At 38.9% G+C, this 71,507-nt stretch overlaps 2 protein-coding genes and 1 long non-coding RNA gene across 9 annotated transcripts; 2 read left to right on the top strand and 1 right to left on the bottom strand.

Annotated features, from left to right (window-relative positions):
• The first annotated feature begins 24,298 nt into the window (after positions 1-24,298).
• NRDE2 (NRDE-2, necessary for RNA interference, domain containing) lies at positions 24,299-53,543 on the top strand. 3 transcript variants are annotated; one of them, XM_084522745.1, is made up of 14 exons: positions 24,301-24,643; positions 31,415-31,523; positions 33,406-33,630; positions 34,882-35,031; positions 36,618-37,080; positions 37,270-37,672; positions 40,990-41,123; positions 42,822-42,945; positions 45,034-45,209; positions 45,837-46,223; positions 47,317-48,245; positions 50,434-50,572; positions 52,114-52,185; positions 52,791-53,543. In XM_084522745.1, the coding sequence occupies exons 1-14, from the start codon at positions 24,565-24,567 to the stop codon at positions 52,914-52,916; spliced, it is 3,516 nt and encodes a 1,171-aa protein (XP_084378871.1). In that variant the 5' UTR covers positions 24,301-24,564; the 3' UTR covers positions 52,917-53,543. The 3 variants fall into 3 exon arrangements, with proteins under 3 accessions (XP_084378873.1, XP_084378871.1, XP_084378872.1); XM_084522746.1 differs by having other exon boundaries at positions 24,305-24,643; positions 33,409-33,630; XM_084522747.1 differs by lacking the exons at positions 52,114-52,185; positions 52,791-53,543 and having other exon boundaries at positions 24,299-24,643; positions 50,439-50,572.
• A 2,464-nt stretch (positions 53,544-56,007) lies between these two features.
• PSMC1 (proteasome 26S subunit, ATPase 1) lies at positions 56,008-64,214 on the bottom strand. Of its 5 annotated transcripts, none has more exons than XM_084522749.1 (11): positions 63,998-64,214; positions 63,506-63,559; positions 62,636-62,732; positions 62,119-62,243; positions 61,433-61,618; positions 61,106-61,234; positions 60,383-60,479; positions 60,049-60,238; positions 58,552-58,703; positions 56,910-57,064; positions 56,008-56,318 (listed from the first exon to the last, which is right to left on the bottom strand). In XM_084522749.1, exons 4-11 carry the CDS (start codon positions 62,176-62,178, stop codon positions 56,184-56,186), a joined length of 1,104 nt encoding a protein of 367 aa, XP_084378875.1. In that variant the 5' UTR covers positions 62,179-62,243; positions 62,636-62,732; positions 63,506-63,559; positions 63,998-64,214; the 3' UTR covers positions 56,008-56,183. The 5 variants fall into 5 exon arrangements, with proteins under 5 accessions (XP_084378875.1, XP_084378874.1, XP_084378878.1 ...); XM_084522748.1 differs by having other exon boundaries at positions 63,977-64,187; XM_084522752.1 differs by lacking the exon at positions 63,998-64,214 and adding an exon at positions 63,687-63,837.
• On the top strand, positions 63,984-64,601 carry LOC311438406. Its single transcript, XR_014694081.1, has 2 exons — positions 63,984-64,053; positions 64,155-64,601. It is a non-coding gene; the product is annotated as an uncharacterized lncRNA (long non-coding RNA).
• The last annotated feature ends 6,906 nt before the right edge of the window (positions 64,602-71,507 follow it).

Raw genomic sequence — 71,507 nt, 5'->3', positions numbered from 1 at the left:
GCTCCCACAGCGCCAGGCAGGGAGAGGCAGCGGCCACGGCACCGGGAGCACCGCCAGGGCGCCCGGTGCTGGCTCCGGGGGCAGCGGGCAGCCTGCCACCGCCCGCCGCTCCCCGCGCCCTCCCCGGCGGCAGGGCCTATATCCCTCCGCGGAAGGTTACCGGCCTCCGGCACGGCGCCTCCCGACGGAAGCGGTGCTGAGGCTCCTGAGGCAGCGGTTTGTCAGGGGCCGTCCGATTGGCTAGCGGGGCTCTGCAATGGTTAGCTGGGAAGAGCCGAGCCCTCCGATTGGCCGCGCTGTACCTGCAATGCGTCAAGTGGAGATGCTGGAGTGCGTGGACTGGCGGGCTGCTGGGGGAGCGGCGGCGGGAATGGCGGCGGCCGCCCGCTGCCTGTTCCGTCAGTGCCCCCGTCTGTACTCCTGTCAGTGCCCCAGCCAGTGCCCCAGCCCCACTCCAAGCCCCAGCCCCAGAACTTTGCGAGGCCCGTGGTGCTTTCCACTCTCCCTGGCAGTATCAGCAGCCCTAGCGCTACGTTTCCCTCCTGTTCCTGCTGCTGCTGCCCGCAGCAATAGCCCTTGCTTGGCTCAGTGAGCCAGGGCTGGCAGGAAGGCGCTTTTCCTCCGCCGGTTATTTCTTCAGGGCCGGGTTGCTGTATCAAGAGGCAGCAGAAAGACAAAGCCTCGTTTCTCGTCGCTTCTCTGGCACACGGGGTGCCGGAGGTACAAAACGTGGCAGAACAAATTTGCTTATTCTGCCCTTCCACTGTCAGTGCAAGAAGTGTTTCTTGGACTGCAGCTCAAAGCGACAGTTTGAGTGACAGTTGGAGGAGGATATGCACGATAAAGTGACGAGTGATCTCTTAAATATCTTGCTGAAATGCTGCAAAATCTTTCAACACAAGGAGATGCTTCTGTAAAATTAGACCCGAAGTGAAGAGCTGTGCAGGGGCATGTGGCGTTGCCCTGCCTCCGCCTGAGACTTCTGGATGCTGCTGGGTGCTTTGGGCTCCTCAGCCTTGGCCAGGAGCCCCTCAGCCTTGGCCGGGAGCTCCTCAGTTCTGGCCAGGAGCTCCTCAGCCCTTGGCAGGAGCCCCTGAGCCCTGGCCAGGAGCCCCTCAGCCTTTTTGCCTCACAAGCTGCAGTCTGGGGCGGACACGCTGTCACCACTCGGGTGGGATTTCTGTTCGTGTCTAATTGAAATAAGCATCAATACACCAAACCCAAGCGAATGAACAGCAAAGCCTTCTCTGCATGAATAGGAGGCTTACAAGACGGCTTTAAAAATGATGGGTGTTTCAAACCAGTAAAAGATTCCTGGCACATCTGCAGGGCTAGATACAATAACCATCTAAACGTGGAAGTAGGTTACAGACGCTCATAATACTATCTAAATTCTTCATTTTTTGTTACTGGAGTGTTTCGTTGCTCTCTTTCAAAATCCCATTCTTGAAGAGTGAGTCAGCAAGAAGTCTGTGAATGTGTCAGGGAACAGTATTTTAAATAAGGTTTCATTGCTAAGCAATTATTAAAGAACATGTTTACATATGAAAATTCACAGATTTGAATATGAACATAATGGCCCAATTTCTTGACTCTAGTGAAAGTTTTCTTCCTAACTACAGTTTTCATGATAACATTCTTGATGTGCTATTGGAAGAATTTTGAGTTGAAGTCCGTGTTAATTTGTTTCCTTTATTCCATTTGCTCACTAGGAAGTAGAACACTTTTTATTTTAAAATTATCATGATTTCCTTTTCACAGCCTTGCTGAGTACAAACTGCTTTCCTGCTGGCATGAACACTTCTTACTGTCTTTTTCCAAAAGAATTCTTTCAAAATATTAAAAACAATCTAGGCACTTTCACTTGTAGTCCCAGCCAAGTGGAACAAGTGGAATGAAACCTTTATGGGAAAATTATATGCCTATGTAATTATAATTATAACATTTATGAGTGAGGGTTTGCTAAAGTGAAACATAAAAGCGAGATTGCAAGCTCATTCCATTTCTTACCTGGTCATTTAAAGTATGCTAGCATTTTTGAAAAAATCATTTTTGAAAATCTTAGGTCTAAAACAGTTTGAGGTCTTAACAAATGGAAAGGAAATGGGTAGGAAGCACTGGTAAAGTGTGATGACACACTATGCTCCAGAACAACCTTAAACATTGTATATTAGTCATAAAACAAATTTGGAGTATTAATTTATTATAATGACTGTACAAATAATAGAACTACATTAATGTCAGAGAACCTGAAAAAAAGTTTTTTAAAGTGACACGATCATTTAATGGGAAATAAATATACCAATTTCAGGATTGACATGTAAATCATTGTTGCCCCAGTCTCTTGTGAAAGTAACTATTGAGAAGATAAACTCAAGCTTTAGTGTGTTCAGGACAGTAATTATATTCCAAGAATTAGTTTACTTTGAGCACAGGTTGCTAGAATGAATCACTGGAATAAATAACAATTACATGCTTATTAGGAAAAGTCACAGTGAGCAAATTCAGGTAATTTCAAATAAACCAACTCTGGGTGATGGTGGTACCTTTATTTTGCGTGTGTGGGTCATGTCCAAAGCCGTCAATAATTATGGGAAAGGTAATACAGCATAATAGCCAATGCTCAATTGTAATTCTAAATATAGCACAGTCAAAACAGTCTGAATAAAAGCATGCACCATCCATTTAGAGCAACCATTTTAAATCAATGTATTTACAGCAATGTCATTACACTAACATCTGTTAAATATATGCAGGTCTGCCATCTTATGGAGCCTGAATGGTACTGCCAAATAACAGAATATGGAACTACGTGTTCATATTAGGAGAATAGTTTGAATTTTTTCCTTTTCAAGTAATGTGTTATTTCTTCTAAAATTTGCACCATTTTGACTTGTTGTTGCTTTTTGATATGTATATTTACCACATTTATGTATGTATGAAGGTGTACACATATAAACAGGCACAGTGAAATAAAGGCATTGCAGTTGCAAGTCAAGCATGGAAAAGCTGAGAAGCAATTAAGTTGAGGCTGGTTGTTTACATTATACGACAGCCTTGGACAACATCATCATATGCTATTTTTTCCCTCAGACCCTTGTCTGATTCATTGTTCAGGTTAGAAGATGCTGTCTGGTAAATAGCTATTCAGAATCTTGCTTTAGCCTCATTGTTTGGAGTGTGACTGTGCTGTATGTGCTGCAATCTAGTCAAGCCCTATTCTGAAGTCAAAATTATTAATTGCTATATGGACTTTTCTGTATCTGTTATTATTAGAGTATTATTATGAACAATTTTGATTGAACTTTATACAGGCCAAGGCAGACAATCATCATGGAAATTTTCAGCCCGAGTGATTAAAGTTTGGCAAAGCTATTAAAGCTGCTAAAATGATCTGTTTTTATTTTCTGTTTCTATAAAAGCTGATGTCATAAACTTGATAAGTGACTTTTGGGACAGCCAAGAACAAATGCTTCTCGCGTTATAATTAGTACATCAAGTATGTATTATTATACATTATTTTCTCTTTAACTGGTGCAAATTTATTTTTAGTTTGAAAAGGATTCCTCAGGAAGACCTCATTACTTTTCTTTTGACAAGTTTGAGGTGAGTTTGGAAAGTGGTTGTTCTAAGTTAACGATGACACCGTCTGATATTGTAGTTGAGCACTGAAGGTAATCAAACTGTCCAGCACTCAATAAAGTTTCACAGTTTTTCTGGTTGCTCCAAAAACTGGTAGAACCTGGAAAATTTTAGGAAGATGTCTGACTTTTCTTTGATATACCTGTGATAGGGAAAACTCTCTTTATTATTTTTTCTGCATTCAGTCTCATTTGCAAACATTCACATTGATCCTGATACTTTTGCTAGGAACAGACACTGAGCACAAACTGCTATTTAAATTACTGTCAACTGAATGTGATGATGTGAAATACTACCTACCACCACAACAAAAATCTTAGCATAATCAGTTTTGTGTAAGAACAAACTGAGCCTTCACCTTTTCATTTATGTCCCACTCTCCTCTCCTCTCCTCTCCTCTCCTCTCCTCTCCTCTCCTCTCCTCTCCTCTCCTCTCCTCTCCTCTCCTCTCCTCTCCTCTCCTCTCCTCTCCTCTCCTCTCCTCTCCTCTCCTCTCCTCTCCTCTCCTCTCCTCTCCTCTCCTCTCCTCTCCTCTTGTACTAAATTCACTTATTTGATATACTTGGTGTTACGTCAGATTTTGATTTAGAAGAGTGATATAGCAATCTACTGAAATCACACCGCCAGGATAAAGTTGCAGTTGCAATATGCAGATGGATCCCAATAAAAACACAACTCCTATATTCAGTCTCTGCATGTTCACCATCACAACGCTGGGCATCCCCAGTCAGCGGGAAGGAACATGTGGTTTGAAGCCAGCTCCAGCCCATTGTTTTCTCCAAAGTTCATTATGTTGGTTGAGCGTTTATACTCCATGCTTGGCTGAGCCACGTATGCACTTCACCTGTGCCATGTTAGCTTGGCTAGCTCAGGAAGACATTACTCTCTTCCCTGAGTTATCTCAGGGAAGGCTGTTTACACAACCTGATGACCCACTGGTACAGTTGTATCTCTAAAACAAAGGTTACCCTCCAGTCCCCTTTGTCTTGAGATAAGTTTGGCTTTCTTTATGATAATTGGCGGTCATACTTTATATTCTGCCCTGAGGTAATTATTTTTTTTCCTCATCTCCTCTGAGCTTTGTTCCATCATGGGGGTGTGTTGGTCGGTCACATTCCACCCTTTGGCTCTGACCAGCATTCAACAATTGCTGGTGTTACAAGTGAGCGTAATCCATACAATATATGAATGACTAGCCCTCTGCCTGTGCAAGGTGAGGGTGAGAGCATATATGTATCTGGGAAAATCATTATTTATAAGCTTAGTATTTGAGTTCATGTTTCATTCATGTATGCTATTCAATTTTTAAGGTAACAGGTCGATATCAAGGTTACAACGAGTAACAGTACAATAGTCGTTAAGAATACAAGGATAGGATGTTCTTTCTGTGATTTGCTCTTTGCTCTCTGATAGACTCAGACTCACAGAATCATTTGGCCCATCTCATGTCACCCAGTGATGTATATACAAAATCCATTACTGCACAGCAGTTTCCTGTGCTTCCACTAAGGGTAGTTAAAATTGGTTTTAAAATAGGAATGGGTGCAAGTAACTTGATTTCCTTTTCTTGAGTTAAGAGCTCAGCAGTTAGCAGCCCTTCATATTCAGCTAACAGCGCTTTCTCAAATTCAGTGTAGTTAGGAGCCTTGCCACAATTTAGAGCCAAAAGTAATAGGAATCTTTTTTATCTTACACATCTTGTTGCTATAACCCCCACTGATATCCCTCATCCCTCATCACCTGTGCCTTTTTGAAGTGTAAAGGAGCATGTGGGGTGAATGGGTCCCATTGGCTGGTAAGTAGAATTTCATTATTTAAAGCACTTAGTGTTTCATGGTGATTTTGTTCCCTATCCCACACTGTGTTTTTCTTCAGCAAATTGTACAGAGGTTTCTCTAAAATATGGAATTCAGGAGCGTGTGACTTCCAAGCCCCCAAAGTTCCTAATAAAGCTCATAACTCATTCTTATCAGGAGGTGCTTGAATGCTTTGCATCTCAACTAATACGGATTCTGGAACAGTTTTCTGTCCTCCTATCCATTGTGTACCTGAAAATGTAGCTTCTTGACTTGGTCCTTGCTGTTTAAAGTCAGGAACGCTAATATTCAATTCTAGCAGATGCTGGATGATAGCATTTATACTCTGGTAAACTATTTTCTCCTCTGGTCCTCCAACTAGAATAACATCTACATATTGTAAAATCGTTACTTTGGATGGAGAATGATTGATTTTAGCTCTTTAGTTACCATGGCATGGGCAATAGCAGGGCCATGTTTAAAACCTTGGGGTAAGTGATTAAGGGTGTATTGTCTTACACTCCAAGTATCTGCAAGCTATGTTTTTTCTTGCTCTTGTATCAGGACCATAAAGAACATGCCTTTTATAAGTAATACTCCCATCCATGGAAAATCGCATTCCTATCTACCATCCTGGGAACAGGGGCTGTTAAAAGGCCAGTTGCTTTATTTAATGCCCTATGGTCAGTAGTCGTGTGCCAGGTCCTGCCTGGTTTCAAGAAGACCAGGCTGCTATGTGGTGGGTGGCTTTTTTTTCTGTTACACCCCATTGCTCTAATGGCTTGACTAATTCTGTCACAAGTTTTATGGCAGGAGCTGATGGCTCTAAGCCTTCTTCCATTGTGGGGGTGTGTTGGTTGGCCACAACAAATGACTAACTTCCTGGGTGTAAATTACAACTTGTTTGTTATCAATCCTGGCACAGATTCCATGACAACAACACAGACTGTGACACAGAGCAGGCTTAACCCATTGGACAGGGGCAAGCCTTCGGTGCAATGAGTAGCATCAAATTGCTGTCCCCAGGCAGGTCTACGTGGATGTGCAGGAGGATACATGCTTCCCTACCAGCCTGCTTATCCCACTTGTGGGCCTGTGTCCATCACGTATTGAAGCCCCATCCCTGAACTTTTAACGTGCTTCTCTTATCTCCGCAATGAGGCCAGTTCCATTCCGTCACCCATCTCCACTCCACCCACATCACATTTCCTACCTTATCTTTCTCCCGGAGTCTAGGAAAAGGTGGCCCTCACTAGGTTCCTGCAGCAGGGGTGGTGACGCTGGAGAGGCAAGAGCTGCTTGCCCAAACAGCAGCAAGTCACTGCCTGTCTTGGCCGGTGTAAGCTGCTAATGTTACGCTGCTCGGGTGTAGAGTAGCTTACCCCTGGGTTACACTTGTTGGTTCAGAGTAACTGTGCTATGCCAGACCATCCTAGAGACACAGGGAGGCTTTGCAGTAGGAGTGGTTAGAGACTGCTTGGAACCGCTTTTGTGGTGGGGATTGCTCCACAGCTCCACTGAGTATGTCTATGCCACTTCTGTCATTCCTTGCAAGTTAAAGAGTGTTAAAAAAGCAAAAATAATGGTTAAGTATGTTTAATGCTAGTCAACAGCATTACTGATCACGTCTGAATCTGAGCGCACTCACTGCTTATACACTCACTGTGTTCCCCTGCTTAAATTGATCAGAAGCTGGTCCCACATAGGAGTGAGAGCAGAGTGTGGATCAAGTTTGTGTACAAAGTGGTATTTAAAAAACCCCTCTGACTGCAGAGATTTAAGCAGTAAGTGATTTTCTTAAACTCAAAGCATGAAATGTAATAATGCTTCCAGAATTATTGTTAACAACTGCAGCTCAGAGTAGTTTGTTATTCATGTACATTTTTAGAATTTATTTTGTTCTTGACCTCAGTGGGTTTCTGTAGCAGTATGTTTCACCATGTAATTACTCATTGATTTGGCAAACAGTAATCAAGCACATTACTTCTACAAAAATGTACAAGATTTTATGTAGCATTACAAAGGGACAACATTTCAGCTTTTTAATGTTTTGTCTAAAAAACCAACACACAATAAACTGCCTTCAGCTGACTGTGTCTTTTAGCTTAAGAAATCATACTGGGATTCCAATGTTAATTTGCAGTGTCAATGTGTCTTAAGCTGTGTGCTTGGTGTTGTACTCAAGCGTATTGTTTTATGGATTTTATAATAATTCAAAACAGCTTTTTCTTGTTATTTTCATCTTTTCTAATTCTGTGTATTTTTTTACCTAAACGCATGTATAAATGAGTATCATTTAGTCCAGAATTTGTTTTACTCCTGTTTAACAATAGAAGCCTGCACAGATGGCTGCAAAACAGAACCTTCAAACACAGCCAGATTTGTACATTTGTGCTGATTTCTTGCTCAAGGGAACTCAGTTCAAAATGCTATACTGCCAAATCCAGCCCTGCAGTAATTCTCTTGGCTTCAGTGGATGGCCACATGGGATTGCCTGTGATATCTGGCTAAGCCAAGTGATTCTGTGCAATTGTAAGGGGATTTGTTTGACAATACAAAAAATGAAGTCTGAAGAATGTACCACTGTGTTGGGCGTTGGACAGTTCAACCATTTTGTTCCATCCAGAATACACAAGGAAAAAATAAAATTTACTTCAATTTAGGTACAGGCAAAATAAAATGTACTAAAATCGAGTCACATGTAGGTGCAGACAATAGGAGGGTCTGACAGTTGAAGTGGTTTTCTGAGGATTTAGAAATAATTTCAGAACTGGGGTGGTGGCCTGAAAGAAGCTATAAGTCTGTCTGTGTGGCATCAGAAACACTGGAAGGAAGATTTTTTGAATACAGCTGCCTACAGAGAGTCTGGAAACTACAGGTAGGTAAATTGCTCCTACTCTTCTGAATTCCTTTGTGCTCCATAAAACAGGATGCTGTGCCCATTCTTCAGGAGTAAAGGTGATTGTACTGAATTGCATTATTTTTCTAGTGGAAACAACCTTAAAGATGTGAAAACTGGGCAACTCTGGGCCAAAAAGAATTGGCATTATTAGACAATGTAATATGACACAATATTGCAACATAGGAACAGACCAAAAGCCTGTTTGGCTTCATTGGTATTGCTTATATGAGGCAGACAAAATACACACAAAAGTGAAAGTCCCAAAGCTAATGGTTTAGTTAGAATTGTGCACCTTTTCTGAGTATTTGCGTAGAATTAAAATCATTAGTTTTGAATTTCTGATGAGCTATTAAAGGCAATGTGATAGCTATTACATTAGATTAAAAATACCTCTGTTCACCTGGAAGTTGGCTAGCTTTTCTATGGCAATTTATACTCTTTTAAAATGATCCCAAAAGGTAAGCACATTTGTGGTGCAATATAAATAATACAGAATAATCAGCTTCAAGGCTACTATTTGATGCAAAAATGTACTTCCACACCAAGAATTGATTGTTTCATCATAGTTTGCAGAAAGCTGCTGTACCTGTAGGCTTTGTGTAAGTGCTAGAACAGACAACAAAAAAATAGCTTCAGCCAGACCCTCTGTGTCATTGAGCTCGGTAGGGCTGGAGCTGAGCCACGGAGGGAATGCTTCTGAACATCCTACTCGTAATTGCCATGTTTCCTGTTTTCTTTTGCAAGTAATACTTTGCAGTGTAAATGCCTCACTAATGGTGTCACCTATGACATTTTGGCCTTTTCATTCTGCTCCCATACTTTCCTCCAGAAACTGGCTGGGCTTCTCGTTGCTGATGTTTCAGTGCTATCTCCTTCCTTCCCTGTAGGAGAGTCTGCAGGGTCAGATATCCAAACTGGATCCATGCGCGTGTATCATATTCACCTGACCTCTGAGGCCTCCCACAGTCCCGCGTGCTGGGGCTCATTTCAGCTGTCTCCCCATGAAGTCGGCTGCAGCTGGCCTGAAGCCTGGCTGGATTTGAGCTGTTTGTGAGGGGAAGCAGCGAGGTGCGCCTGCAGCATGCTGTCCATCACTCCTCAGTCTGGGGATATGCTGGGGAGAAGCCTCAGCTGTTTCTTCATGGAGGCAACTTTGGTTCAGCTGGATTTATCCTCCCTGGCTTTGTCCTGCACGGAGGTGCCTGTATTGTTTCCACACCAGGGACAAAAGTGAGCAGCATTTGTATCATGCTGGGCCTCAGCTAATAACTGTGCTGGATGTGAGGTGCTTTCACATCTGTGGCATGGATAATCTGCAACACAGATAATCTAATCATAGAGAATTTAGTATTGGCTCCATGGGTATTACAAACCTGCTCTTGCTTTTGATCTCATTTGGTCTGTGATTTTACTGCTCTTCAAGCAGCGGTGTCAGCTTGAGGTATTCCTGCTTCCTTTTCTTTGCTCCCTCTTCAGTCTGTGGCATGCCACCCATTCAGTTGTGCTAGCATACCTTGTTATAAGCAATAATTTTTTAAAAATACAGTTAGTTCCCTGGCTTATTGCTGACAACTTTTTAATGAGCCTTATTTAAGAAGCCCAAAACCCATTATGTTGCCACAGCTGAAGAGCAGAGGGAGTCTTAGGAGGCTTTAAGCCACTATTGCAATTTTTTATTGTGAAACAGCAGCCACAGGGCAGCTATACTCCTCTAATTCCACTAATAGCTATACCATTGTAAATTAGGAGTAATCTCAAGTAAAAGCAATGTCTCCAAGACCACCAAACGTCTTTGCTATGAGAAGGTGAAATGTTAAAAAATGAAAAATGGTGGTAGGTTAAGTGGAGATTTGAGGGAAGGCTTCTTCTCCCTTGCAAATAAAATATTTTAGGAATAGCATTAATAAATTGAAAGATTTCATTTTAGCACATGAATACTAGAATCTTTTTGTTTTAGTACTTAATCACCACTTAGAATACTTCAGGGTTGCAAAATTACAAACCACACAGCACTCTGTGAAAATGAAGTGGCTTCAGCAAGTCACATGAGGCCGTACACTTCATGGCTTGTTTGGAATGGGAAACAATAGAGCCTTGGGGGTCCCAGGGACCTTTGTCAGTACCTTCAATGAGGAAAAGCCTACAAACAAAATGGCCTCAGGGGCCTCTCTGTCCCATAGCCACAGTGTCAGAAGGCTAGAAATTGCACAGAAATCCCTGTTTTGTCCTTGCTGGTGCCTCCTCTTGATCTATTGCCCCCCCCCCTTTTTTTTTTTTTTTTTTTTTTGGGGGGGGGGCATGGTATTTGGGGGTGGGAGGGAGAAAGGTCATTTCCAAAGTCAGTTCTAGGACTGGTGTATGATAGCTTTAACTGTGACTGTGCTTTAGAGGGTGAGAATGCTTGTGTGCAGAAATCTTCATTGAAAAAAAAAAAAAAAAAAAAAAGGGAAAGAAATCCAAACAAAGGGAATAAATAGAGAGCAGGCTCTTTGCCAAGGAGCAAAGAAATTCCCTTGACAAGCAGAGGTACTGATGGCTGTCGAGCCGTTTCCTAGACAGGCAAAAAAAAAGATGTCAGAAAGATATCTCTGTCACTGGAGACATCTCCCAGCCAATCTGGCTATCAAAACACAGCTGGCAACCCCACAGAAAGAGATCCCTGAGCAACAGAGATCACCTGAAAAGATCGTATTTCTCCTGACCTGAGAAGAACAAATTCTATTACCAGGAAACTCTCTGCTGGGCTACAGCTATTAATTTACAAATGGCATTCAGAAGCTCTCATTTTCTAACTCTAGCCCTTCCTATTGCTTTCCTCCCTCCTGCTCCTCCTCTTTAGTTTTTCCCTGCTCCCCCCAACTTGTCTGTGCTCCTGACAACTTGCTGAGCATATTGTGCTCATTATCTGCATGTGCTTATCTCCAGGCTTGTCTGCAACTGCTAATCCTATTAATTTACTTTTCTCAAATAGTTATTTACTGAGTAGAAATAAAAAGCAATTACTTCTAGCAGCTGAAGAAAAAGCCTGATCTTAGCATTTTAAAATAGAGCGTTTTCTGATCTAGGTCTTAAACTCTTCAGGGTTCATATTTGAGTGGTGTTACTCTAGTACATTGTGGCCTCTGTTAATGATTACGGCTGTTCAAGCACGTCTGTAATGAAAACATTGGAGTTTTTTCCTCTCCAGTATATTGCTACTGATTTGTTTGCTAAGAAATTTGGGATACCAACTCAAAACCCCAAGGTGTAGTTTTTCTATAAACTAACCAGGATGAATCTCACAGAGCCTGCTTTGCAGCTCTTCCCAAAGGGCTGCTTTGACAGTGTTTAGAGATTCCTTGGTTCATACGAGACTACACAGCTCGCCGTGCGTCTGCCAAGGGCCCTAACATAGCTTGGGGTGGAGTGCAGCTTCCCCGTTTCACTGCGCAGGTGCCAGAAAGCTTTTGATTTAAGCATGCACTGTGCTTTCTTCATTAGAACGGCATTGCGCTTAGCTCAAAAGGATTACTTCATCCTAAAACTCACTGTCACCCTTGTGATAGCAAAGGTGGTGCAATATTGTTTCAGTGTTATGTGGATATAAGGACTTTGGGCAGTCCTAAATAATAAGAACGAAAGGGCATGAGTCCTCGGAGATACATTGACTCAAGCGCAAAGTTTGTCTGCCATGGCTGGTTACACTTTAAACGTTGATGAAGTTGTTCTGGATATACAGATAAACAGGAATAATATTTTCTTAGTCATTAATAAATTGCTTAAATATGGTCAGCTAAGTATTTCAGTGTTAGCTGAATTTCGACTTAGTTTTGTATGGATATTTTGGTTTTCTTTAATATATCAGATTTCTATTTTGGAATAACCACCTGATGTAATTGCTAGGCTAAATTATACAGAGAACAGCTCATACTTAGTACAGATCATAATGAAAAGAGCAGATAGAAATTAATGGACTACGGCTGTTTGTCAAAGTAAAATAATATGAATAATAAACTGTCATAGAAACATTTTAGAGGTTTTCTGTATTTAAATGATATTCCAATGGTACAAGACATTTTGGACAAATAATACTAAATTATACAGTATAAATAATGCACTTGATTTTTACATTTTTCTGACTCTTTTACTCTTTTCTATGCTGTAATTATTTTTCACATAGTCTCACTTTCTCACAATTTCTACATGCCCCTCACAACTCAATTCTTTCTCTGGTGACTTATGATCAAGAGGAATAATATACTTGGGATACTGGGAATTTACTGAGTAATTTTCCCAACACTTCTTCCTCAGAAAAGCAAAGCTTTTCATTTGTTTAAAAAAGAAAATAGAGAATACTAAAAGGACCTTTACATTATTTTTCTGGTCTAGTAGTCTAAAACATGAAAAACTTCAGTCCTATAACAATCTGGGATCAAGCCTCATAGGTTTTCAGAGGTTTTAACCTTTAGTGGAGTAAATTTTACTGTTTCCTTCCTTTTGTATTTTAACCTATCCCCACTATAACATCTCAAATAGCAAAGTGACCTATTTTTCTTCAAATCTTTAGTCAGGAGCAAAATAACCTGTGAAAACAACATCAACGATGAAAATCAACAGTGGAGGACAACAAAATGGACTGTGTGCCTCAGCTTTGCTATCTAAGTATTGTTCTTCATGAGTGATTAATATTCTAGGTGTAACACTTGTTCTGTTCTCTATCACCCTGGACCATAGTTAAGGCAGTATTTTTTTAAGGCCTCAAGCAATGTCAGTCTTGCAGGGAGTGTGCTGCCTGCAAGCTACATGTTTAGAAAAGGCTACACCAAATCACACCATACATGGGATTGTATATTACAGAAGAATGGTGTTTTGTTTGTTTGTTTGCTTAGTTTTTGTTTTGTTTTTAATATTTAGTTTGTTAATATGATCTGTAAATCATGCAGTCAAAGAATGGTTTGGGTTAAGAGGGACCTTTACAGACAATCTAGAAGATAGTTGGGGTTTCTGCTTATGTTCTTTTCCACTTAAGTGAATAATAAATGCTGTAGGTTGGCTCTACCATTTTGTATACAAAATTTGTTAACAAATGAGACCAGCACAATAAATCGAAGAGGAAAGATTGGTAGTGTTTTAGTCTACACTGGGAAAAGAAATGCTAGAACCACTCCAGTCACCTCAAAACACAACTGAGAGTGTTATTAGAGATGGATCAGCAGTATGCTTGATGTATTTAAGACACACTGACTTAGCAGAATTTGAGTAAGAATGATCCACATTATTTGAAGTATAACTTCAAGCCATTTTTAAGCAAACAACACTAGTATAGACATCAATCATCTGGCTTCTTCATTCAAGGAGTCACTCCTTACAAGCTCTGCTACACTTCTTTGTTGGCTATGGGCTTTAGTTTCCACTGTTCGACCTCTCAGGAATGATTAGATACTTAGAGTTGTCTTATCTCTCAAGGCCACTATGAACGTCTCCCACCTTGCTGTTTTACAGATAGGCACACAGTATTTGGGAAGCAGAGTAACCACAGCCAGATTGATAGATACAAATGAAGAAGAAGATACCCTTTCACATTCTATGTATTTATCACATTCCCTCACCCATCTGATGTACACGTAATGCTTCTTTTGCAAGGACTAGCCTGTACCGCTCAAGTGGTGGTTTCCTTTGTCTGAGTAATCCCTTAGTTCCATCCCAGTGGTAAATCCAACCTTGTATTTCTGGGGGTGGATTTCATATGCTGCCAAAAGTGAAGTCATAAAAATAGGTGAGAAGCCCTCTGACCAAAAAGGACTTACTTATGGCCAGAAGGGTAAAGAGTCAGAGGTTGGACTCGATGATCTTGAGGTCTCTTCCAACCTAGAAATTCTGTGATTCTGTGATTCTGTGAGTATTTCAGATAATGGGTGGACTTGTGAATATAGGCTCAGGGTTCATGGAAGCCCAGCAGCTTTGAACAAAATTGATGAGTTGAGATAAAGTGATGATGAGTCTGAGGGGAGGAAAACAAGAAAGTAACATTTATTGAGTGGGAAGAGAGTATGTGAGATGGAAAGTGAGGTAAATGCGCATTGTATGATCTGAGTGAGTGGAAAAAGAAAGAGAATCCATGTGACTGGGCATCTGTAAGCAACTGGTCATGTGTGGTGATGGCCATCCTGAGTTTGTGTACCAAAAAGGACATATGTATATATGGGAGACAGATTTATACTGCAAGCTATTTGACAAAGGATTATCTTCCGTTTTTGTGCATGTTTGGATATGAAATAGTGTGTGAGAGAGAAAATTCTGGAGGGAGAGAGAATACGTATCGGAATGTAGCACAAGTCGGATTGGAAGCAGCTTCAGAAGCTGCTCCAGTCTCCTGCTCCTGTAGGGAAGAAGACTGTGGCAAACATTATGATGAAGTTTTGTACATACATGTTTGCGGTACAGACTGAGTAGTAGGCTTTTGACATCATTAATTTTCTTGTAAATCTGCAAAATTCAAACTGCTGTGCTCATGTATGTTTGTATAAAATACGATATCAAATACAAAAGTGTATAGACATACATTTCCACTCATGCCCTGATGAAGATACATGCATATTCATATTATTCTGCCCTAGGTTATTTTATTGCCCCAAGAACTAGGCTTGAATCACCCTTACTTCTCCTCTTAGTACATTTAATGCAGGTTCAGCTGTTTGTTTTTGTGTGTATGTTCTGGTTTTTTTCCTAACCTTCTAAGCCAAAAGAGCTGCTTTTATGTAATTTAATGGGTGTAGAAAAACATTGAAGGACAGGTAAGGTGAAAAGGAATTGTATGGAAGAAGCATGGTTGTATCTTTGAAGGAGGACCATAAAAATAAAATTAATGTCCTTTCTTCTCTACATGAAAATTAGATTTCCTAATGCTGTTATAGTGCTTATTGGGTGTACTTGCCTATGCAATCTCTTCTCAAGGTTGTGCAGCATATTGAAGTTTTCCAGGTCAAAAGTAACAACACTGCAGTAGAATAATTGCAGTTTGTATAAAAAGACTTTCACTGCTTATAAAATAGAGTTTTTCATTTTAATAAGTATACAGTTGATTAGTCCCAGTTAATATATTATCGTGACTTAGCAATGATATCCATAATGTAGGTATGTTAAGCTACTGTTTTTGTAGGCATAATAATCCTCAGTGTGCTGAAAGAGCACTGTAATAGTTCAGGACAGCAGGGTTTCAGTTCATTACGTTGTAGATTGTTTTTACTGTGTGTATATCAACCAGTTTCAATTCTGGTCGTATTGATTTTCTAGTGACAGCAGTCAGCATTCTGTCAGAGAGATGGCATTGCATACAACTCAAGCATTATACACATTGTCTGGTGATAAAACTTCTCAATGCCAATAATGGACACCTATGTGAAATTATTTAGAAATTGAAGTTTTCTAGAAAAGTCTGGAGAAAAGTTTGCAATCTTGCTGTCAGGTAAATTAATTGGATTTTGCAGCACAAATGGAAACTGGAGAAAGGAAAATCTCCTGCAAATATCACAGTTCAGTGGCTGATGAAACATGGGGATGAGGGATATTTCTGATGAGGTTGAAAAGAGATACAAAAATGAAGATGTACAATAGAAAACATGCATTACTAATACCAGTACAGACCAGATGTTTGTGTAAATGGAAACCAATCATTTTTTTACTATGCACAAACTGGTGCTACTGCAGACTAATTTTAGGTAGGTAGTAACATTGCGGAGAGAGCTCATTGCATTTGAAGTGAAAACAGAGCAGTCTCCTCTCCATCCCCACCTGCTTGAAAAGTCTAAATAGAATGGAAGAATAAACAAAGCTGTTTCAATGACTACAATTTTTGAGGGCTTTTTAAATACCAGAATGACAATTTTTGGTAATTTGTAGAGGTATCTGTATGGACTGAATAAATCAGTGGCTTAAATATGGCAGAGATCTGGAATTTATCTAACTCAAAGGTAAGTTTACTACAGGTACATCAGGAGTGTCCTTTAATAACAGCCGATTTTTTATGGGCAGAAACCTCATAGATCCAATTGATTTCCTTCTCAGTAAAACACTTGAAAATGCAGTACTTGTTACATTCTTAGCTGAAATGGGAAATAGCACAAGAAATGTAACTTAGATAAAGAACTGCTAAAAGAGGGATGACAATAGCTCTCTGCTGAAAAGGGCACTATGAAACCAGAGAGAAATTTCAAGTGGGGATCTTTATACCAGCATTTGGCTCAGTCTTATTTAATAAAGGCAGTGGCACAAAAATAAGAATGTGCTAATTAAACTTGCTGATGACAAGAAGTGAGAGGCCTTGCTCAAAAAGAGCTGTATCAAGAATGGCATTCCTAGAAAACAGGTGACCTAGCAGGCTGGAGTAATTGAAATAAAATTAAGTTTAATATAAAATACAAGGCCATGTCCTTAGGGATTAATAACAAGATTTTCTGGCATAATAGGGGATTCATCCAGAGGAAGTGATAGGTTTGAAATGCCGAAGTGTAGTAATTGTTCATGGTGTGCAAAAAGTGTACTGAACAACCAAACTTATGAAGAAAGATTAAAAAAAAAATGCTTAATGAAAGAAATGCTGAGTGGCATATGATTACTGTCTGTGCATAAATTACACCCAGGTTAGCACCTTGATGAAGGAAGAGTTATTTTAAGTCATAGCACAATGCTGGCCCAGAAGCAGATGGATATAAACAGACCATGAATGGGACTAAGAAGGAAATCAGGATGTGTCTAAGCATCAGAAAATCAAGGTTCTGAAATAGTCTTGCAACAGGAGTTGTGGGTAGAAAAAGCCCAAATTTCAAGGTGGAATCCAAGAACAGACTTAAATGGTAGGGATTTCTGCAGGGGTTGAACTCGGTGACTTAGATTATGCCTTCCACACATATGTTCACAAAAGTTTAGAGACCAGGGATAAATGGCCAGATCAATTTTGTTTGGGGGACAGGCTAATGACAAATTAGCAAGGAATTTACCTGAGAAATCACAAAACCCGTGAGTTATCTAAAAGAATTGCAAACTGCTTCTGAAGGAATGGGTAACAGAACATGGAAATCCCTTCATGTAGATAGTGTAGCTTTTTTATTTTGAAAATATTGATTACTTAAGCATGATAATTGTTTTGTAGACTGCATTTTGAATAGTCCATCAGGGATATTACCACTCCTTCAAATTAAAAAATCTGATCATATGATTCCAAGACACCAAAAAGAAATAAACAACAACAAATAAAAACAAACCAACCAACCAAACAAAGCATTTCAATAACTGGAAGCTTCATCTGTGAAAGCCACAAAGTGACCTCAAAATGCTGCAATAAGTTGGATGTTTTCTGTCTGCATGGCATGTGACATTTATTTATTTTGATTTGAGAATAAAAGAAGTATGTGAAATGCATTTTTCTTACAGGAAGACCTATACCTCTGTTGTTTTAGAAAGAAGGATAGTGGGCCTCCAGGGTACAATGTAGAAAAATACCCAACTACCCGCAATGGATTTTTTTTCAGGAATCAAACTCCTTGCCTCTGTTTTTCTACAAAAGGAAAATGGATAAAACTGCCTGTCTTTGACTTTATAGGAAGAATTGAACCTAGTTCTCCAGTCTTTGCCCTGAGAAAGCTTGTATAAAATGCTCACGAGCAGAATGCTCTGCTTATGTCTTCAAAATACCTTCTTCGTCTTCTGTTCATAGTTTTGTTTACAACAAAATTCTCAGGAAATGTAGAGGGAATAATATCAAGATTCTAATGTTTTGTAATATATTCAGAAATACAGGTTTATATTCATATATGCATATGTGCAGTTACTACTTGACAAGTCTGACATTTATGCCTAAAAAACTAATGGGCCTTTTTAGAGTATGGCTTTGAAAGAAAAGTTTTTCGGCTTAATTTGGTTGCTGTTTCTGTTTTGTATGATGTAACACTGTATACATGTTTCATATATGCATACAGGGTCAGTCTGACCATGGCATTATTTCAGAGCTCAATGCCAGCACAGCTTTGCAACTTGAATAGTCAAGTGCAAAGGCCTCATTTAGGGTTTTTAAGAGTAGAATCAGAATGTATTGCTGCACTGAACCAATTATCACAAACATACCTTTTAAAGCTGATCTACCCAAGCAAGTATCTGATAACAATGCTTATCATAACTGAAGATTTTACTGATAGAAAAATCTGGAACAGTAGAATAGAAACATTGAAAAACCTGGAACAGTAAATATATAAATCACTAGATTTGTTAAAATAAAGCATTAGAAAGATGGCCTGACAGCCTTTGTATAAATATTAGCAATAAGGTGTGTACGAATAAGATCAACTACTGTATGCCTATTTTCTATTTAATTTTCTCTGTTGAAGGAAAAATGTTTGCACCACTTCCACGTAATTTTATATCCTTGCTTTATTAATAGTGTAAACTGCTAAGATTTTATTAATGTATTATTGAATTCATTGTAAGAGGAAAAGGCAGTAGAATTGTATATTTTTAATGAGCAATAGCATGATTTTTAAAATCTGTGTATAAAAGAATCTAAAAATCATATACATACTGACCTGCAAAATAAGTATTTTGAGAATAAAATATGATACATCTAATTTAATAACAGTATTATAAAGTATTCTCACCTAGGATACTAACCGCACACATAACACACTATATAATTAAAATTTGAAGAGAAAGTTAGTAATTGGAATCTTCTGCTAGACATGAGTCAACTCTTTTCCTTTTAAAAATACAGTAAAAGTGTTTTTGAAAGATGTAAAATGATTATGCCTTTGCGTCAAACTATATTCAGTTTTGATATGTCAGGTTTGGGGACTGGAAGAATAATATCAAAACACTTAAGAAGAACTACTTCCTAGAAGATGTCTTCTGGAGCTGTCACCATTAAAAACTAGTGATAGTTTTTAGTGAGATGTGAGAGCTGCAGGATGCTTATGGCAGGAGCTGGGTTACCCGGGAAAAAAATGGGTGGGGAGGAGAGCTGGCTGCTGCCAGGCTGCATCCAAGCTCATGGGAGTCCAGTTCTCCCCCCCTGCATGTGAGCAGCCAAGAGAGGCAGCAAGAAGGTGGGAAGTATGACAGCAACTTTGAAGGGGAGTGGGGTGGGGTGAAAGTGTGAGGGGCCTGAGGGCACTGCCAAGACACACTACCCCTGCTTATCCCCAGTGGGGCTCTCCCACCTGCCCCTGATCCCACATCACTCCAGGGCTGGCAGCCCCTGCCCCAGCAAGGCCCCAGCAGGGCAAGGCTCCAGCTCCCCACAGCCCAGCCCTGCCTGGCCATGGACACAGCTGAGCCAGGCCAACCCATGGGCCTACATCCCAGCCCGTCCCCAACCCAGCCTGTCCCCAGGGAGATGTCTCGTTACCAGTGCCCCCAGCTGCCCCGCTCCTGGCTGGGACAGTGGGATGGGACCTGGCTGCCAGACCCTGCCCTGCACCCTAGGGGGCCCCCATAGCTCCCAGCCCACACAGCACCCAGAGAGAAGGGCAGACAGAGTGAGCTTCCTGAGGAAATAAAATAGCTGCGGGGACCTTATCAGGACATCATTCAAGTCCCAAACACGTGATGCTCCTACAGGAGGTGATCTCTTCCATCTTGTTCTCCTGGCAAGACCTGCCACGGGATGGTTCTGGGGTCATAGCCTGGTGGCCGTGCACAGCACCTGGTGGAGCTGAAACAGGAGCTGTCGCATTCCTGCATGCTGGGTGGGTCTCAATAAAAAATCAGCCCTTGGTAAAAATACACAGTGGATCTCAATACATCTAAGTAGTGTTGGCATAGACAAAAGGATTTCTCAGTGAAAGAAACCTGAGAAGAGATTGGGAAAATGTAGAGGAAGGCTGGAAACTTGGCACACCATCAGAAAAGGAACTGGTGTTATTAGAAACCTCACTGTGTTCCATAGTTCTCCCTGCAGGGAGATACAATTAAAACACCCTTGTTTTACATTCACCCTGTTTCGCTCACTGTTGGAAAATTGTAAAAGTGTCATTAAAAACAGGCATTTTCTTACTGGAGTAAACTGCATGAGCATCCTTACCATGATATAAGTGCATGAACACACGATGCTAGCAGAACTCAGTGCTGTGTAAATGAGGTTTGGGAAGGCTGCTGGAGCGCAGAGCTGGAAGCTGCTAGTCTATCAATGCAGGAGTCATTACGGGAAGGTGAAGAGAGTGCATGTAAATAAATCCAATTATCCCTCTCATTCTGGTCAGAATTCATTTTGTGTCCTCCCTAATTTGACCTCTGGTCTTACATTCTTAGAAAATTTTACAGTATTTTTATGTATGCTTATTTCTTTAAATCAGTGCAGTGTGGCCTTTATTCCAAATGGTTGGCTTTATTTCTAATGCTTTTATTCAAGATACCCACTGGGTGTGCTTTAAATTACACTGTTTATAGTGCTGTACTCTAAGGCTTGTTCTGTAAGTTTTTACATATGGGAACAAACCTACCTCTGTAAAGAGAACAGTCTCTGTGAGTTGTCTAGAGAGATTAACCTAATCCTTACAGGGATTCCTCAGTCATCAGGGTGGAAGGAAGAACTAACCACAGGGTTTACTATAGAGGAAGCAGAAAGTGTAGAGAAAGCAACAGAAAATGTGAAAGATATAAGAGAAATGATGTCACAGATTATAAAGTCAGAGTGTGGAGAGTGTGACGGAGCAAACTGTGAATATGTGAAGCCAAGAACCAAACTGGCCTGCTGTGGCCTTCCAGGCCCTGGTGAGAGGTCCTGAATTACTGCTTCACGTCACCCATTTCCCAGAAGTTGGATTCACAAATACCTATTACAATCTTACTGGAATAATGAAAATATTATGGAGATGATAAGAGGTGTTTCCCTTAAATGTTATGATTTTTGTCAAAATATACAAAAGAACTCAAATCTACTGAAAACTGTCACATCTCTTTGGCATCTCAGTATATTACCCACCATAAGGTTTTTCAAATAATTATAATAAAAATCCTTAAAAAGTATTATTAATAAAAGCATTAACTAAACCACACTTCAATATGTTAAACAGGTGGGCACAATGTAAAAAGCAGACTGAAAATACAAAGAGCAACTTACTAATTCCTCTAGTTAGTTAGTTATTATTAACAAGGAACTCTTGTTGAGGACAGCTGCTGTAAATTTACAAACGTCCATTTGTAAAAAGTTTGCTGTTACTAGGATAAAACTGAAATAACAATCCTGAGAGGCTCAAGTAACTTTTTATTTCAGGTGTTCAGTATCAAGAGGTGTTTTGGTTGGTTTCTCCACAAAATCCTAAGAAAAGACTCAGCTCAACTTAGTTGAGGAAAATGACATTTTCGTTAATGTATTTATAATTGTACTTTTTGCCTATAACAGCTTAGTAAAGTATTTGTATAATGCTATTGAAATGCATTTTTTCAGGGTTTTTAAGACAAAAGCTGCAAAAAACTTGTTAAATGCAGGGCTAAACATGTTGAAAAAGACTGCATTTATCAAGATTGACATTGCTTACTCAGTAGGTCAAGGAAATGTCAAGATAAAAGACTTTACTACAAAACCAATTGTTACCAACAGTAAATAGGAACTACATATATAAATAAATAGGATAATCTAAAAGCAAAGTTCACACAAGTTTAATTTCCACCTGTGATAATGGGAAATCTTGCCCACATTTCTGTGGTAGTGTTAAATATGTTTGTAGTAGTGTTAAATGAGTCTTTGATTTTTGATGTCATAGAAATACATGTATAATAACAACACCCTTAGTTAATTTATCCCCCTGTTTATCCATAATTATGGCTAATTTCTAGGGAATCAGTTCATAAATTTGTATTTAGGATTTTTATTCTCTGGGCATTTAATTTACTCAGAAAAACAAAAACAAAAAAAAAACTTTCTGTATTTGCTTTGCTGAGAAGTTATAAATTACAATCATTATGAACATCTGAGAGACAATATGAATAACAACATTTCAGCAAATAAACTGAATGCTTTTATTATGAAATCAGTTTAGTTTATTCTGCATCTAGAACATCACTATCTTGAATGGGCTTTGAGTCTGGTCCTTAAGAAAACAGGTAAGTAATAAATTTTCTATAGATAAGTGGTAGTTTTCCTAGTACTGAAGTTTACAGAGTGAATTTCTACATATTTCATTACCTATCCAAATAAGATTATAACAAATATTTCCATAAGCAGGAGAGTTCTGACTGAACTTTCCCAGTAGTTTAGACTCGCATTAAGAACTCTGCACATTGGAGTTTCCCTACCACTGAAAACCCTGCTCTAGATTGCCACCTGTTGTCATGCAATTTGCAGTAATGTAATAATCTGTAACACCCTGTTAAATTTGGTTGAAATTGGTCATGAGTTCTAAAACTACCTGGAGAAATTGTGCCAGGCAGACAGAAGGACAAATGCTTGTTCAAGTAGCATAATTACATAGGCTTTCTTTTCTCAGGAAAAAGGCTAGAAATTGCACGTGGCAAGATAATTCTTTTTGAAATTGTCTCTTCAGAGTTTAGTCACAAATTGGTAATGTGATTATTTTAGATTTTTCCTTCTATCTTCTGTATCAGTTTTAGGCAGATATATGTTTCTATATATTACTCATTGCATTTTCACTTTCTAATGTTTTACTTCAAAACGTGACAGATGTTAACACACTTGAACAAAAGCATTGCTAAACATCATTATGTGAACATAAATTTTAAAGTCAGTTCTTTCCAAGCTGGCAGTCAGGCCCTGCTCTTAACCACACACGTTTGATGACTTCCAGACTACCAGTGATGATGACTACTATTTTGTTCTGAATCCTCTTCTCCCTCTGTCTCACATTCTCCTCTTCTGTTGTTAGCAAATTAATAATACTTTACAGATTAAAAATAAATTAAAGGTAGGAAACAATGATTAAGAAAGAGTTTTCTAGTTTTCCAAAGGAAGAAGTCATTTAGAGAATTCTGTGGGATCTGACAGTTCAGCGTTGCAAAAGGCTGCAAAAGGCAGTGAATGTACAGTTGATGAAGTCTGCAGTTGACTCAAAGTATTCAGGATAATTAGCTAGAAAGCTGACTGAGGAAGGTTGCTGAAGTATTGCACAAATAAATTATAAAACGTCAGGAAAAAAAAAAAAAAAAAAGCAAAAAGCTTAGTTAGTGCAAAGTGCTTGTGTCTAGTGTTTGTAGGAAACTAATCCTAATAGCGATACGTATGGTAATGGAGAATCTTTTGCCACTCAGGAATAGGCTCTTAAAAGACATTGTAGCTCATAATAGTCAAAAAGAAAAACAGAATTGGTATAAGGCATTGGGAAAGGAGCCAAAACCAAACCAGTCATTATGATTTCAAGTAGTACAATACTTGCATTGTTTGTACACTACACTGTGTACGAACTACGATGTACAAGGGTACATCATTTGTACACTTGATTACTACATGAAATTCTGGTCATGCAGCGGTACTAGTATATCAGTTAGAAAAACTAGAAAAATTAAACGAGAGCATTGTGGAATGGCTTTGGTATGCAAAGAAAAAAAAAGCAATTCTCAGATGACTAAGTATGAAAACTGAAGTGAGTTATCATAATGGTGTACAAGACTGTGCAGTTTTTTGTTTGTTTGTTTTCCTTACAATGCTACAATTAAGCTTGAGGGGAAAAAAAAAAAAAAGGAAATACTACTTTTTACAATACATTAACTCAAGTGTAACATTCTGCCCAAGTAGTCAAAACCATAAGACTGTTCGTTATTTTCCCAGTTCCTTAATGGAGGGCATATTCAATAATACTATTAAACGTGAATGGTGTCCCCACTGGTCAGGGGACTTAAAAATTGCTCATTGTGGGAGTTTATTTCTTCCTTAAGCCTGCACTACCGCCATTCGAGGCAGGCTCCCTGGCCAGACGGACCTTCACTTGGGGCTTCATTCCCAGCGTGCTGCATGAGGGAAAATAAGAGTGGCGGGGAAGGAAAGGCTATGGAAACCCCATCCCCGGCTCTTCCCCGCGAGCTGAACAGTAATCCCCTCCTTCAGTCCCGTCAGCGGAGGGCAGGAGGATAACACGACACCCCCAGCCCAGAGACTTTCCTCGCTCAGCACCCACAGCGGCCCGGCCGCCATTTTGGGAGCCGGGGCAAGCGAACTACACGTCCCAGCAGGCCCGGCGCCGCGCCGCCATCTTGCCCCTCCGCTCCGCGGGGCAGCTCGGGCGGGCAGCTCGGGCAGACAGCTGGGCCATGGCGCTGTTCCCGGCCTTCGCCGGTGCCGCCGAGCCCGGGGAGACCCCAGCGGGCAGCAGCGAGGGCTCCAGGAAAGGTAAAACCCTCAGGGAACCCTTCCCCCGGCAGCGCTCCGCGGGGAAGCCCTTCCGCTTCCAGCGGGCGCCGCACGGAGCTTCCTGCCCCGGCCGCCGACCCGGCCGTCAGCGGCACCGGGCTGCGAGTGGGGTCCGCGGGCAGCGGGGGGCTCGGAGGAGGAGATTCCCGCCTGCCAGGCCCGCCTCTGGGCCGCGGCTGCACGGGGCGGGCTGCCCTCGCCGCCGGCTCCTCCCTCCCCTGCGCGGGGCTGCGCGGTCCGAGGGGAGGCTGGGAAAACTTAGTAGCCGCTGCTGCTTCCAATAAAGTTGTTGTACTGCTGAACAGAGTTCCCTTTTGCGGTGTAAATTTGGAGAGAAGCTGAAGTAGGGACACCTGAGGTGTGGGCTGGGTGTGCGCGGGTTTGTTGCCAGGTGTCTGCTGGAGGCGTGGCTGTGGAAACGCTCGTCCTGGGGAAGGGTGTGCTAGCCGTAAAGGATCGCTTTGGGAACTTTATGACTGAAAATATTATTCAGCTTGATCTTTTGATTACCACGGCTGCTGTCTAATGAGTTATACTTCTATTAAATGATTACCACGGCTGCTGTCTAATGAGTTATACTTCTATTAAATGAGCAAAGAACACTAGGTGGTGTATTGCGAAACATAAAGTACACACTCAGTCACAACGTGCATTAATTGTATTGGGAGGTGTTCTGAACTCAGCTTATTGCTTGCCATCTTCCACTGCCCTTGCCTGTCCTTTAGAGACCACAGCAAGAGAAAACTAACGTAATCCCTGGTGTAAATTTCTTGGATGTTTGGTCCAGTCATTATGGTGAGTTTTAGAAACTTTCAGGAATACAACATAGGATAAGCTACTTCCCACCTCCTAGCAAGTTTTGCATTTTGCCCTGATGGCATTGCACCTGTTGATACACAGCCTGCCAGTACAGAGATGCTTTAGCCGTGTTGGGGAGCCGTTCTGGTAACGCACTTGGTGTAGGGAACAGTGAGCATAATAATATCCCAAATCACAGCTTCTAGGAAGAGAGAAGCTGCTGTGCCAAGCAGATGTACAGTAATGTTGCTCTAGTAGTGAGGCCTTTGCTTACATTTTAAAACCCTGGGAATAGAGCCTCAGGTTTGTTATGCAGTCTGTGTCACCGCAGACCACCTGCCTGGAAGGTTAAGTTACACAGAAAAAGATGTTAAGGCGTACTTGCAGGTCTAGATTTCAGTTATAGCATTGTTTACGAGATATGTTTTGGTCTACTAGAAGCTTTTAATATCAGATTTATTGACAAAAGTTCAAGGATCATCATTTGTTCACTTTTTATGTTTTACGCAATTTTGTACTTTAACTATCGTATTTCAGTATAAGTAATAAAAATTAAGTACTCAGAACCCCATTAATGGTGGCATATATCAAATTTCACATGTTCAGCTTGTGAGAACTTGAGAACTTGACAGACAACTTTGGTATCTGTCTGATAGATGACTCTCTTTCCTCAGAGCTGAGATGAAGCCAAAATCCATCGTGATACGGAGATCACTGAATATGTGTTTTTTAACATTATATGTAAAACTGGGGTGTCTTCAGCAGTCATTCAGGATAACTTTATAGTTTCATAATAAAAAATAGGTAATAATGTAAACACCGTTATCATATTTCATTCTTCTGACCTCTGTCTGATATTCTTTCAAACTTCCATAAATCATTTATAAATATCTGAAACAGTATTGCTGTATGCTCATCCTATCCTGCTAAAATGCTGAGCTGCAGCCATCTCTTGAGCACAAAGTAATTTTGTATATGTTTTCTTAAAATTATATTATCAATTAAATTATATTATCAAGTTTAATTACTTTTTGGTAAAAGACCACAAATTATCAGTACTGAACAGAACAGTGGTAATAATTAACCCCCCAGGCAGTAGTAAGCATAATGCACAACATTGTTTACAATCTAAAGTATTCCGTAGTTACTATGATACCGTGATTTTTGCTGAAAGCACATTTTCAGCATTTGGAAAGGCAACTGAAGACCTTCATAAAACTCTTTAAAATGCCCCTTAGACGTGCACTATATGTATATATACTATATATTTTATCTATAAACACTATATATAATGCTTATAAATATATATATATAACTTGGAAAGGCTTAAAAAAGTGCCACTGGTTTACTTCTACTCTTGCACTCATGAATATAGATGGTGGAATGGAAGAATAGTAAATGCATGCATATTATCACCAAAAATTTGTCTTTTATTTTATTTTCTGAAGAACATAGATCTGGTCTGTGAAAATACTAAACATTCGTTTTTTCTTGTCAGACATCTAAAAAGAAGTGGTAGAATTTTAAAGATTGAAATATTTGTATCCACCTAACTGATTCACTGGAGATTTACAAGGAGGTTTGGACTTGCATGTTGCGTAATGGAAAAATTTGTTCAATTCTTTCCAGAGTATCAGGTCAGTTTGATTAAATTGTTCAGAAAACTCTGTAGTTCGAGAATTCTAAACATTGCACTGGTGTGTCCACAGAGGCATATTGACTGTGCTAGGGGGGTTTGTTCGTGCAGTGTGATTCTTCAATATTTTAAAAACGCAATTTGATCTCATCTGTTCAGGTAGAACCAAGCTTAGGCCATCAGGGGATTAATGTTTATGACTCCAGTTCTCAAGGTGAGATTTCCTGTGAGGCACTAAAACAATAATTTGACCTATTAAAAATAAATGTTACTCTGCTTGTGCTTACTGCCATAAGCACACTGTACCTGGTTTAGTGAGGGACTTCACATCTGTAGGTAAATAACAGATACTTGCAGGTAAAGTTAAGTCAAAATAACATCTTAGAAGTTTGTTAAAATTGTGATAGTAAATGTTATTTTGCTATATTTGATGCAAATTTCCTATGGAAATCATTCTCATGTGTGCTTGCTGTGCCAGTATGCCAGCCTGCTTCCTCAGTATCTCTCTCCCCCCTCAGGAGTTTTAACCCTTTCAAAAAAAAAGTAATTGTGAGTGAGAGAGAGAAGTCACAAAACTAGGGGTCTATGAAAATCTGCACTTGCTTAGAAAACGTAAATCTAGGCAAGTGACACTGTTGAGAGAGAGGCTGTAACATGAATTGAACTACTTGGCTTTGAGCATATGCATGTTAGCCAACTAATAAACATCTTCAGAGATCACACTGATACAGCACAGGCTGCCTCCTGCCCAGCTGATAGGGAGGGGATGTGGGAAAGCAGCAGGGTCTGGAGAAGTCCGATAATTCCTGAAGCTGTGGCAGTGGGGGAGAGTGTAAAGGATTTAGGGGACAACTCGGAAACCCAGGCTTCATTCTTTTGTAAGACGCAAGATTAATTTATTGACTTATTTTGAGGGAGGAAAGTGAAAATTTTGCCAACTCCCTCGTTATTTAAAAACGTGGTTCCTGTCTTAGAACAGCCTTTAAGGCAGAGAAATATAAAGATAACTGCTTTCCACTCCTGTGCCAAATCAGGTATAAGCTCTGTTTAAACTAACTTGTAGATTCCAAGTATGTTTTGTGCCTCAAGAAAATTTGTATGCTTGATCAGCCCCTGCTTTTATTGTCTTCTAAAGCAGCTGAAGCTTTACTACTTTCTTTGTTTAATTTATTCTCTGCTCATTTTGTCAATGTAATCAATAATGCTATTTTAAAAAGTAATGTATCAGTGGGTTTTCATTTTTCAATTTTTAAGCCCAAAGCTCCTAGTCCTGCTAAAGATCCATATCTCCATTTGGAAATTGCTTGGAACACAGTGCCTTAATGCTCGAGGTTATAAAATTTAACATACTTGTATGCAGACATTTTTTTCCTATTTTGGGCTGCTCTGTATCTAAAGTGTTTACATGGTCAAGTAATATTGTAAAATGCATTATCTGTGTTAATCTTTGGAGGACCAGATACTATGCTCTTGAAACTGACGGAAAGCCTATTGTGAGATGTACAGCATGTTAGAAGATGTTAGGTCAAGATCTTAAATATGTCTTAGACTAATGGTCTAGATCTCATAAGTCTTGAAATCTGAATTTCATCACCAACAACTCTGTATGCTTAAAACAATTCATTTAACTGTTCTGCCGTAGCTTAATTCTTTTTTTTTTTTTTCTGAAAAGCTTAAGCCAGTGTTTTATTAAGAAATGTCATGAGTATTGGTATTAATATATTTCAAGTGGTTTTGAAGCATAGTTCTTTATTCAGATCAATACAGAACTACCTTACAATAAATTAAATTCTGCCAAAATAAATAATTCTAGTAAATGACTTATTACACATTGCAAAGTGAAACAGTAATTTATCAAAAGGAAGCTCAAAGGCTTCTGGGGGATACCACGCAAATTAAAACAAAGATGGATTTTTTTTTTAAGGGCATTGAATTTCTCCTTTATTTCTGTAAATGAATAAAAACCCTTATGCACAAATTGGTTGTATTTACCTAAATCTGGAGTGCTCGGGACTGATTAATCTCTGAATTTGTCTATGTATAAGGAAGATGGAGCGTGACCAGAGGAAAGATGTGTTAGGGTTACGGTTTGTTCCTGCATTCCTTTACATCGCTTCTTCAAAACCAAAATGAGCAGAAATAATTGAATATATGGAAGATACCCATTTTTAAATCAGCATCGTATTTAATAAATATACTTGAGGAATCTCAGGCATAAGGCAGCACACTAGCATGTGACATTTATTGAATTAACTCATTTGGTTATGTAGTTATCGGGTGTAGGAAGTTACATAAGTCTTGTGTGTTTCACATATGGTATGGTTGCAGAATTATCTCCTGAGAAACATTACGGGATTTTGTGAAAATTGCTAAATAAAATTCTTCTAAGAAGCAATTCTGATTCTAGGTTGTTTCTTAGTACGTTTCTTACAGGACTGAAATGAGAACTTATTGCAGAGCACTTTATTCCCCAGCAGGGGGAATTTTGATAGGCAAGTCACATGTTGCTTGGATATTAGCCAGCAGAAATCTTTCCCCTTTAAGGTCACCAAAAGTTTTGGTTGAATGCGTTGTGGTAGATTTAGAGGTTTAGAATCAAGCACACGTATTTAAGATGAAGGTGCTTGTGCCACAGTAGATTAATTTAAATTCAATTGAATTAAGTAATAGGTTTTTATCATGTGTTAAATAAGTAATAATGGTTTTAAGGTCTTGATTGTTATTGTAATTTTGCATTAATATATTTTAAGTACTTCCGGGGGGGAGGGGGGGGGAAGGGTTTTGGGGTGGATTTGCAACAAAGTGTGGTAACATTTGCCATAGGTGTAGTGATTCCACTGCCAGGCAGATGGATACAATCAAATGCATACAGGTTAGACAGCTGAATTTTTATCTTTCTGTCTTTCACTGTGTCTTGCATTTTGGTGATGGAAAGGATGGTGCATGGCAGTACCCTGCAGTGTGCTGCCTGGGGCTCTTCTCTGTGCAGAGATGGAGACTCGGCATGGCCCAGCGAGGACAGCCCTCCCCAAGGGTGCTTGTTCTTTGCTGGCTAGGGCCAGCTCTTGGAAAGTGACAAGTAGAGCTTTGCTTGATTATATGTACTTGATGAGTTTATCTTAGGTTAGCAAACTGTTCTGCAGCCTGCTCCATTTTAAATCCTTTTGTGGACAACAGAGACACGAGACAGAAGAAAGAATTTTGGTATGAAGAGATATTTCTGAAAGAAATACTTCTGAAGAAGGAGAGATGTATGGCTTGGCAGACAATGAGTTCATGCTATTTAAGTCTCAGAGGTCAGCGTGGTAAAAAGCACAAAGACAAGAATGTGACAGGAAGAACACTGAGGCAAAAATGGTTGTGAAGAGCATGGAGAACACGCAGGGAGACAAAATTTGTTCCTTTGCTATCTCCTTTGGAATGGCACCAGAGAGGCTGCTGATAAATTCTGTGCTTATGCTAAGCAACAATTTTTGTTTAATGTTAGAAAAGTTCACACGCTTAAGGGTTTTCATAGAAATTTCATTTCTAGAATTCTTTCATAGAAGTTTTAATATCAGTAAAATTAGGTCAGAAAGTCTACCTTCTACAGTGTGTCAACATCTGACCTGATCTGATACCCAAAATGGTTGGTCTGTATGCTAAATGCTGATTAACGCATCAACATGAACATCAATTAGCCTTTTCTCATGCTGTATCCAAGGGTAATGGTATCTCAGTGGTTAGAGAACTGAGAATCCAGTGCTGTATTTTGACCTTGTATAAAACACTTGAGTATTCTTATCAGTAATGGGTGTCCCTATCAATAAAATTGTGTTTAAAATACTTTCCATACAGCAAGTAAAGCACATTTTGTAATTTTCTAAATTTGCATTAAGTTGCGTTTCATTCGTTACCTATGTTTCTTAAGTAATTATGTCCTTCTGTATTTTTTTCAGTTATACTCTTTGAGTCCTTACGTGTTAAAATTAATATTGGAAAGAGACTTAAAAAAAATTAATATATATATATATCGCAGTATATGAAACATATTACCTGCTTTCAGAATGAACTTCTAAGTATTGCTACACAGTGTCTTTTTAAAAGCTTAAATTGATGTCCCAAGAGAATCCTGGCTCCTAAATATTTTACCTGGTTGAAACCTATTGTTCTGCTAAATGGAAATTTCATGGACTGCTCTTCAGTGTGCTCAACTATTACACGTGACTTAGTGACATTTGCTGCACATTTAAATGTCTGCTGACTAGATTAACCCCTAACTTTAAAAAACATAGCAAGCTTATTTGTACTGATCTCACGCTTCTCTTCACCTGCAGACCTGGACTGGCTGAGTAACCCAAGCTTCTCTACCGAAGATGCACTGTTAGTGCATCAACGCACTACAGAACTTGCAAATTCTACCCCTGAAAAATCACCGCTAATAAGGTAGAATATACTTCAATATCTCTTTAGCCTCTTTTTTTTTTTTTTGTCCTGCTTATCTTTTGTTATGGGAGACCAAAATCAGGAGCTTTTAGTGCTGCTTTTCATTCCACTGTTCACTATTTATAAAGGCCTGAGCTGAGTCATATATGAAAGTATGAATAATGCTTCCATGTCCTTTAACTTAAAATAATGAGAAGTTATACTTATATAATTACATTTCAATTTTCTTTTTCTCACAGCTACATTTAAATCATTGTTATTTTGGCAGGGAAATGGAGCTGAGTGATGATGATGATTCTTCATTAGCTTTTGAATGTCCTTAGTGACCCTTGAAATAATGTAAAGATTAAGCATCATCTTTGTGATTTCTCTGTGAAAACCATTTAAATCAACCATTTCACAGTCAAGTACAGGATTTATTTTTTTTTTTTTTACTTTTTAAAAACTAGTTGAAGATGTGAATTAATGAGGTAATACCTGTATCAAGTTTTTCAGCAGCATAGATTGTGCTGCTCACTGAAGAGGCCGATTATGTTATTTTTACAAATATGTGTTGTGGGCACCACATTTGTTAAAGTACTGGTTGATTTTAATACCTTCACTTGAACAGTTGCTGTACTTGACATATCTAGACTATAACTAAAACTGAATAATTAATAGAATCCAGTTGCAGTTGCCAAGTTTGAAAACTTAGTCATGTTTAATTTGAAACAAGCTCCGGTGTTTATGTTGGCTGTTGGTGGCAGTGAGACAGAATGTCTTTATAATAAAAATCATAGTTGAATACATCCTTTCATATACTTATGTTTACATTTACACATATTGTATAAATGAAATGCCATCACTGTTTTATTTATCAGTCATATATTCTACTTTTATTGTCACTAAGGAATTTACAAATTACCCTTCAGATAGAATGATCTAATAAACCCACCATATTTAACTTTTGAAAAAGAATGTAAAAAAAAATCTTTCTTATGTATTACTGGGGTACACTCTCATTTCAATAAAAACTAATTAATACAGTTAAGGTAGTTGATTGTGTTTTTTTTATTATTATTTTTGGTTTTTTTTAAGATTTTGATGGGTTCTCCCATGGATTCTTTTTTCTTCATACTTTCATACAAAGACACTGCTTTGTGTTCTTTTTGGAGGTGCCTTGCTTCTGAAACAATGCATTTCCTTTTATTGACTCATTAAGAATACTGAGCCTTGTTGCTCTTCTTTTAGTGTGATCTCTTAGTAAGTCAGTTGTCTATCACATGTAGTGTTTGTTATTACATTTTATTATACGATGTTTATATGATGTTACTACAGTTTGTTATACGACAGCATTAATTCAGTAGTCTCCAAAAATTGTTCCTTAAGAAGTAAGATTTGAATTTTTAAGCTGGAAGTGATTTTGAAAATACTTCTTTGATTTTTTTTTTTTTTATGTAAATCATAATGAAACAAAGAAAAGGTACAGAATTTTTTTTTCTTTGGGGTCACTGTGAAAGGTGACCATCTTTTTAGCTTGACCTAAGTTGTCTCCACACAGTTGTTACAAGATTTTATCAGCTCATTTATTTTCTTTAATTTGGTGGTGATAACAGATGGATACTTGTATAGATCCCGCATCAAAATGTCTTTGACAATTAAAAATTTAAGACTGTTTTTCAGCAATTCCAGAAGATGAGAAAAATATAGTTGTTATTTACTGCAGTTCTACTGTATATTATGTTTTATGGGTTGCTGTTAACTCTCTTCTCCAGAAAGACAGGCAGGGTAGGGAAAGGTGAAGGGTAAAAATGTTTATGAGCTTTCTCACAGTGATATCTTTTTACAGTTCTACTACTCAGATATCTAAGTGTGTATATAGATATATATACTCCTTTCCAAGCAGGACTACTTCAAGATCAGAGCTGTCAGGGGAAAGTGATTCAGATGAGAATCTGAAAAAGTCAAGCAAGAAAAGGAAAAAGAAAAAGAAAAAGCATCACCACTACAAGACAAAAAAGAAAGCCAAAGGGGACTCCAGCAGCAGCGAATCAGACTTGGACACTAAGCACATCAAGGACAGAGCTACAGCAAGTGGCAGAAATCGCGAAAAGGAAGCAGCAGCAAAGTATGCACTTATTAATACTATGCAAAATGTAAATTTGTTGTGTTTTTTTTTACTTGTCTCTTCAACTTTATGAATGAGATTCTTGCCCCTGGTGTGTTGTTTTTTTTTTCCTAAGCTTTAAATGATCAAACCTATGTTCAAAACAATGAAAAAGATTCGAATTAGAAACACCTGTTTTATCACTTCTGAAAAAATGTGACTAAAATATTTTGAAAAATACTGTTCTTCAGAACAAAACACCGAATGGGTGTAATGAAATATTTTAAAAGATGTTTAAAGGCTAATTTTGTGTATTTGTAAGCATCTTGTTTCCTGTCGTGGGTCCTTGCTTTACTTGTAGAGCTTGGATAGGGCTTGCATTAAACATTATTCTTAATTAGTGCAATAACACAGCTGTATTTGTCTTGTAATATAACTTCTTACTTACAGAGTTCACATTTGCTTTTTTCTTCATATTAAGACAAAGCTTATATTAATTTAATATTTCTTTAATGTCCATCCATTTATTGCTATATGCCATATGTTTCATACTTCTTACTCTTAGTATATCTGGGTGAGTATTTAAACAATTGAAATTGTTTTACCAGATCTTTTTTTGTTAATTCTGGGAGCTCTGAAGTACTGTGTAATTGGTGGAGGTGTCATTTTTGCATGAAATAGTAGGTGTCTAGTAACGAGCATGATCCTTGAGCAGTAAAAGAGGTTCTACAAACACATTGAGTATTCTGCTTTGCAAACCACATACACAGTCATGTGTTTTTCTCAGTCTTTTGGTTTTTGATGTTTTCAATCTAAGTGGCTCAATCTAACTGGCTATGTAAGTCGCCTTTCCCTGTTTCTCATCATGTTTGTCAGCTTGAGCAGCCATTTTGCCTCTCTGATTCTGCATCTGCTCCTGGGGAAGGAGTGAGGATGTGGTCACACTGAGGAACTATTGTTACAGCTGGGTGTACTCCAGGTCATCTTTGACTTTTCCTCTATTTTCTACTTTTCCAAGGCAGATTTTGCAAGAGCTGAGAGCACAGATTCATAAGCACCTGTATATGCTATAAATATATACACATTGTATACATCGTGTATACACATGTGTATATATATACACATTGTGTGTGTGTATATATGTATGCATATATATATGTGTGTGTATATGCATACATACACATATATATATACACACACACGATGTTTCCTGGTTTTGTAAATGCTGAATATGTGCACAAATAATTAGAATATACTTCTCGTTTTCTTCAGTCTAGGTGATAAAACATCAAATCTTACCAACAACCGCTTTGTTTGGCTTGATGACGTCCAGGCTTTCACAGCAGAAACTTTCAGAATAGACAAGAAATCAGATCCTGCAAACTGGGCCTACAAATCCCTGTATCGAGGGGACATTGCAAGGTACAATACGTTGGTTTGTATTGGTTTGCAAGCTATCATGGAATCACTAACTCAAGATTCATTAAATTGAGGCTGGTTGTGAAATAGTTGACATTTCAAATTTTTATGAATCACACAGAATCACAGAATTTCTAGGTTGGAAGAGACCTCAAGATCATCGAGTCCAACCTCTGACCTAACACTAACAGTCCCCACTAAACCATATCCCTAAGCTCTACAAGACGGTGAGAAAATACCTTCTATAGTGTACTTAATAGTGTACTTAAAAATTTAACTTTGTATTGGATCAAAATATCATTGAAGACAAAAGATGCCATGAAAAAATGGGAATAAAGTACTTTTTTAAAACATTCTTTATTAGTAGACCACAGGCATGTGAACCTCTAGATCTGCCATCTGGAGGTGGCATCATTCAAAAGGCATGGTTTCAAAGTCAGAAACTCTAGGTTCAGTTCTGGATGGTCTCCAGGTCGTACATTTTGATCTCTTCATTGCTCTTTTTCTGTGCCTAAAAGGGAAATGAAGATACTATGTTTCTCATATTAGAAATGTCAAGAAATTTACTTACTTGAGTAGTTTGAGATTTTTGCAAAAAGTGCAAATACTTTCTTAGCAAATGGATTCTGTGTTAGATCATGCAGACGTTACACCAAAGAGTATCTGTTTAATGCATTGCTACATTTCAAATGGCTGTAGATGAAATTACATATTCAACATCCTTAGTGGGTTACTAGTATTATGCTAATGCTTCAGAGCTTTTCCCTGAATTAACAGAGAAGTCCATCCAAGGGAGCTCACGCTGGGCTTATGTATTATGCATGCACACTTTTTGCTTCATGTTCTCAAGGAAAAGTGTTTACTGTGTATAATGTAATTATTTGTGGAGGAAGAGGGATTGATGTCTTTTATTTTTGTAATATGTATACCTGTGTAGTAAAATTGCCTGGTTACAATCCATTCCACTTTTCTGCCAACTTTGGGTTGTCAGCTGTTGTTTGAGATGGAAAATGTTATTTCAGCATTGCACATCACTGCATCTGCCATTGAAACGACATTTTTGGTAATATTTTAAAATGACATCTTTCTTTGTTAGTCCGTAGCCTTCACTGTGGCCTTCATGAATCTGTTTTTTTTCCCCCTCTGGTTGGCTTATAAGATGGAGAAAGGCTTAGGGATGCAAAAGAAAAATTACCAGATGAACTGCTGTTGTCTAATTATTCACTTTAAAATAATCTAATCTAAATACCATTAAATAATCTTTTCTGTTGATCTTTGTCCAGGTATGTCTACATGGTTTACATTGATTGGAGGAAAAAATATATTTTTTTTCTGGAAGTAGGATGGCCATCGTTGAACTTAGAAAAAGCTTTAAATGATAGAAGTTCTGATGGCACTGCAAAAATAAATAAATTAAAGACTTAAAGAGAGAGTTCCCAAGTTCTTAAACTTTTGAAGCTCTCTGCATATGCTATTTGGGTCAATTTGGATTAAAGTACTGTTTCATAATTTCATACTTCCTTTCAAAAAGGAGTTATCCTTTCTTACATGTATTTTAGAATACGTTTAACTGTATTTTTCCTTTTAAGATATAAAAGGAAAGGAGAGTCCTGTCTTGGCATAGATGCAAAGAAACAATGTATAACTTGGGACAGTCCTGCATCCCAAAAGAAGCAATCACAGAGGCGACCTGAGCGCTACTTTTCAAAGAACAATGTGAAGACATTAAACACAGATGGGATTCCTGTTTGCAATAAAAGTTCTCCATCTGACTCAGCTGCTTTTATACCAGTTTTCCAAATGGAAAGCAGTGATCCTTCTGACACAACAGAGGTAAACCCTCTTGGGATTTATGATCCATCAACTACAGTGTGGCTGCAAGGAAAAGGAAACAAAGATGCAGAACATGAGCCTGTAAATACACAGCAGGCATTTCAGGAGTCTGCGATAAATGTTAACCCCATTCTAATGACAAAAGTGGAAGAATATAACAAGAAAGTCAGAGAAAACCCAAGAGATATTAATGCTTGGATGGAATTTGTTTCTTTTCAGGTATGTTTTTTGACAGACATGATTGCTCATTATTAAGTAATAAATACACAAATGTATTTCAGTTTCCTCTGTTTAGGACTATATATATTTACTGGAAAAGAATGAGCTGTTAATTCATTTTCACAAATGTCAGTGTTCTTCTCATGATGGTTGTTCCTAATGTTGTTATGATCTTTGTTTTGTTTAAAGGATGAATTAATGAGAGGACCTAGCCCTTATGCAAGTATGGGAGAGCAGGAAGTAAGAAGAAAATCACTGAAGTTAATCTTAGAAAAGAAACTAGCTATTTTAGAGAGGGCAATTGAAAGCAATCCAGGTAATGTTGATCTGAAACTCGCCAGGTTGAAGGTTTGCACAGAATTCTGGGAACCACCAGCTTTGATCAAAGAATGGCAGAAGCTAATTTTCATACATCCCAATAACCCAGAGCTGTGGAAGAAATATCTTCTGTTCTGTCAAAGTCAGTTCAGTACCTTTTCTGTTTCAAAAATCAATGGGCTCTATGGAAAATGCTTGACTACGCTGGCAGCTGTACAGGATGGCAGCATGGTGTCACATCCCCCACTGCCAGGCACAGAAGAAGCTATGCTAGGTAAGGAAGTTTTTCTCTCTTTTGTGGTATGGTCAGAAAGGTCTTCATAAGAGTTGAATACATTCTCTGTAAGAACAGACTTTCCTATCTATTATAGGAAAATTTTATTCTCTTCAAAATGCTGGCATCTTGTTTTCTTAGCTGAGAATTGAAGCAGACATTCCAACCAAATATGGGTACGGCAGATGCTTCCCTTCCCCAGATGAGTTTGTGATACACCATCCAAGTATAATGTCCTGAGTGGTTTACAGTACAACGGCAAGGCTTAAGAATTGCAGCCAGCAGCCAAGAGAGGTGCTTTTATCTTTGAAAAGTGTTTTAAAAAAAAAAGTTTGGTTGTGAGAGAAATTATCTCTTGTTCAAAAGTTTTATTTTTAATTACTTTTATCCAGAAAAGAAAAGGGTAATGTGAAATTTTTGTGAGAGTTACAATGAATGCATTCAGAATTCTGAACTGCAATGCTATATAATCGTGCCATTTGCATTTATTGTATGCATTTATCTGCAAGTTAAAATTTATTATATAATTATGCCTGGAAGGAAAGTTAGTCAGATGGTTAGGATGCTGGACAGGATCCAGGCAAGAAACAGGTTTGTGCTCAGCTCTGGCACAGGCTTTAAATTTGTCTGGAGCCAAATGAAAGTCATATCCCGTTTCAGTTATGCTTCTCTACCTCAAAGGGTCATTGTGATCGTTAATCTATGGATATGCTGAGGAGGAAAATATTAGTGTCACTATGAATCTGGATTATTTTTCTTTAAAATACATTTTAAAGCTAGAAGAGACTATAATGCTGTAGTTCATGCTTTTTCATCTGTGGCATAGTCCAAGAAACTTCTATTTTTGTCCAAATCTTGAAAGTGCTGTTGGAACGATAATGCTATCTGTTAAGCAATGTGCAGTCTTGACTTTAAGATTATGATGCCAATGCTGTGTTACAAAATAACTTAAATTCTTTGGATCTCTTATGGTGGTCTTCTGATTCATTTTGGATCAAGAGCTGGAAAATGTTTTGTAAAGGAAAAGTCCCCTACTGGCAGGTGGCTGTTGTACTGCCTGGTATCTTCTGATCTTCTAATTACGGTCTTTGACTTCTAATACTTCATTCACTTTGTATGTCAACTACAACAGATGTTTCTTGGGACAAATGTTTTATTCAGCCTCTACATGTATATTTTTTTCAAACAGGAAGGTTTCCTTTTTTTTTTTTTTTTTTTTTCCTGCACAGAACATATTTACTTGTTAAATATTTTGTGAAAAAAATGTTTTTCAATATGGTCCCTTTGACTAGTTTAATATGTTACGTTGAAACATTTTTCACAAAGCATGCTTGTTGGCAAGTCTACCCATATAAATAAGTTGAAAAAACAACTCAACTTTTCTTGTGTTTCTGTTCACTCTTAATTTCTACTTGTCCTGTATTAGCACTATAGTGAATTGTTTAAAAGCTCTGTCAAGAACTTTTTTTTTCTGTTATATCTTCCCCACACACACTCCACCCCACCCATACAGACACTTTGGAATTCAAGTAATAGGAGTGGAGAAACTTCCAGGGGGGTCTTCTTGGTCTGAAAGTGTTTTTTTTATTATTGTTATTTTTAGTTCCTTAACTATTTGTAATTCTTGAGGTAAGTTTGAACTAAGAAAACTACAAATTTTTGTTAACATAAATCTACTAAGAGTTTCACGAATTAGGGGTAGATGTATGTAGGCTTCTATCATCAACCTTTGATAATGATAAAGTGTAAGAGCTAAGTTTAAGCAGTGGTGCACTGTGCCATCTAGTGTTCAATTATGTGCATGATACTATCTGCTTCAAAACAGTGTATTTTTTAAACATGAAGAAAGGTAAAGATGTATTTAAAATTATAGATCAGTCTTCAAATATTTTTATCTTGTAACATTTTAAATTTACTAGGATCTGTTAATGTAAAGCAAGAGAAAATAAGCATCCTCAAGTTCTGCTGTAGAAAGGCAGTCCTGTTTTTCAAATTATATGTACCAGTTGGGGAGAAACATCCATACCTTCTAGGTTCAGCTCTAGAAGTGTCCTAGCATCGTAAACCAAATTAAATATGTATGCATGTTGTTTTCAGTTTTTATCACAAAGAAAACACTGATCTTTGCATTTCTTCAGTTTTCTTTTTTGTCATGCAGAAAGTCTTATGCTATTAGTTATTTTTGGCTCCAGTTTGACAGCAAGTCCTGATGAGATATTCTCTTCATTCAGAACATTTTAATCAATGTTCATTAGTTGGAAGCTGTTGAACTGGGAAGCAACAATTTTTTTCAGTGGCAATTGGATACCAAAATTGATGGAATAAGTGCCTAAACTGATTAAAATACTTTGGAAGATTCTATTAGACACTTAGCACACTTCTTGTTGTTTAATGAGATTTCTGAAGGTATTTAAGTCTTTGTTGTCAGAAAGAATGACCTTGCAGGAAGATTAATGGAACGCTTACTTCGTATATTTTAGCTGAATTCAAATTTTTGTGTGCGCATATCTGGTGTAAATCTGAACAAGAGGAGTAAATTGTTTGCCACTCAATATAAAGAGAGAAAGTCATCATAATTTGTATAAACCTATGAAGTTGCATTTGTGTATCTAGACACATACATACTTTGTTTTGGTTTTGAAGGTTTTTAAACAAAACAGCATTTGAGTAACTATTTTCAAAACTATCAATGAATTATCTGTCTTATTTGTTGCAAAAATTATAATTTAAAGCACTTTGTCAAACAGCCCCTGTTTTGTTAAGAGTTGAATGTTATTTAGAGTATTGGAATATCTCTGAAATGTCCTTGCATTATCTAGTAGTAGTTTGTTTGTTTGTTTTTAATATGTTATTTTTCTAGCTCTTTTCTTTTGTCCTAAAATTGTCATTGCAAACATATGAATAGAAAATCTGAGGTTATTCTTTCCTGTATAAGCTGGGATTTGAGGCTCAGTGTGTAGTAGGGGTATGACAATGATTACAGAAATAATTTGTTGAAGAGCAAGGGACAGGATGATTCGCTAATCTCAAGCAGTAATGCTTTGGCCAAAAGACTAGACTCTCATAAAGGAAAATAAAATGGCATCTGTTTAGCACATTTAAAGTGGGAGGACTTGAAGTTAACTACAGACTACAATAATTTTGACATGCTTTTATGTCAGTTACTCCTATGTTTTGGATTTTGACACTGTTCCAGAACAATTATTCTCCACAGCACTTCATGTATGTCTTTTGTGTATTTGTGGGCTTTATTAAAATACTTAACAACAACAATTTATTTGAAATAAAGACAAAACTTTCTTTCCTTTCCTTTACAGCTATATTTATTCAGCAATGCCACTTCCTGCGACAGGCTGGCCATTCTGAGAAAGCAGTGTCTTTGTTTCAGGCTCTGATTGACTTCACCTTCTTTAAACCTGACAGTGTAAAAGATCTGCCAACAAAGGGACAGGTAGCAATTTCCATTTAAATGGGTTTATGTCCTTGTGCATTACAGAGAATGCTGCAGCAGAAAAATATTGATGAATTTTAAGGACATAAGGAAAATACTTTGAATTGCAACTGACTTTGTGACTCTTCAAGGTGGTGTCTGCATTGGAAAAATATTGTAGGTCCTCTGGAACTACATGCCAAACTGCTGCTGCTTCTGTATATAATGGAAGTGCAATGACCAGTCATACCTTGTCTTCTTTCTAACTAAAATGACAGAGAAAATTCAGCTGGCTGACCAGAGTGTTGGCAGTCAGTGCTTTCCTGCTTCTTTTCCCCAAAGTTAGAAGTTCTCCCCAAAATCCTTTTATTATCCCCACCTTCTCCAGCATCCACTGCTAAGACATTATTTTTTGCCCTCTAGATGCTGTTGCCCATCAATGGAGCAATCTTTTACTTTAAATAATACTGGTGTCCTCTTAAAATGCCAGAAGTGTAGACTTTAATTATAATTATCATGCAGGATGGAACACTTGGCATAGTTGCACAAAAAAAAAAGACAAAAAAAAAACAGCAACAACAACAACAAAAAACAAATAACAAAAAAAAACCCTGTTACACTTCCAACCATTTGAAAAGACTGTAAGATTATCTGTAGTGTTTAAATCTATTAAGAAGGCAGGATGGAAAGGAACCTAAATTAAAAGGACAAAGTCTAGTTGGAAAGTGCAGTTCTTGAAAATAATAAAATGCCAGATTTACAGCTGGTGGAACATCTTTAATTCTGCCCTCTTGTAGAATCATGACTCAGTCTTGAATTAGTTGCTTCCATACAGTTTTCACAGTTTACTTTCTCACTTTTTGCAAAGAATAAATCCATAAGGAGTAGAATTAGATTTGTAAACCCTGCATTTTTTCATACAGTGATGCTGATTTTTCTTACAGTAAATTTTGTTGTTAATATTTGTATTTGAGTCGCATCTCAATGTCCAAGCCAAGGTTTGGTACACAGCAGAAGCATGAAGTAGGAGAGAGATGGTTATTAGAGCAAAGTATACACAATGCAGGGGAGGAATTGATCAGTCTAAAGATGATAGATTGCATACAAGCAGTGAAGAACTACAACCCTGAACTTCTGATTCACTGAAAGGTGCCCTGAGATTGTTGATCACGTGAAATCTGAGAAATAAAAGGCCTTACTGATCTTTTCCTCTTATCCTCAGTCCACTCATGTTTATGTCCAAGTGTAGCATTTTGATTTGATCATAGGAGTATGATTGTCTAAATCATCATTCTATTATCCAAATTCTTCATGGTCCCAAAAAAGATGGGGAGGAAAGGAGATTTGGGTTCTGAAAGCCACATCTTGGGGACTTCAGATCTTTACCCTTGAAGAAGGTGAATAGGATATTTGGCACAAGAGTCTTCCGCATTCTGTAAAAGCTTAATACAATTTTAATTTTTGTTTGTTTTAAAAACAATCCTTATGTTAAAGAGAAGAGCTGATGACAGTTGTGCTGTGCCACAGACATAACCAAAGTACTCAGGTGTTGCTGCAGCTTCTTAAGTAGCATCTAACAAAATCTTTAGATACAGAAGCTGCTCACCAATGAGTGACTGTAGGGGTCTGGAAAACTGTATTGATCCAATCAGTGTCTATACAACAGCAAAAATTATTCTAAATATGTTTTGTTTTTGGTTTCCCCTGCTGAAAAAACAGGTGGAATTCTTTGAACCCTTTTGGGATAGTGGAGAACCACGAATTGGAGAAAAAGGAGCTAGAGGCTGGAGGGCATGGATGCACCAACAAGAAAAGGGTGGCTGGATTGCTGTTGACAAACCTGGTATGCCCATGTCAATATATGTCGTTCCTATGTCCATGTATTCTTCTAACCAGTTTGCTTTGAATGATAAAAGCTGTTTCTTCTCATGTTTTTGCATAAAAGTTTTCAAAAATATTTACCACGATCAAGGTAAACTGTATCATACCTGTCAGGGAAAAGCATGTTTTTGAGTATTCTGTGTACCGTGTTGTTTATGGAATACTGTCGTCTTTCCTAGGGACTAGAATTGAGGGAGAGGATGGCACATCCTCTGGAAAGGCTGCAAGTGCGAGTACATGGTTGAGACCCATTCCCACTTATTAAAGTGGAAGGAAAATACCTTCCTTAAGACCCTTTCTGCATATTGATACAGCAGGTGGGATTGTAGTATTTAGATGATAGTTGCCTAAAAGTTTCCAAACTTAATAATTTTGTTCCTAGGAGCATGTATCTGAAAGAGTTCAGTTTCTTATAGCAAATAATACAGTAGCAGTAAGAGGAAAACTTTCCCTTTCTCTCATTCTTGACAACAGAATGAAGGAATTGCTTTTTCACCTGGCTGGAGTGCTTCTTGGATAGAGAACATGTAAAACTGAAGGCAATTGTCTCAGCAAGGGATTCAGAAAACACCTCCTTGCTGCTTAGTGCCACCCTGTCCTCTCTTCTACAATGCCTCCCCTAATGTCAAGAACTATTTCTCAAACAGATGCATCTTGAAGGGAAGCAGGGGGTTGGAACAAGGTCTGACCAAAGATGAACTGGCTTTGTTTTGCTGCTCCTGCTGAAGCAGCAACTCTAATGAAGCAAGTTTGGCTCTGCTTTTAATAAAGGAAGTGAGAAATGACCCTGTGTTTCCCATGTCCCTGGGTTAAAATGAAAACTACCTGTCCCTAAACTGAGGTCAGCACTTCCGCTGCTGTTGACTGTGGCCATTTTGCTCACAAACTGAGAAGACTCATTATAGAGAACAGTTGTTGGTCTAGGGCAGGTCCAGCATGTATGGTGTAAGTGCTATTCCCCCTTGCTATCAAGCTCAGAAGTTTAAAAAAAAAAAAAAAAAAAAAAAAAGGAAAAAAAAAAAGAAGACAGTCTTACAGACCTAATTAAAGATTACAGCTGAATCATTGGTTAGATTGTAGAAATGCTGTCGTTTTTCCTAGAGGAGTTGGTGAAAGGAGTGGCTATAATTCACCAGGGAAAGGAAAGAAAGGGCACGGTGCCATCAGTTTATTTTACTGGAAATTTATGTGTTGTGAATTGGGAATGTTTCACATAGTTAATGGTAAACATCACAACAAGAATTTGGATATGGTGTAAAAATGGCATGATTTACTACCAAAAAAAAATAGTGCAGGTAACCATAAATTTTGAGGAAGTTTTTTTTTTTGGAGCAACAAGGAAGTCTCTACAAGCGTCCCCTTAACATTAACTTAGAAGGACTTATCAGTTACAGCAAGGAATTAATATATACCTATCACAGGAAAAATGTGCTGATAACGTCTAAGTACCAAAAGGATTATCAGAAAAGTAGGATGAGATTAAATACTTTTGTTTGTATATGTTTAACTACAATGGTCGTTTCTGTTGTGTGTTGCTTAAAATTTTGAAAAATACCAGGTGTTCTAAAGCAGCGTTGTCAGTCTTAGTTTGCAATGTTTCAACATTGTGATAATGCTTTTTGAGGAAACATAAGTAAAATGTTTTATGCACATGAATGTTCATAGAGTGCATTTGAGATACCATGCCCAGATACGAAGTGAAGAAACTAAACTGCATAAAAAAGTAGCTACTGGCCCTTTGCTGTGGCTTGTAAACTGCTGTTGTTAAGTGCCCCACAGCCTGCTGAGGATTTATTGTTATCTCTGTGATAAAGTTTGGGTGCTGACACTGATTTACTGATTCAAATAGGTTGGAAACCTGCACTTACAGAGATGATGTCAAAACCCAGAACTATGATGTGGAAATTTTCAGCTCCATCTTGGAAACAGATGCAATGTTAATAAAAACAGGCATTTTAAAAATAGCTAAATTATATGTCAAGTCTGGTCTTTGGATGTGATAGATTAATTTTTCTTTAATATTTGTGTGGGTGTTTTGATCTGTTTTTAGATGATGATGATGAAGAAGAGATAGATGAAGATGAAGAAATAAAGGATAAAACTCTCCCCAAGTGGCACATTTGGCTGGATATTGAATATTCTCGTGAAGCAAGACATTGGCTACCTTGGAGGCCAGACAAAACCAAAAACCAAACTGAAGAAGACTGTGAAGATCCAGAAAGACAGGTCACTCTAATATAATAAACAGTGGGAGATAAAATTAGCTTTATGTTTGGATTCATTGCCAACAGATACTTTCAGAGGAGTAATTCTTTTTTCATTTGTTTGGAATTCAAAAGTCACCTTAGGTTTTGTGCTGAGACTGCTGAAATCCATAGGAACCTCATGGTAAACTTTGGGCTGTAGGTGAATAGCCTTGCTGTTCTGTGATTTCTCTCAGCTGTATATGGAAATATCACAGACTGTGTTTAAGATGATATCCACATTAAATAAACAAAAGTTTTGTTGCCTGAATTTAGATTCAAGTCAGATATTTGGACTTTTTTTTTCTTGGGAGAAAAGGTAAAGTCAGACATTGATTGGGCCTTTTAACGCATTTTTATTTGGAAAAATCAATAATATATTTTTAGACTTTCATTGTGTAAGTGTTCTGTATGGGTCTCTGATAATCTAGAGCAAAGAAATCTCTCGAGAGCAAATTTACCATCTGACTGGGAAAATGCATTGCTTTTCCCTTACCATTTAATAGTAATTATAAATCTTTATTGACTTCAAAAGTTTCTTTAGTTACATAGGTTTGTTGATTTTACTTGATTGCATAAATTGAGTTTTGATTTGTTTTTTGTTTTAAAGGTTTTATTTGATGATCTTGGACCATCCATGATCCAGCTTTCTAATCCAGACCTTCAACATCAACTACTGTACTCATTTTTGCAATTCCTGGGAGTGCCATGTATAAGTAAACTCTTTCCTCCCAACCTCTATATTGCCATGGACGAAAATAACATCTTTGACAATGTACTTTCTGATGAAAAGCCACTGACGTCTATTGATGTGCCACTATCTGGATTCAACAGTATTGGTCATATGGACACGATGCTAAGAGGCAGACAGCATATAGGCCACTATAAGGATGGAGAGGAGTTCATACAGAATGTTTTTCATGCTCTATACCTGCTATTTTCAGGAAAGGAAAAATCTAACCTGTCCATTTATTGGTTACAGTATGAAATATCTAAGGTAATGAGAAATCTGCATATAACTGCTTTTGTGATGTGTGATTTCCTTGTGTGTTTATGTTTAATTAGAATAACTTTTCAGGAAAATTGTCTTAGAGGACTGAGTATTCAAAGCAGTAAGTGTCAGTTAAGATTGCCCTGGGGGCAAAAGAAAAAGAGGTAAAAAAAAAACAAACAACAAACCCTGTTCTTCAGTACATTTTATACAGAAGCATATTTTCATGTAGTAAAGTATTTCTTGCAGTCTTAGATAAATGTTAACATATTGTCTACTGCTATATGATACTTCATATGCTAGACAAGAGTGGATGCAAGTTGTTCTTTTTACAAGGCAAAGTGAATGAGCCAAGAACTTTCATCAATATATTGTGCATAATCCCCCAAAGTGCATAATCCCCCATACCATGATATTAGCACCTTATGAAGAAACCCACTGCTTCCTTTACAAGTTACTTTTGCAGTGTTATTGAAGGAAATAACACCTTATCACTTGAATCTGGATTTAAGTGAAACTGTTCACTTAGATGCCCAATAGATGCCCAAAAGACTGCAGTTTCTCTTAGCACTTCAGAAAGTTTAATTTTGTGTTTCTTTATGGAAGAGTTCTCTGCCTTTTACCCAAACATCATCTAACCAGAAGGTTTCCCATGAAATCTCCAGGTTTTTTTCCCCAGCAGATTTCTGCTGTGAAAGTTACGTGGAGATTTATTTGTGCTGGTCATAAGCTGCATCTAGCCAGACAGGGATTTTTATTTAGTTCTTCTCAACCATTACAGGATAGCAACTCCTTTTTTGGATGAGTTGGCCTTTTAAACAAATGGAATTTGATACTATTTAATGGCAGTGCCAGGCATGAGGATGATAAGCCTGTGCAATTTGGGTATGTTGGAGGAAGCTGGCAACAGGCAGCTCTGACAACTTACAGTATTCAGTAGCAACAGCTCTGGCCAGTGGTGAAATATGGAACAATATGAAAACAAAGGCAGTAATGAAATCAAAATGCTGTGAGGTTTGTTTTTTTTTTTTTTCTTTTTTCTTTTCTTTTCTTTTTTCTCACCTCTCTCAAAATGTGTTCTGTTTATTCTTCGTTGCAGGTAGTTCAGTGTCTCCAAACAAAAAACAAGAAGAAGCTGAAAGCACAAGGAAGGAAAAGTAAAAAATTGGCCAAGAATCTCCTTAAAGCACCTGACAACCGAAATGACCTTTCCCTCTGGAAACTGTATGCCTACCTAGAATGGCTGCTTGGAAACACTGCTGATGCTAGGAAGGTATTTGACACAGCTCTGAGCACAGCAGAGACGGGAGGATTGAAGAGTCCCAAGCTGTGCAGCCTCAGTCTGCTTTATGCTCAGCTGGAAGTGGAACTCCTGGAAAGCCTGGAAGGAGCTGTCACGTCACGCGCTGTTCATATATTGACTAAATTGACTGAAAGTGGACCGTATGTGCCCTATAATGGACAAGTGTTATCTGTTAATGTCCTGAAAGCTCGTAAGATGTATGAGCATGCACTGCAAGATTATTTAAATAAAACACCAGTTTCTGACTGGGATCAGGTCGGTGAGTCTAACCAGCTGGTTAACTTGGTTGGTTGTTACGCAGTGTTCCAGTACTTGACTGTTGGGATCGATGCTGCGGTATTGGTATATGCACAGGCTTCGGATAAGCTTCAAGTTCCTGCTCCAGAGAAATGTGAAAATACCGGAATGAATTCTGGCGTTCAAAATCTTCCCACCACTCTTGAAGCTGTCACACTGCTGCACACAAATTTACTCAGGTTCCACATGAAAATTAGCGTTTATCCTTTGAATCCTTTGCGAGAGGCCCTAACGGAGGCGCTGAGGAGATATCCTAGCAACCAGTCCCTCTGGAGGTCGTACATCCAGGTCCAAGGGAAGTCTCACAGTGCTAGCAAAGCACGAAGGTTTTTTGATGGTGTCACGAGGTCTACCAGCTCTTTAGAGCCGTGGCTGTTTGCAATCCAAGCAGAGCAAATGAGAAAAAAACTTACTGAGCACGTCCAGAGGTAATATCTTGCAGCTCCTTGTGATAACGCTTTTTTTTTCTGTCTGATCACGTAACAAAGGAGAGAAAATGCTGTCGTTCTTTTCTGCAGATGAAGATGCTATGACTAGGGAGGGTTATTTGTTTGAGACCAGACAGCAAGCTGGTGACAGAATCCTGAACAAAATTAAAGGCCTAGGTTCTAGTCTCATGTCCTTTCTGCTGGCTCAGATTGTGTGTTGCTTGTATTTGATTGCTCGGCTCTGACATCAGGATGGTATATACTTACCTGCATGATTTTTAAATGACTAAGAGCCTGCCTAGATGGCCAGAGTAGACATGATGAGCCTATAAACTGCTGAATTTTAATATGTACAGCAAAAAGGAGTGTAAAACAGAGCTATATTGGTTTCTGTCTGAGCTCACTGCCCTACTTTACTCCTGAGTCGCAGAATACAGTGGTAGCAGATCTGTTTCCATAGTGAGTACTTGAGGGTTTGGATTTTATATGGGGCTGTTGCTAGGTAGAAGAGGCTGGAAATTTCCTGAATTTGTGGTGTGGTCTGGGCTTGGGTATTATGCTCCCAGGAAAGAAAAAAGGGGTAAGAAATGTGAGGAATAGAGGTATATGTTTGTTCTTAAACCTTAGTCTCTTGTCAACCCATTGCTAGGAGCTACCTATGCCATGCTACCTATGTATCTACAATACTGCCAGCTTGGTTCTTTGTGTCTGCACATAGCAACAGAGATTTCTAGGAAAATGTTATCTGGAGGCTTTCCATAGCTGTAAGCATACAATATTAGCACTTGATGAAATTATCAGTATGCTTTAAAATGATGATGTGCCCACTGCTTTGATTGCCTCAGTCTGGCAACAGGCATGCACTCGTAGCAGTGACATTCCTGAGCTGTCAGGGTTTGTGATCCTAAATTGTAGTAAAAATTCTACTGCCATCAAATGTAAAGGACAATTGTGATTTGATTTACTGTTAATTGCAGACTGACAATATGATGGTTTTCATTCTCGTTACTGGAAACCCATGTTAAAATTCCAGAGTGGTGATTTTCTCTGTGACATTTAGCTCCTTTCCAGATTGTTTTCTGCTAGCATGGCTGTTCCTGTAAATTACATTTGTATAGGGACAAGCTGGATGTTGCAAGAGTGCAGCTGAACTACTGCAAAGGAGATAAATGGCCTGTGAGTCATGAATTAAAAATAATGTTTTATAATGTTGTGACAAACTAAGCAAAGGTCTGTAGTATGTGTGACTGTTTCTTGTTCTGTTTCTCATTTCTTCATGTTTAAATGCATAGAATTCATGAAAGAAATGAACATCAAGAGTAAAACAGTAGCATACATAAACCAAGGTGAGATACAATGCTCCATGGAGAGTACATTACATCACATTCTGCAATGGCTAAGGTTATGATGAGAGGAAACATGACCTTAAAGACCCTTGAAGAAAGAGTCAAATGAGGAGCACTAAGCTTGAGTGGAGCAAGCTGCCAGGATACGAAAATGCAGAAAGAGAGGTGATGCTGCCGTGAGTGCTCCAGGCTCTTCCAACACAAGCATCAAAAATAAGACAGTCTGTATCAGCTGTAGATAGAAAGTAATGCTTCAGTGAAAAACATGAAAAACATTTTGTGTTGGGCCTGGAACTTGTGGGATTTGAAACTGGTTTCCTGTTCCAATCACAGTTGACATCCAGAGCTGTAACCTAGGGGTTGATACAAGACCTACAGATAGTCTTACAAAGGTAAATTTAAGCAGACTTGCCTGGGTACCAAAAGAAGGCTTCTTGATCTAGACTTGCATTTGGTTTGAGCTGCTTTGCCAAGTTTTGAATGATACAATGTCTGGAATGAACACTAAGGTAAGTGTTTTAAGATTATATGATAGCAGATAATTATCCTCAGAAAAATCATCTCCAGTTGAACAGGGTTAATTTTCCAGCATGCTGTAATTTCCACAAAATATCTCATTTAGTTACTTTCAATGGAATTTCCTATTTAGAAAACTGTTGATTAGATTAGGAAGTGCTAAAAATCAGTTTTATGACATTCAGAGTTCACAGCATGAAATGCAAAATTGTCCATATACAGTGCTGTGTGAACAGAAGACAGTATGTTGATCTTTACGTCTGAACGTGGTCCTTTATCTTGTGTTTAAGTGATTATGTTTTTCTTTTTTCCCCTCTCTTTTTCAGGGCAGATGTTGGTGAAATATATTATACTATTCCTGAAACTGGATTAACAAATAGGATTATAGCTCTATTTGAACATGCCATTCAGAGTGAAAATGGTACCCATTGCCCGCTGCTGTGGAGGATGTATTTGAACTTTCTGGTAAGAAGAGTGTATCCATTTTACTACATCTACCATGTCTGGAATTTCTTATGGGCACAGCTACAATGATATATTAAAAAAGAAACACTGAATGGTGCCATAGCTATATGATTTTCAAGGTGACTTATTTGTGAATTGTAATGCTGCTTATTTTTTGGCATATTAGGGAAAATTTCCTTCATAAAGATCAGAAGGAGTGATAGCTTCTGACAGTGTGGTTTTAATACAGGTGCATGTAAGTTATTGTGGCTGCCCTCTCACACAAGTAAAACTTATTTCATGAGATATCAATAGATGGATTCCCCCTGGTCTGTCTCACAATATAGAGGCAAGCGGTCAGGGTAGCAAAATTTAAGAAAAAAGGAAGCAAATCTAAGGAAGGAATGTAGGATTTTATGATTTTTATATAAATAAGCAGTGATGACTTGTATTCATATCTTAGACCTACTTTAGTGTTCTGTATGGAAATTGTAAGGACTCTGATATTTCAGTCAAAGCTAGATCCCGATCTTGTATAACTTCACCGGATCCCAGAATGGCTGAGGTTGGAAGGCACCTCTGGAGGACATCTGGTTCAGCCCCCCTGCTTCAGCAGGACTTAACAGAGCAGGCTGCCCAGGACCGTGTCCAGATGGCTTCTGAAGATCTCCAGGGAGGGAGACTGCAGCCTTTTTGGGCAACCTGTGCCAGTGCTCAGTCACCCACACAGTAAAGTGCTTCCTGATGCTCAGATGAAGCCTCCTGAGATCCAGATTGTGCCTCTCACCTCTTGTTCTGGCACGGGGCACCACTGAAAAGAAGAGTCTGGCTCAATCCTCTTTGCATCCCCTTTTCAGTTATTTGTATATATGCATCACTATTCGGCAAAGGGAGATCAGGACACCTGAACAGCACAAGTTTCTGCAACCAACATCACAATAATATGCAAAAGAATTTCTGGATTTTAAGAATTAACAAGGGAACTTGCTCATTTTTAGCAACAGTCAGAACAAGAGAAAATGTGATTTTGTGCCTGAAGAGCTCTTCTTCTCCAAACATCTCAATGCATTTAATATATTTTTGCTATCCAACCGTAACAAGCTTATCTGGAGTGAAAAAGCATATGGGTATAGTCTCTTCAGTGCACAAAAATAATATATTATCACCTTCACGGTACCAGAGATGCTTTTTTGTGGTGTAAGTTCTGGGTAGTGATGCACACTCTTGTCCATTGCAATATTACTGTGAAATACAGGCAAAGGCACTGGCTTCAACTGAAATATTCAGTGGCAGCTTCTGCTGCTGCTCTCTGTTCTACTACTTGTCTCACGAGTAAAACACTGAAACGCCCTAAGGACATCTCTTTGATTACACAGGTAGTCATCACTGTAACCTATCCAACTGTATAGCTATCACAGGATATAGTAGGAAGGACTCCTCAACAGAGGAACACCGAGCTTTTCGTTGGGAATTTCTTTTGTCTCATAGACAGTTGTTTTATTATTTCAGTTATTACTGTATTGAATTATGAACGTTGTTTTTTTTTTTTTTTTCTCACACAGGTTTCAGTAGGAAAAAAAGAAAAAAGTAAAGGATTGTTTTATAAAGCCATTCAGAACTGTCCTTGGACAAAAGTAAGCATTGAAAAAAATAAGCCTGTCATCAGTACTCTAGTTTTTGAAGTTCTGTATTAAAAAAAAAAAAAAAGTTATAATTTAGTAGTTATCATAATGGGTAAATGAAATGAAAGTAGAGCTTTCCAAAAAGCAACTATAATATTTTCTGGTTTGTTTGTTTGTTTGTTTGTTTTATGGCAGACTTCAGTAATTTCCTTCAGCTTTTTTTTAAAAAAAAAAAAAAAAAAAGATCTGAAACGGAGACAAACATAGTGGTCAGTGCTGTTTGGCTGTTTGCATTTCAGAACAGAAAGGTGTTAAGGAGCACCCACAACTCCCCAAATGATGGCTGAGTATGCTGCAAATGCTCCAGCACCTCTTGATCTATGAGTTTTATCTTTTTGAATACAACTGTTTAGTAACAGTTGGAAAAGGCTTTGGTTAAACATCTGCACTGCTGTGAATGTAGAAATTCTGTTCGTATTATTTTTAGGAAGTGTATGATATTTCCTGTGTTCTTGCTGCAGGGTTGTTTGCATGTCTGCATACTCTTTCTATTATGTGTCTTGCTGTGATAGAAAAATGGCAGATAAAAAGTTCTCATTTTACCATTGCCTTTCCAGGTACTGTATATGGATGCAATAGAGTACTTCCCTGATCAGCTACAAGAGACACTTGATCTAATGACTGAAAAAGAATTAAGAGTGCGGGTACCTATGGAAGAGCTGGATCTACTGTTAGAAGTCTAAGAGAAGATTGTGTAAGAGCAAAGAAAGTACACAAGCTAGTTCCAAAACTAACACTTAGAACTGTCTCTACAAGCTGGAGCTCTGTTGGGACTTGGGTACTATGTACTTTTATTTTTATTTTTATTTTTTTGTACAAGTTGCTATCAAAATGGAGTTCTACTAGCTTTGAGTATTCTGGGATCAAGTACTGCATTTTGCCCACAGAAATGCATCCATTTCTCTGAAGTATTCCTGGCTCCCACAGAAGGATACCCTCTCGCAAATATCCTCCTGTTGAATGTTGCCCACATTTCTTCTTCTATTGTTTGAAATTACATTCCCTGGAGTTCAATAGAGATTCAGTACATGCCAATTATGGTTTGGTGAACAGCACAGGAAATAAACATCTGCCAAGTGGATGCTCCACTGTCCTCCAGCTGGCAGACTTCAGTAATTTCCTTCAGCTTGGTATGCGTGTGTATATATAACCACCAAGTCAAACAACAGTTACATCTGTTCATAAACAGTGAAGGCCAAATCTTTGCTTGTGCAGGCACCTATTTTGGACTTGTATTTGTATGTTTTGACAGATGACCATTTTAATATGTATATTTATGAAAAATATACCTTTAATTTTTAAAATTCAAATGGAACTCGATTTTCTTTCTTTCTTAATTTAATAAGATTGTTAATGTATCAACAATGAAACTTTATCCATAGTGCATCTCTAAGCAGCCCAGTTTAAAAAAAGTTTTTGTAATTGATTACTCTCTTTTGACCCAAATATAGGCAATCATCATGAGAGAAGTAGAGGTCTATTCTGTATTTAATCCTCACCAAAGAAGGCAGAATAGTCGAAGCATGACTCTCTCATTAGTAGCTTCAATTCCAAGAATCTTTAGGCCAGCTTCTAGAGAAATAACGTGAAATATGGTAACAATTTAGCAATATAATTGTTATACGTTTATTTTGTAAGACAGAAGATGCTGAAATATCTAAAAGACTGCATTTAGCATTCCTGCTCAGGACACCCAAATACTCAGAAACTAGATCCTCATCTGAAATAGAGTACCTGCAGCTACTGAGTACCTGAAACTGTTTCAGAGATTTTGGTTTTGGTTTGGTTTGGTTTTTAGAAGAAAACAAACAACTGTCACTAACAGCACTAAAACAGTTGTGGGTCATCCAGCTGGAGAGAGATGATTACATAGAAAACTGTGGCTGGAGAAAGTCACACAAGCTCTAGCTCATTTTTGCCTAATAGTGGCATAGCACAAGATACACATGTTAGTTTAGGCTGTGCTTCATTTATTCATCTTTGTTAAAGTATTATAAATGTTACAGGGAACATGCATAATTTTTAAATAATAGTGCATATTCTAAGAGCCTTAAAATATCCTGGTGATTGTAGGTGATGCTGTTTTTTCTATAAAATAACTTTTTTTCCCCAAAGCTTAGTTATCTTTAAAATCCATTCTTCTTTCCAATATGAGACCACCTGAATTGGAGGTAAGAGTTACTTAGTGTATTGAATGGTGACATCAAAAAGTAGTTTTTTTTTATAATTTGCTTTTGCTCTCCTGTCAAAGCAGAATGCCATTTCCTCTAAAGACCTGGAAGAGGCGTGGAGGTAGGGATGAGGGGCAGCATTTTTGTGCTCCTGTGTGTGTCTCGTCTTCAATCACCTTTCTATTCCATGTGATCCTTCCTCTGGGGTCTTTCCTCTCTTTCTCTTTTGCACAGCTTTTCCTGGTGCCTCACTACAGCTGCTTCCTTCACTTGGGATGGTCAGAGGCTGGTTACTCAGTGGTGCTCTTGGAGTAAGTCTTGCCTTTTAATTCAGACCCCATGAGATTTTTTTGTCTCTATGGTGAAGTTTTTGATTTGAGTTCAGAAATGTTGGAGAAAGTGGTAGAAGTTAAATTCTGCTTTAAAAGCTAAACATTTGTCAAATATGTATCTTCTTCAGCTAATGTTGTGGTAGTCAGTGTACCAGAACACAGTTCTTGATCTTGTTTAATACCTTGCAGCTTTCCTTGTCAGTTCCACCAGCCTCTCTGTGGTTGTTGCTTTGAGCCTGCCTTACCCGCTGTGTCCCAGATAAAAAAGAAAGCCTTGTTTACTGCATGTTCTAAAGCTCTTGAGCCCAACAAGCAGAGACGAGGCCTCCTGTCATGATTAGAAAGTGCTTGCCTAAAAAAGTGCTGGATTTTTGTGAGTTTTTGAGGGAGACAGATCTCATAAGATTTACAGGAATGGGTAATAAACGTTGCTGTTTTTTTCCTTTCTCCAGATGAAAACCAGCTCTATTTCAGGGTTCCTGTCATCCAGATAAACATTCCCCTCATATGTAAGATTTGTTTTTAACGATGAACCACAACTTTAACATGGAAAAACAACATCTCTTGGCCTTGCTGCTGCCATTGTTGTTAACAGCACTGGCAGTTATCAAAGGGATTGCTTTATGTGTAACTAACTTCCAAATTTCTGTTACTGTCCAGATTTTCTTCCCACAGAAAGTTTCCACAGCAAAGACTGTGCTCTACTTAATTGCATTCTGTATACCAAACTTACAGCTTTTAGATATATATGTGTATATATATATATATATATAACAACTTTTAAAATTAAGCATGTAGGGTTTGGAAATAAATGAGAACTGCCGTTTGTTAATGGTACAAGTATTTTACCCAAACAGATTACTCAGTGATATTAGTGTAAAGACCTAAATATTTCTTGGTTTTGGAAGCACAAATGCTAGATACAGAGTACTTTTCAGTAACAGATACACTTTAAGGGTTTAATTTTTTTTCATTAATTTTTATGTATATATTACTTAGGAAAGCGAGGTACTTGGAGGTGACTTTTGTACTAGTTAGTTAGGCATGACCTGCTCCCCACCCAGGGTAAAAAAAAAAAAAAAAAGGTACTCTAAGAATAGAGGCAAGTTGCAGTACTTGTACAAGATGGCCCTGCCTAACAAGAACAGAGCGGTGAGGAACCTCCCAATGTGCTCTTCGCTGTGCACAGGGGTGTGCCAGCACTTCTTGGTGGACACAAGCCTGACTAAAGCAACAACAGCGTAAGTAATTCTTAATTACCACCAAAACAGTTCAGTTCAAATAAATGTTTTATTGGGAAACAAAGCGTTACACTGACTGAAAACCACAATCCACCAGAATTTAACTTCTTCAGGAATGAGAATTAGCTAGACTAGGTGGTTTTACACACAACAGTCGTCTCAACCAGGCAAGAGTTTCCAGAAGTTCCTTAACAGGCAGAGATGACTTAAAGATACAGTCCCTCGGGGGTTCCCTCCTGCTTCTTATAGAGAACGTTCTCTTTTGATTTTTTGAAGTCTTCATTTGTTACTTTCATTCGCCGTTCCCTCAATGCCATCAATCCAGCTTCTGTACAAATTGCCTACAACAGAGAAAGCAGAAAAAGTTACTGGTTCTGCAGCTACTTCAAACACCACCTCAGAAGACAGCTAGAGCTATATGAAAAGGTTCACCACAGGCTGTAGTGCTAAAGATTATTAGCAAAATTAAAATGAAGTTTTTCATACTGTTTAGTAGTGCTGAAGCATGTAACACAACCTGGATAAAGCCAGATGTCTTCCCATAAAGTAGTATTTCCATGGCAAAAAAAAAAAAAAAGGCAGCTTCACAATAATTCCATTTCCCTCCTGCCCACAAAACAAAGGCATCCAGCTCTTAACAGCAGACTGTTACACTTTTGCACTGGGATGACAAAAGAAACTTAATGCCATGGTGGTAACTCTAGCAAGAGCTCTGTTTACTTCAGACATAGTAGTCTGCTTGTCTGAAGCTTCCTAATCTAGAATTGTATTTTTATCTGTGTGCAGCATTGTCTCTAAAAAACGCTTCATATGCTGGACTGTTTTGCATGATTAACAATATCTTGGATACTTCTGCATGATTCCATATAGGTTTGCATACAGTTAAACTTGGGATTTAGGTTTTGAACAATGAACAATGGTGATGTACACACCTTAATATCTGCACCGCTGAGATCGTCTTTTGCCATAATCAGTTCATCCAATGTCACATCATCTGCCAGCGTCATCCTGCTTGTGTGAATCTGAAAGATTCGTTTCTTGGTCTTCTCATCAGGTAAAGGGAACTCTATTTTCCTGTCGATACGTCCTGCACAAAAGAAAAGTTTGCTCTTAGTTGTTTGTTGATGTTGTGTTCTTTTGTGTGCGTGCTTCTACTGGAAAAAGAGCAGGAAGAATGTTTCAAATTCATACTGATGGTAACTATCTTCATGCCAGAATCAATCATGTCTTACAGTAGAAAGTACAATCAGACTGTTCTGTTTGTAATGAACACAAAGGTGGAGCTGAAAAGAGATGCACTGGTGCTTTGTAAAAGCCTGTGTAACTGCAAGTAAAAGGCATCTTATCTGGGAGGCATGAAAAACCATATATTTACATGACTCAAGGAAGCTAAGAATAATTCATCATACCACAGAGAAGTGTTAATCCAATACCTATATTCTTGTAACACACTTCATTTTACTGAGATTACATTTAGCTCTGAAGCTAAATGATTACATTTAACTCTGCCACATACACACAAAAAGGAGTAAGTTACTGTGGCAACATGAACCCTTCCAATATAATCTTCTCAAAAAAAAAAGAAGTATTACATAGCACTGTAAAACCTATATGAAGAAAGAAGGCTTTGCATAAGTTCTGCTGGAAGTTCCTGCCAGCTATTGCCTGAAGTCCCTACTGCCAGAAAGCTGTTGCAGCTCCTATGCTTCCAACATAATAATCTTTAAAAGGAATGCTATTTTCCATCTCTAGATCACACTTCTTCTCTAGTTTTAGTCTTTAGTAAAAGGGGTTGATGGTACCACATACAGTATTCCAGAAGAATACACACACTGGTAACAGAGTTTACCAAGCTGCCAGAAGTACCATGGTTGCTCAAGCAACGGTAACTAAAATACATGATAGGTATAGGAGGTTTCTTTCCATTTAATTTCAGACCACCCTAACTTGGCTTTTAACATCAGTACAGTATTTTCTGCTCAGTTCTCAAACTGCTTTTGATTTGGAGGGGTAAGCCTAAGATGGGGACAAAAACAGCTTATTGAAAAATCACACCTTGGCAACTTCATACTGTGGAAATTTTTCTCTAAACTCCTTGGTTCCATACAGTCTACTGACCCCTCAGATGAATTATCTATCAGATTAATCTAGAATTATCTTTGCTCTCTATTTTACCTGTGTTACTTACGAAGAAAAGTATCTTTACAACTCCTTCAATATTTCAGATTTATTCAGAGACTCTACCAGGAAGCTTAGCTTATTCCTTTGATCTCTCTGTGGCTTTCAAATTTATCATTTAAAAGACACCGCATGTATTTATGCGGGTTTTGGTACATTTTTACTGGCCGTTTAAAAATAGTATGTGTGTCCGTTCAAGCTCTGGGCTCAACATGTAACACACATAAAAATAAGATACTATTTCTCCCTCACTAATCCCTTGTGACTGAGTTCTGATTTTAACAGATACACTAGCACAGATGGAATAGAGACAAACCACTGACATGCGTTCTTTTGACCAGCCCATTTGTTTAATAATCTGTGTGACAAGTCCTTTCACTGGGGGAAGTCTCTTACCTGGCCTAATTAGAGCTGGATCCAGTGTTTCTATTCTGTTTGTGGCCATGATAACTTTAACGTCCCCACGAGAGTCAAATCCATCTAGCTGGTTCAGCAGCTCCAGCATTGTCCGCTGGATCTCTCTCTCACCACCTGAATTTGAGTCATACCTTGAAGACAACAACACAGTCAGAAAAAGCACTATGCAAATTTAAGAACATACTTCACATTAACTGCCATAAATACGCAAAATGGCCTTTTTAATATGCCCATGTTACAACAGAATTTTAAACATTCGCCTATAGAACGCAAAAGGCAGGTTTTCACAATCTAATTGTGACATCTAGGTAAGCACAAAGGCACTGATCTATTCTTGTAGCTGTGGAAAATAATAGCAATTACATGAAAGAAGTCTGTTCTTATCCAGTGTCTGTAATATAGTTGGAAATCTCATTTATCCTTAACAGATGCATAAAAATATAAAAGAAAAAAAACACTAATTTTTAAAAGGACATGCATCCAAATGGGCAGAAAATAAAGCCTGACAGTTGTTTTTCCCCTTATGCATACAGGTACAACTGTATGCCTTTCAGCCTTACTAACGTGGCTCCTTGTCTTACTCTGCCCTTACTAAAACACAGGTACCAGGGGATGCAGTGCTGTGCTTCATGCGTGAGTCACTTTACTCTGCAAATACCAGACTAGGTACTCTTCATACAGAAAGCCTTATCCCTGTTTAGGAACAGTCTGAAGCAACACAGTGTGTATGAAAAATTCTGAGTGTTACCCACTTCCCCATCTGTCCCATCTGTTCTACATATGCTGAAATACATGGGGCAGAAGCTCCTTCATACTGGAGATTGAGGGTGGCAGCTGGGTAGTAAGATACATGAGCATCATTTTGTTTATTTAAGGGAGAACATATGACTGCTTTAAGGACTATCTGAATTGGAGAGCTCCAAGCAGCCCAAGGAGTCTTCAAATAAATACAGCTTGGCTACAGGCTGTACAGCAGCTTAGCTTGACATAAGCAATGCTGATCAAATTCCACATCCATGACATCACACTCTGTAACTTCCCACATCATTCTAAAAACTTAGTTATAACTGTTCAGTTAGCTATTTAGAAAGGCAAACAACACATGGGCATACTCAGTGTTAAATACACTGCTTTACTCTTGAATCACTAAAGCCAGTTTCTGTGTTTGCACTTGCACTGAAAGCATGCCAGACACTTGCACGGTGCCCTCTTCCAGTGCAAGAGGCTGTGTCATGAAACCAGGTAGCAAGAGAGAAGAGGTTAAATCACTGGTCATACCTATTTAACGTGAAAATGTTGTGGTTAGTCTGAATATTTGACCTTTTACTTTTCAAAAATTGCTTAAATCAAAAATAATACAGAAATTGTAGCAGAGCTAAGAAACAGAGTATCAACATGGTTGCAAAAGACTTTCCAGTAAGCCTTTTACTGTCCTTGGCAATACCTCTGTGTGAAGTGGAAGCTAGAACACCGTACCTCTTTGTACCAATGGCATCAATTTCATCAATGAAGACAATGGACGGAGCATGCTCTTCAGCTACACGGAACAGTTCACGCACAAGCTTTGGACCATCACCTAAGTATTTCTGTATAAGTTCTGAACCAACGACTCGCAGGAAGGTCGCTGAAGTTTGGTTTGCTACTGCTTTGGCCAGTAAAGTTTTACCTAATTGCAAAGAAATACTGTAATTAGTCTGCAGGCAAAAAAAAAAAAATCATATCAAATTTGTGACAGACTGGGCAGTGGTTTAACACTACCCAAGTGTAATTTATTTTTCTCGTGCTAGCTTGGTACAGAACTCTAAGATACCTGTGCCAGGCGGGCCATACAGAATGACTCCTTTGGGGGGCTTTATACCCATCTCTTCGTAGTATTCAGGATGGGTGAGGGGAAGCTCCACAGACTCCTGCATCATGACAAAAACAAATGTGTTTTTATAAACAGCGAGCACTCTCCACAGAAGATCTGTGGGGTTCTTCAGGACTGCATTAATAAAAGTAAGAAAGACAAAAAGAACACAAGTAATTGCAAGGCAGACCTTGAAAAACATGCATCTTGGTTGCTTGCAATTCTAAGGCAGGCAACTATTCTATCTAAATAGGTCTTCGTATTGCTTCTCTTCACACGTCAAGTTGAAACAGTGAGAGTACCCCCTACTTCAACCTAAACACATGATGAATTTAGAACTCAGCAGTTCCTGGCTCTCAAACACGGGTGGAGTGCTTCAGGGGGCAGACTTTCCTTAAATGATGCTTTCCAGTATGAACTACCAGATGCTATGGATGAATGTTTTAAGCATATTTGTGATTTTGGATGTGTATCCAAAGCAAAAGAGTTGAGTTGGCTGTTTGACTGAGGGTGTTGGTTGATGAGAAGCTCAACACGAGCCAGCAATGTGCACTTGCAGCCCAGAAACCCAACCGTATCCTGCAACAGCAGAGCCAATTGGTTCTGCTGTTGCTCCTTCAGGCTCCTGACCTAACAGCTATGTTTATAGTTCACTTAACAGCACAAATTAGCACATCAGAATACCTTGATTTCCTGAATCTGGTTGTCAAGGCCACCAATGTCAGCATATGTTTCTTGAGGAGCTTTCTCAACTTTCATCACAGTAACTAGAGGATCCGTGTCATCCATCAGGACTCCAATCACAGCATGAACCTAAGGCAAGCATTAAGAGTTGTTAAAGTTAGCTAGCAGCACTGATACAAGATCAAACCAAAACCCAACATCCATACAGTTAGGTGCATGAAATAAATGGCACTAGCCTCAGACCCTGTAATCCTGTGATCCTCAGAACAGAGGCCAGATAAAACAGCAGAAGAGCATGTGCTTCTTTTATCATCTTGCATAACTCACCTTATGATTTAGCAGAACAGAGCAGCCAGGCTCCAGCAAGTCCTTGTCCACAAAAGACAGAATACTGACGTAGTGTTCTGATCCCACTGAGGTGGACACAATAGCATGGTTATCATCAATGATCTCCTCCAAGGTACCCACAGACATCGGTGTTCCCCTCAGATCATCCACCTTTGATCTTTCCTCCTGTTGTCAAGGAGAAACCAAGAAACAACTTAAGAACACAGGCAAAAACATTACTATTCATTAATTTCTGGTTGGGCCAGAATTTTGAGTATTATCTTCAGCTGAAGTGCAACACAGTTAAAAGCTGACAGCACATTTGGGAATTTCATTGTATTAGTCAATTAATTTTACAAGCCAAAAAGAACAGAACTAATTTTTGCTATTGCTTCACTGCCCCGAAAGGCATAAAAGCACAGGCCAGTAACAGAATTCACAATTATTTTAGTCCTATGGACACTAGTATATGGATACACATAGTGAAAATATTCTTTCTTTCTAGAAATTTTCACTAGAAAAATACCCTACCTTCCAAACAGTAACTGAGATGCAAGGAAAGATTTTAATACAAGTAATGTTTACATTGACTCACACATTCATGGCACTCTATTTCCATTGCTTCTGTATGAAGCAGATTACATTAGAGCACTCATTTTATTATTAACAGTTCACTCAAAGCTCACCTCTTGTTTTTCTTCCAAAGGTTTCATTTGTTCTTGATTTCTGATAAATTCTTCCTCCATTAACAGGTAGTCTTTAATCCTCTCTAATTTCAACAGTTTGAGTCTGCACTGTGTGTGAGGAGTCACTGCAATCACAAGTAAAATTTTAGGTCAAAGTCGACCTAATTCATCCATTAACTATTAATTCATCATCAGAATTTCTGCTTTACTTTCTGACAATACTTTCTATACAAACAGCAATCAGTAAGTGACACCATTAAGTAAATCTTGCCGCACTAAATTCTGGTCAAAAAAATTTTTAAATGCTATTTCCCCTACTTTTCTCCTAATTTCAATGTCTGTCTCTTAAATGGGAATCCATGGAATGCATCTTGCATAACAACAATCTTATTTTGTATTTTTTAAGCTTCTATGAAACAAAACTACATCTGGCCTTGTGGTTTAATCACTTGTGTCCCGGGCTGTACATACAGCCCCATCTCGGGGACAGGACTGCTGGGGCAGGCAGAATGCTCACCTAGAGGGAGTTTGCTGGCAGCATCTGGTCCCTTTGTCTTCTTCTTCTTTTTCCCCACTCTGGTTGGAACTGGAGGTTCATATTTCTTCTTCTTGTCCTTATCCATAAAGGGAATTTCATGGGGAAAAAAAAATCAGAATAAAAGCAATGAAAAAACACACACAGAGGTTAGGTACACAGACTGAGAGCTCAACTTCAACTGAACGACTACATAACAAAATTGTTTCCTTTATGATATGGAAAAACAAGCCCAGAAGTAGTATTAATCTCAGCAGTATTAAGAAAATTTTAAAATTTCTTCTCCTGCTTATTTTATTTTAGGCTTCTTCCATTTTCAGGGAACACAGAAAGCTGAAACCTGAACTAAATCACAAACAACTCATACACAAAAGGATGAGGAAAACACTGACACTGAACACTTCTGTTGTGTTTTAATCTACATGTAACGTGCCTTCAGTTTACTGGCTCATATACAGCTCACCACACACAGTATTATACTGCCTTTTCCTAAGGAAACTGACCTCTAAGATTCCACAGCATTACATAAAGACCTCACGCAAACACCTGTATGGTGCCATTTTCAAATCAAAACCAGTTACTTAACTGCCATCTTAAAGGCTTTCCTACCCCAGGCAGATTTACAGGGCTTTTATTTTTATAAGTAAATTTCTACTGCCAAGTATTTTCAGTTTTCCTTTGCACCAAAGTTCCCTTTTCTATTTTTGAACGGCAACCTGCTTTCTCCTGTGTGCATCCAGAAGAGACAAAACATTTCATACAAACAAAACCACACTGTGAACAAAACCCACGGCAGCCAGCCTCTGCAGTAGCACAGCCGTAAGAAAAAGGCGTTTGTTTGGGTTCAGTTACCTTGTCGTCCTTCTTGCCACCACCAGGACCGTGCCCTCCGCTTTGACTCTGACCCTAAATAAAATAAAATAGAATAAAAAAAAATCACAAGGGGCACATAAACGCGGAAAAGCAGCAACCCTGAGGCCTAAGCGCAGCTCCGTGTAAGCAGAAGGCCCCCTCAGCCCCCACCTACACAAACCTCCCGCCGCCACAGCACCAAGAGGCTCCAGGCGGCAGGGCCGGGCCGGCGGCCGTTGTGGGCAGCGCTGCCCCTCACAGTACCGGGGCCGGCCCCGCGGCGCTGCCCCGCTCCCCCGCTCCCCGCGCCGTGACTCGGCAAAACGGCAAAACGGCAAAACGCGCCGAGGGCTCCGGGGAGCTCGGGGGGGCTCCGGGGTCCCGCCGGGGCGCTGAGGGCCGAGCCCGGTCCCCCCTCACCCCAGCCCCGGCCCCGCCGCGGCCCCAGCCCCTGCCGCGGCCCCCCCTCACCATCTTCCCTCCGCACCGCACCGGAAGCGCTGCGCCCGACGGTAGCCGGCAGGGGACAGGGCGATGGCGGCGCTACGGTGCGCCGAGAGGGACAAACGCCGCCGGCAGGAGCGCGCTGGGTTCCTCCCGGCCGCCCTTTTAGGCGCCGCTGCTGTGTAACTTTTTCAGGTTTTCTTAGCGGAAGAAACATCCCGTGACAGCCAAGCGTGACGTTTTGAGCAGTCTGGGGGCGGCAGCTGTTGATTAAAACGAGTGGAGCGGTGTGCTCTGACCCTCAGTGCCAGAGACTGAGGAGCTTCCAACTCTCCCTTCCCTCAGGAGATGTTCAGAAATTCCTACGCTTTAGTTCATGTCAGAACCAGAAGCACACAATGCTCACTACATCTCATCATCAACCAGCTGACACAATGTTAATATCCGTAAAAACGATACTAAATCTTGTAAAATTATATTAAATCTGGATGCATTGGAAAAGCGTGTCTTAGTCTTCCTTGTCAGTCCAAGTGACCCCTCCTAACCATGACGAGAGGGGTCTTTTCATAAATGTTCAAAGCACTCTGGTATTGTTGTGCCACAAGTTGTGTTTGCAGCTCTCCTCTGCTGTCTGCACCTGTGAGGGAAGCCATCCTGCTCGGGTTGGTGTCATGGCAGGGGATTTAAATACACCATGGTGACAAAACTGTCAGTCATGTCTTAGCCTTCGCAGACATACTGCAAAGTCTGCTCTCAATGTGTGGCCTGGTGCTGTGAAAACAGATAAGTGAACACTACAGAGAGTAGCCTGAAATACGGAATCATAGGGTATCTGAGTTGGAAGGGACCCATAAGGATCATCAAGTCCAAATCCTGGGTCCCCAACGTTTTTCCCCATAAATAAATATTTTTTCCCCCATCTCCCCCATAAATAAATAAATAATAGAATCATAGAAGGAACAAAAACAAAAACAAAAACAAAAACAGAGGTAATGTTTTGCAATACTGATGGAAGGATCTTCTACTGGACCTGTGCCTGAACTAGCGCACTGAGTACTGCCTGCAGCAAGTGTTTACAGAGTGCTACCAGTACAGGTTGTTCTCCACCTGTAGTGTGAGCTACCATGTGTTTTGATTGTTCCAACAATATAAACAGGAATTAACTTTGTGTATAAAAAGCCAGCAGCTCTTCTTCCAAAAGTCTGTTTTCCTGTAACATTTTTTCCATCTGTGTTTTCAAAATAAATGAAGGCAACCAACCTTGTTTTACAGTTATTTGCAGAGAGAGTAACCAGAAAACCTTCTCAGTAATGAAAGAATGGAAATACAAATCAAAGAAAGTGAGTTTTTTTAAATGTATGTCTAGGAATGAAATCTAAATTTTGGGACTTCTAACTGCCAATAAAGAAACATTGTGGTGAATTTTCTGTTAGGACTCCTTGCTGTGAGCAGATCTGTGTGGGAGTGCAGCAGCAGCGGAGAAAGAGTAGTAAATATTCTTTGAATTTGTATTCAAAGTTAGTCTTTTTTTTTTTTTTTTTTTTTTTTTTCTTTCCCCAAGACTCGATGCTTCCTTTCATCTCTCCCATCAGCTACTCAGTATAAAAGCACAGAGTTTTTTTCTTTTAAGAATTGCTTTTCCTATAAGCAGCCATGAAAGAACACTAGTGAAGAAATCCCCCAAGTAAACATACTACCTGTCTGCAACCTTCCTGGGGAAAAGCTGTAGAAACTTTCAGTGTTTCCACTGACATTCTCAACAGTAAAGCACAGACTGAACACAAGCATGTGCTCAATCCAGAACCAAACACCTGTTTGGGGTTGAGCCTGTTTCCCACTGCTTGCACACACAGAGCTGGGCACAGCAGGCCCGTCCCTGTTTTGGGCCCACCAAGTTTGCTCCCCACCTGTCCACTGCAGCACCCAAGTGCCTGCCTTCTCTGGAGGAGCAGTCACTGTGCTTTTGTAACACATACTGTATGGAATTTACTGTCTTACAGGATCATACCTGTTTATTTGTTTATTTATTTATTTATTTAATCTTACACTGTATCGCTAAACGACTATCCTCTCACTAAAATATATACACCTGTCCTCTCTTCAATCTCACTTTAGATTCAGGTATACGCATATTTATTTACAATTATACCTGGTAGGACTGGTTTCATAGAATTACAGAATCATTGAGGTTGGAAAAGACCTCCAAGATCACCTGGTCCAACCATCACCCTACTACCAATGTAGTCCCTGAACCATGTCCCTAAGCACCACGTCCAACCTTTCCTTGAACACTCCCAGGGATGGTGACTCCACCACCCCCTGGGCAACCTGTCCCAAAGCCTGACCACTCTTTCTGAGAGGAAATGTCTCCTCATTTCCAACCTGAACCTCCCCTGGTGCAACTTGAGGCCATTCCTTCTAGTCCTATCACTAGTTACCTGCTAGAAAAGGCTGACCCCCAGCTCCGCACACCTTCCTTTCAGGTAGTTGTAGAGAGCAATAAGGTCTGCCCTGAGCCTCCTCTTCCCCAGACCAAACAACCCCAGTTCCCTCAGCCACTCCTCACAGGACCTGTGTTCCAGGCCATCCACCAGCTTTGTTGTCCTTCTCTGGACATGCTCCAGGGCCTCGATGTCCTTTTTGTACTGAGGGGCCCAAAACTGAACTCAAAAAGTTACCATGCACCGCCCGGGAATCGAACCCGGGTCGCAAGAATGGGAATCTTGCATGATACCACTACACCAGCGGTGCAGCTGTGATTCAGATTTCTTGTCACTTCTTATAAAACCCAGATTTTAGTGTCTTGTAGCTTAGCAGTCATTTGAAATGGGAGAATTATTTCATAAACTCACCAGAATGGTAGGAGTGTGGGGTGAACCTAAAAGCTCAGCTTTGCATTTCTGAATTCACAAGACACATCTGTGATAGCAATCTGGTTTTGTAGCTTTTATAAATATTAGAATATGAGAGCTACATTAAAAGGATGTTGTGAAGATTGTCATCCAACTCATTAACTTAAATACATGCTATGAAACAGTTGTGGCAGAAAGCAAGAATCACAGAAGGGAAATACTGTGTTTTTTAAGCCAATTTCCTGATTTGGGGTGATCTGGTTAATGGTTTTGAATTCCTGGGGTTGTCAATGCTGATTGACTGTGAGCGCTATAGAAATACACTCATGTAACCTGGCTGCACATCTTAGCTATCAACATCCAGATTTTTGGTTTAGATGCAGAGCTTGGATGATGTCAAATTAGGAAATGTGAAGAATAAATAAGTTTAATGATCAAAGTGCCTCTGATTTTTGTGTTGCCCTCACTAGAAAGAGTGAACAAGCAGGGGTAGCAAAAAAGAACATACGGTCCCTTTTTTATTAAAAATGAATGTAGCTTTAAGAGCATCAAAAAGCTGGCCCTTCATATCAAAAAATGTTGAGCATTGTTCAGGGAGGGTGATTTTTTTTTTTCATTGTGTTTTTCCTACAGTATTTTTTACTCCCTCTTCTTTATTCTGACATAAGCTTACTGCTGATCTTTTAGGCATATTGTAAAGCTCACATCTTTATTACCAAGCTTTTGGGGAAGAAGAGGGCAGTTGGGGTCTGGGGGAATACTGGGGCAGGGATTAGTAGCTAGCAGGGAGGTTTATTCTCGCTTTGTACATTGAGGAAATCACTAGGATTGCTTGTACTGTTGAGTTTAATCTCTATTTCTTAATACATAACAAGGCACCTAAAGCTTTTTTAAATGTTTTCATAGATTTAAACAAACCTCCAGATAAGAAAAAGATCAGTCTTGTTATTGCAACTACGTATAGTGGGTTTGGAAGATATTCCCACCACTTGCTGACTGGCACATGACTACATGAAGGGGAGTTATAGGCAGGGTTCTGACTCCCTGTAGCCTCCCCTCCAAATCAACCAAGAAGTTTCTCCACCAATTCAGAACTATCACCTTCTGGGAGAGACTTTAAGAGTCTTTTACTTGACATTGCCCATCCAGCGAACTTGGGAGATGGCTTTTTTTAACCAAGCTGCGTAAGTGCCTTACACTAGGCAGCATGATTACCTTGTCCTTCTCCCATCACCAAGGCTAATATTATAATTTTAAAAATGTGAATGTCACCTTCAGTCCATTCTTTTCCTGACATCCACATTACACATGTGCAAAGTACAATTCATTGGATGTTGTTCATTTTAAAAAGGAGTGTTAGTTTTGTCCATACCCCCTTCCATGGCTCTTAGCTAAAGCCCATTTGGTATGAATTACCGGGTATGGATTATTGGGTATGTACAAATGAGGATAGCATTCCCTTAGAACAGATTCACTCAATCTTCCATGACTTGTCTTGTTAGTCAGAACGTCTGTGCTCTTCCTTGCCATGGCACTGTGTTTTCAAACTGCTAACAGTGGTGGTCCTTGTGCCTTCCCCATCCATGGGATATTCTGCAGCTGCCTTGCTCTCAGTGTGGATGAGAGCAGCTCTCAGCCTGCTCTTGTCTGCAGGGACTGCTGCATCCCCAAGGTGTCAGGAGCTCTTGCCCTGCCTTTCTTTCCTTGCACATAATAACCACACTATTACTCAGGAGGAAAGACTAAACTGCAGCTAACAGCCACCTGCAGATTGCTCGTTTGAGTGGAGAGCCCCGAGATGGCTCCCCAGCTCTAGCGCAGCTTTATGTTGCGTGAATTAGCATCAAGCAGCTGTCAGAGAATGGAGGGCTAGGGCTGCAGCTACAGGCTTAGCCCTCTGAAACATCAATGCATGTTCCCCCCAGTGGTCCCAAAGACTCCTGTGAGAACATTTACCTGCTCCAACTGAAGTAGATGCCAAAGTGGATCGATTATGCTACACATTGGAAAGGAGATAATAAAGCAGATTAAAAATCCTCAGCAGCATGACTTCCAGAAGAACAGGAAAACCACATTTTCCCTGCATGGTTAGGAATAATCTGGGTGGGTGAACTTCATGTCCTTGAACATGAAGTCCTCCATTCACACAACCTCAGTTGACATTTATTGTATTCATAAACAACCTTATGCTTAGATTACTGTTGTGAAATTTTATTTCTTGGCTGCACCTACATTAAAGGAATGTTTAGATGTACTAAAAAGTAAATGTTTTGACACCACTACTTATAGTCTTCATTTGAATTTTTGATTACTGATGTTCTGTTTAAAAGAAGGACACGTAAGAAATGGTGCAGGGATCATTCTTTAAAAAGGGTTAATGAGGTTTTATGCACTTGATTTTTGCAACAACCAGCTTAGAGATTTATATAAGCTGTGAGTATTCTATAAAATTGTATGTGAAGACAGAACTAAGTTTTTTTTTTGTTTGTTTGTTTGTTTGTTTTTTTTTTTTTTTAATCCTTGAGGAAAGGAGCACATGAATCTTAATACATCTTAATGTACTGGGCACATGAATCTTAACCCTTCACTAGGAGGGAGTATCGTGAACGGCTACTGGGCTACCTAACAGACTGTTAAACTTCACCAATGTCTAAACAGATTGTGTAAAAACACCTTGGACCAGGTCTCTAGAAGTCTGCGGGGCTGCAGGGGGGCAAGTGGGCACAGGCAGGGCCATGCCCTAAGCAGGGCCCTTCTGCCCGGGGCAGGCTGAGGTGCTCTCAGCAGCCAGATTAACTCACACACCACAGTGAACAAACCCGCAGCAGCTGCCAGCACATTCCCTGATACCTGCTGGCTTTCCCCTAGGAGCCTGGGGACACCTCTTGCACCTACAGCTGCTTTTCTGGTCCTGACATGCTGCTGCTTACAGCAGCATCTCTTATAATAATTACCAGGCTGACCTTTTCTCCCTCCTAGCTTCAGCAGGCAAGGCAGGCACACATACCCAGCAACTCTCTGGGGAAGGCTTCCTAACCCGTGAAAATTATTTCCACTATCACCATCAAACTTCATATGTTAGTCTTTGCATTTGCTATTCAAAAAATTTATTTGTGCTGCCACAATTGCCTGGTAGCATGCTTTAATCTGTCTCATTCTTTTAGAGGTTACCAGCTAATCAAAAATTCTTCTTCAGTAGAAACTTTTAACCCCTCCCTCCCCCCCCTTTTTTAACACTTATTAGTCAAAGAAAATCTATCTCGTGTTGTTATGAAGTCTGAAGGCCTAGTTAAAATTTAAATTTCCAGCGCACTTATGCTTTTGAAATATGAGAGGTTTCAGATTATTTCCTGTTTCTAACAAAACCAATGATAGAGAATAAATTTAAAAAAATTGAATGGAAATTTAGAAAAATTCTGAAGCATTTATTTCATTTTAACTATTTTTTTTTAATGTTTTAAAGTATAAGTTAAGTAAAATTTAGAAATACAAAGACAATAACAAAGCCCTACTTATTTTAAAAAGCCAAGTGGAATGGGTTGACAATGTTAAAACTTTTCCCCAAAGCATTTCTTGAGTAAAGTAATTAATTGTCAGAAACCCTTTCTGCTGACATACTTTTGGAAAAAAATACACTTTCCAAAGAAAAATATCTAACCAAATATTCCTAGCTAGACTCAGGAATAATTTACTAGTTTCTTGGTTTTGCTGAGTTTTGATCCAGTAGCTCCCCCCCCACCAAAAAAAAAATAAATAAATTTAATACATCAAAGATTTATTTGAAGGGCAGCACCTACTTGAAGCCAAGTTGAATCAAGCAGAGGAAAGGGTTTCTAATCTGCAGAGGACACAGCTCATTCCAATGCATCGTAGCTGGAAGGTGTTCCACTTACATGTGTACATTTGGGAGAGGGAGATCAGGAAATGAGGAAAAATCATCAACAGCTGAATAGCAGGATTTCAAATATAAATATGTGTTTCTTTTTTAGGTTAATAGGAAATATCTGAGCAGTGCAGCAAATGTTCACCCTCAGGAGCCTGATTAATTACACCACACTTACTAGCAGTGTAAACAGGATGCCATAATTTTGATTGTCCCTTTTTGTTCTAGGAGTTGAGGCATGATGGCATGTTGTAAAATATCTGTCCCATCCCATTTCCCTGCTGGCTGTGTTGATTAGTGACACAACTGTTGTGTTTAAACTTATTTTTCTGCAGCATCTATTCATGCGGATAGCTCACTTGAGCTTCCAGCCATGGACTCATCTACATCACTTTATCTTCAGGTATTCATTCCTCTGCACAACAGCTCCCACTGATCTGTGTGGTGTTGTTTCAGAGTGCTACCGAAAGCCAAACTTCTTGGAGCAGGAATTATTTGGAGCTGGAGAAGCAGAAATCAAAGCAATTTAAATCTTTGAAGACTGAAAGAAGCATTTATGGGCACTTTTGAAAGAAGCTAAAGAAGCATTTATGGGTACTTTTGAAAGTCTTGATAATAAAAAATTTAGGAATTTTTCAGTGCTTCAGGAAAGTTACTTGCTTGAAGAATTGCTTATACATGGTTTTAGAATATAGCAGAACAAGCCATTATGTTGAAAATAACATTTGTAATATACTGTGTCTTCATATGGTCTCTTTTGGAAGTCTCACAGAAACACACCATTGTCCTTGGCGAAATCTCTGAGTCTAGTAGGCAGGCAGGT

The sequence above is a fragment of the Aythya ferina genome, assembly GCF_964211825.1.
Source record: "Aythya ferina genome assembly, chromosome: 5".
Taxonomy (NCBI): domain Eukaryota; kingdom Metazoa; phylum Chordata; class Aves; order Anseriformes; family Anatidae; genus Aythya; species Aythya ferina.
Note: the sequence above shows the minus strand (reverse complement) of the source record. Positions and strands in the feature narration are given on the sequence as shown.

Excerpts from the sequence above, each read along its gene's own strand:
- PSMC1 (XM_084522748.1), bottom strand. Across the intron at positions 62,244-62,635 it reads TGCCAGCAAACTCCCTCTAG|TGACTCCTCACACACAGTGC; the intron begins GTGAGCATTCTG and ends TTGTGATTGCAG. Across the intron at positions 57,065-58,551 it reads TCCAGCTCTAATTAGGCCAG|GACGTATCGACAGGAAAATA; the intron begins GTAAGAGACTTC and ends TCTTTTGTGCAG.
- NRDE2 (XM_084522745.1), top strand. The coding sequence starts at position 24,565 with ATGGCGCTGTTCCCGGCCTTCGCCGGTGCCGCCGAGCCCGGGGAGACC. Across the intron at positions 46,224-47,316 it reads TACAGTATGAAATATCTAAG|GTAGTTCAGTGTCTCCAAAC; the intron begins GTAATGAGAAAT and ends TCTTCGTTGCAG. Across the intron at positions 50,573-52,113 it reads GGATGTATTTGAACTTTCTG|GTTTCAGTAGGAAAAAAAGA; the intron begins GTAAGAAGAGTG and ends TTTCTCACACAG.